The sequence below is a fragment of the Coregonus lavaretus genome, assembly GCF_964263955.1.
Source record: "Coregonus lavaretus genome assembly, contig: HAP1_SCAFFOLD_2075, whole genome shotgun sequence".
In the NCBI taxonomy this organism is placed as follows: Eukaryota; Metazoa; Chordata; class Actinopteri; order Salmoniformes; family Salmonidae; genus Coregonus; species Coregonus lavaretus.
In genome coordinates, this window is record NW_028156734.1 from 22761 (window position 1) to 89733 (window position 66973).

At 44.8% G+C, this 66973-nt stretch overlaps 4 protein-coding genes across 8 annotated transcripts in view; 2 read left to right on the forward strand and 2 right to left on the reverse strand.

Annotated features, from left to right (window-relative positions):
- Positions 1 to 8453, forward strand: part of LOC311126028 (MORN repeat-containing protein 4-like) — a gene marked incomplete at its 5' end in the record, with an annotated part of 15095 nt that extends 6642 nt beyond the window's left edge. The window contains 3 exons of the mRNA XM_084200059.1: positions 183 to 297; positions 3776 to 3885; positions 3963 to 8453. Of these exons, the coding sequence (XP_084056185.1) occupies positions 183 to 297; positions 3776 to 3885; positions 3963 to 4135 (398 nt within the window). The 3' untranslated portion in view covers positions 4136 to 8453. The remainder of the gene's footprint in view (positions 1 to 182; positions 298 to 3775; positions 3886 to 3962) is intronic.
- An 11330-nt stretch (positions 8454 to 19783) lies between these two features.
- Positions 19784 to 30455, reverse strand: LOC311126031 (4-hydroxy-2-oxoglutarate aldolase, mitochondrial-like). 3 transcript variants are annotated; one of them, XR_014612936.1, is made up of 8 exons: positions 29234 to 29945; positions 28396 to 28524; positions 27428 to 27555; positions 23544 to 23678; positions 22692 to 22788; positions 21532 to 21665; positions 20820 to 21021; positions 19784 to 20723 (listed from the first exon to the last, which is right to left on the reverse strand). XR_014612936.1 is itself a non-coding variant. In XM_084200063.1 (7 exons), the coding sequence occupies exons 1-7, from the start codon at positions 29466 to 29468 to the stop codon at positions 20872 to 20874; spliced, it is 1008 nt and encodes a 335-aa protein (XP_084056189.1). In that variant the 5' UTR covers positions 29469 to 30455; the 3' UTR covers positions 19784 to 20871. The 3 variants fall into 3 exon arrangements, 2 of the variants coding, with proteins under 2 accessions (XP_084056189.1, XP_084056188.1); XM_084200063.1 differs by having other exon boundaries at positions 19784 to 21021; positions 29234 to 30455; XM_084200062.1 differs by having other exon boundaries at positions 19784 to 21021; positions 28396 to 28617; positions 29234 to 29952.
- Positions 30456 to 34059: 3604 nt separating this feature from the next.
- LOC311126027 (metal transporter CNNM1-like) lies at positions 34060 to 49554 on the forward strand (the record flags this gene model as incomplete). Its single annotated transcript, XM_084200058.1, has 10 exons — positions 34060 to 35479; positions 40767 to 40910; positions 41658 to 41798; positions 42086 to 42255; positions 43087 to 43177; positions 43437 to 43582; positions 44022 to 44262; positions 44665 to 44769; positions 45260 to 45367; positions 49475 to 49554. The coding sequence occupies 10 exons, from the start codon at positions 34060 to 34062 to the stop codon at positions 49552 to 49554; spliced, it is 2646 nt and encodes an 881-aa protein (XP_084056184.1).
- Positions 49555 to 51940: 2386 nt separating this feature from the next.
- Positions 51941 to 60697, reverse strand: LOC311126029 (aspartate aminotransferase, cytoplasmic-like). Of its 3 annotated transcripts, none has more exons than XR_014612935.1 (9): positions 60473 to 60678; positions 58065 to 58246; positions 56993 to 57116; positions 56584 to 56696; positions 55948 to 56052; positions 55215 to 55365; positions 54177 to 54342; positions 53376 to 53644; positions 51941 to 52981 (listed from the first exon to the last, which is right to left on the reverse strand). XR_014612935.1 is itself a non-coding variant. In XM_084200060.1 (9 exons), the coding sequence occupies exons 1-9, from the start codon at positions 60579 to 60581 to the stop codon at positions 52842 to 52844; spliced, it is 1233 nt and encodes a 410-aa protein (XP_084056186.1). In that variant the 5' UTR covers positions 60582 to 60697; the 3' UTR covers positions 51941 to 52841. The 3 variants fall into 3 exon arrangements, 2 of the variants coding, with proteins under 2 accessions (XP_084056186.1, XP_084056187.1); XM_084200060.1 differs by having other exon boundaries at positions 53376 to 53518; positions 60473 to 60697; XM_084200061.1 differs by lacking the exon at positions 60473 to 60678 and adding an exon at positions 58359 to 58380 and having other exon boundaries at positions 53376 to 53518.
- Positions 60698 to 66973: the final 6276 nt, after the last annotated feature.

Sequence of the window (66973 nt, forward strand, 5' to 3'; positions counted from 1 at the left end):
GCCAGTAACTAACTGGTTTGTCTGTCCCCCAGGTCTGAGACATGGTCTAGGCCAGTAACTAACTGGTTTGTCTGTCCCCCAGGTCTGAGACATGGTCTAGGCCAGTAACTAACTGGTTTGTCTGTCCCCCAGATCTGAGACATGGTCTAGGGCAGTAACTAACTGGTTTGTCTGTCCCCCAGGACTGAGACATGGTCTAGGCCAGCTGACGTTCAGTGATGGGACGTGTTACACTGGTCAGTTCGAGAACGGACTCTTCAACGGCTGTGGGATGCTGGTCTTCCCTGATGGTTCCAGGTAACAATATCTCACCATTCCCATTTCACCTTTGACCCTGCTAATGACATTACAACTGTCTGATGTCTAAAATGACACCCTATTCCCCATTATAGCACACTTCTTTTGACTGATGCCCTGAATCGTAGGGCGAAGGCAAAGTGGTGCACTGTAGAGTCATTAGATATTTCCCCTGATCATTTTCTTAATTTGTGTTACCTCTAACTGGAAAATACTTGAATTCCTTACCACTTGCATGTGATTTTGCAAACAGATGTTCTCTCTTAGTGTTGTCATTTTAGACGCAACAGGCAGCGCTTTTCTCTAGATCCAACTCTACGCCGATGTCACAAAAGTAAATTTGGACGCAATTTCTGTTGCTTGCAACATAATTAGAACAAACCTCCTTAACCTTGAGAGAAAAGCTTGATTGAGACAATTAAGTGTAAATTGCTTTAACAAGGATCACGGCAACGTCACGCACTGCGCAGCTAAAGTTGCACAAATTGACTTTTTGTGCTACATATTGTATTCCGTGTCACAGAGCACGTAGCAGCCCTGGGTTGTGAGAACAGGAGATTGGATCATTCCATCAATGAAGATTCTACCCACCTCAGGTCAAGGTTCTCTGTGACAGCGTTCTGTGTTCTGACAGCATTCTGTTATTGTTAGAGACCTCCTGGTGACATCTCTCAGCTGAATTATACCTATAAAATGACAACATAGCTCACTAAATAGTTATGCACCAGACATACATTTTTGAGAATCCACTCAAAACAAACAAGACAATCAGTGTGCAGAAACAAACTCCTTGACATTGGGGTCGGGTTCATTATGGTACGCCATGAAAAACACTTTTAAACGCTTTGCAAAAGAAAAGTAAAATCAGAATTCAGAATCACCTTTATTCGCAAAGTACATTTACACATACTCAGAATTGTACTTGGTGATATGGTGCTGCTAGTGAAAGACAACATTTAGAGACAATACAGACAATGGAGTTTAAACAAAGTTTACATACATTATATACAACTAGGTAGAGTGAACATAGAGCTATAAGAGGATGAGCAGATATACAAATACACAGTGGGTATACGGTTGATACACAGTGGGTATACGGTTGATACACAGTGGGTATACGGTTGATACACAGTGGGTATACGGTTGATACACAGTGTGTATACGGTTGATACACAGTGGGTATACGGTTGAGACAGAGTAGGTATACGGTTGATACACAGTGGGTATACGGTTGATACACAGTGGGTATACGGTTGATACACAGTGGGTATACGGTTGATACACAGTGGGTATACGGTTGATACACAGTAGGTATACGGTTGATACACAGTAAGTATACGGTTGATACACAGTGGGTATACGGTTGATACACAGTAGGTATACGGTTGATACACAGTGGGTAAACGGTTGATACACAGTGGGTATACGGTTGATACACAGTAGGTATACGGTTGATACACAGTGGGTAAACGGTTGATACACAGTGGGTATACGGTTGATACACAGTGGGTAAACGGTTGATACACAGTGGGTATACGGTTGATACACAGTGGGTATACGGTTGATACACAGTGGGTAAACGGTTGATACACAGTGGGTATACGGTTGATACACAGTGGGTAAACGGTTGATACACAGTGGGTATACGGTTGATACACAGTGGGTATACGGTTGATACACAGTGGGTAAACGGTTGATACACAGTGGGTAAACGGTTGATACACAGTGGGTATACGGTTGATACACAGTGGGTAAACGGTTGATACACAGTGGGTATACGGTTGATACACAGTGGGTATACGGTTGATACACAGTGGGTAAACGGTTGATACACAGTGGGTAAACGGTTGATACACAGTGGGTAAACGGTTGATACACAGTGGGTATACGGTTGATACACAGTAGGTATATGGTTGATACACAGGGGGTATACGGTTGATACACAGTGGGTATACGGTTGATACACAGTAGGTATCCAGTTGATACACAGTGGGTATACGGTTGATACACAGTGGGTATACGGTTGATACACAGTGAATGTACAAATGTATAGTATCAGTATGAATGTCTAAATGCAGATATGAAGAGAGTGCAATGCAGTATAGTGCAGTTATTTAGTGTACAGTTCAGAGATGGCTTGATGTGGTGTGCAGCATAGAGTGCATAGTCCTTTAGTCTCTATGGGCCAGATGGCCGGTTGGTGAGGGCCACAGGCCGGGGGAAGAAACTTTTCATGTGGCAGGAGGTTTTGGTCATGAGTGATCTGAACCGCCTGCCAGATGTGAATTTTTGGAGGAGGGGGTGACCGGGGTGGGAGGGGTAGGCAATCTTTCCTGCACACTCCCTTGCCCTGGAGACGTGCAGGACCTCGATGAAGGGCAGGTGGCAGCCGATGACCCTCTCTGCAGACCGGAAAATGCATTGCAGTTTGCCCTTGCAGTGGGCAGAAGCAGGCCCCAACCGGACGGTGATGGAGGAGGTGAGGATGGGCTCAACGATTGATGCGTAAAACCGGATCAGGATTGACTGGGAGATGTAGTTTTTTCAGCTGCCGCAAGTAGTACATCTGCTGCTGTGTCTTCTTGGTGACCTCTGTGATGTTGTCCTGGGAGATGATGGTCCCCAGGTATCTGAACGATTCAGCCGTGCTAACAGCTGAGCCATCAATCTCAAAGCGGAGAGATGGTGGGCCGTTTTCTAAAGTCAACCACCATTTTCACGGTTTTGTCTGTGTTGAGTTCCAGGTTATTGCGACTGCACCGGGCCACTAGCCGGTCGACCTCTCCAAGGTACATGGACTCATCGCCTTCGGTGATGAGACCGACCAGAGTGGTGTCATCTGCAAGTTTGAGTAGTTTGACAGATGCGTTGTTGGAGGTGCAGTCATTGGTGTAGAGTGAGTAGAGACGAGAGCACGCATCCCTGCGGCGCTCCAGGGCTGAGGGATAAAGAGTCCGAAAGGTGTATTTCCAGCTTCACATGTTGCATCATGTTGGACAGGAAGTCAGTGAACAACTGACAGATGGAGCTGGACACGTTCAACTGGGAGAGTTTGTCTTGTAACAGTTCTGGGATGATGCTATTGAACGCTGAACTAAAGTCCACAAACAATATCATTGCATATGTCTTTGGGTTATCGAGGTGTTTGATGATGTATTGTAGGCCCACGTTGGGTGAGGTAGCCGAGCGGTTAAGAACGCTGGGCCAGTAACCGAAAGGTCTCTGGTTCAAATCTCTGAGCCGACTAGGTGAAAAATCTGTCTATGTGGCCTTGAGCAAGGCACTTGCACCTGTAAGTTGCTCTGGATAAGAGTGTCTGCTAAATGACTAAAATGTAAATGTTGACAGCATTGTCCACAGACCTGAGCCTTTCTTATTGGACAAACCCAGTTAGTTCCTCCCTGTTTCAGTCTGTTTTCTTCCATTTGGTGCCTAATGAACACACCCCACTATTTTTGCATCTGTGTGTCTCTTGCAGGTACGAGGGAGAGTTTATTCAGGGGAAGTTCCAAGGCGCAGGCGTCTTCAGTCGTTTTGACGGGATGAAGTTCCAAGGAGAGTTCAAGAGTGGATGTGTGGAGGGATACGGTAAACAGTAGAAGGTTAGGTTTAGGTTTAAGTTAATGACATAAACCTGAACTTGAACTTAAACTTGACCTCTGCAGGTATGCTGACGTTCGCTGACGGAGGTCCAGAAAGCGGGCGAGGAGGAGGAAGAGGAGGGACGAGCCACGAGGGTCTGTTTGAGAGCGGCCAGCTGGTGGGCAGAGAGGGGTGCCAGGGCACGGTGCAGCGGGCACAGGGGGCAGCTGCCAAGGCACGGGCACTCTCGATGTGACCTGCAGCTAGGGGGCGCTACTCAGGGAGCAACAACAACAATAGGGTAGCATTTCACTATCATACTCATACCCTTCTTTTTCTTCATTCTGCTCTGTTTCTTTACGGTTATACTCCTCCATACACTGAGTGTACAAAACATTAAGAACACCTTTGCCCTCAGAACAGCTTCGATTCGTCGGGGCATGGACTCTACAAGGTGTTGAAAGCGTTCCACAGGGATGCTGGGCTATGTTGACTCCAGTGCATCCCACAGTTGTGTCAAGTTGGCTGGAAGACCTTTGGGTGGTGGACCATTCTGGATACGCACGGGAAACTGTTGAATGTGAAAATCCCAGCAGCGTTGCAGTTCTTGACACACTCAAACCGGTGCGCCTGGCACCTACATCATACCCTGTTCAAAGGCACTTCAATCTTTTGTCTTGCCCATTCACCCTCTGAGTGGCACACATACACAGTCCATGTCTCAATTGTCTCAAGGCTTAAAAATCCTTCTTTAACCTGTCTCCTCCCCTTCATCTACACTGATTGAAGTGGATTTAACAAATTACATAAATAAGGGATTATAGCTTTTCACCTGGATTCACCTGGTCAGTCTATGTCACGGAAAGAGAAGGTGTTCCTAATGATTTGTCCACTGTAGGGCTGTTATGGTCACCATATTACTTCCACACCAGCAGTCACCAGTCATGGCCGCAGTTAAATTCCACGTGACCGTTGAGTCACGGTAACTAGGCTTCTCCAAATGCGCCGATGCCACGGATAGTCATTAGTAGCCTACCAAACTTGCTAACTGCCAGTCGCTAATGGCCGGCCCTCAGCGCTCTATTGTCCCTCTAATCACTCTGACATCAATGCAAATGCATTCAAAAATAAAATCAATCACTTCACGAGAGCCCTGGCATTCAGAGTGTGAGTGGAATAGGATCACCTGTTGTGCAGCGAGATCCAGCTCCTCATAGCTGGTTGATGCATTGAATGAAATAAGTGTTCCTATAAGCCCATGTTGCCTCCTGTAGCTCAGTTGGTAGAGCATGGCGCTTGCAACGCCAGGGTTGTGGGTTCGATTCCCACGGGGGGGCCAGTATGAAAAATGTATGCACTCACTAACTGTAAGTCGCTCTGAATAAGAGCGTCTACTAAATCTCTATAGGCTAGGCTATGCAATTGTGTGAGAAAACAGAGTTTTGATGGTCTCAATTAAAAAGAGGAGGATCCCATCAACTATCTATAGGCTTACTATGTTTATTTCTCAACTTCCCTAATATTAAGCATATTGCTTTGCTTTACAATCGGAGTAGCCTACCTGGCTGGCATGAAAATGAACAGTGTGAAAAGCGTCTTCCATTCGCTGTTCAAGTGTATACGGATGACATGTCTTTTACCCCGCCCCTGTTCCGACAGGTGCATGATAATGGCCCATTCTATACCAAAATTAATTTCACACATATATTATTTAGTATATGTAAAGACACATTTATAATAGTCTGATGGGTGAGAATATTATCCCTTGTGAATGATGCCCAGCGTGTGCAGTCTAAGGTAAGAAACAGCGCGTGCATTCTTTTGGCAACTTTTATTAAATCATAGTCGCATGCATCGTGTGGCCTAGCCCACAGGCCTAGATGTTTTGATAAGGTTTGTATCACAACTAAAGTGGCCAAATAACTTCAAACGTAGCCTACAGGCCCAAGACCCCTGGAACAGGGTTGGAGAGCCCATAGCCTACAGAGCCTAGTGAAACGTGTTCTTATAAGCCCAGTCATTGCGCAGTCGCGTGTGAAAAGAGAGTTTTGACAGGCCACTATTTAAAAGAGGATGCCAGCTTTCTCTTACTGCAAAATGTATTGCTCAATTCTTAAAATTAAGTACATTCATACCCTTTACATTTGGTGTACCCTACCTGGCATATTAAAAACGTAACCGCACGTAACATTCGCTTTTCGAGTGAAGGCTACGGATGATGTGTTTTTTTTTTTGTGGGCCATTCTAAATAAAAAATAATTCCACACATATATTAGTAGGCTATATGTAAAGACCAGATTAAATTGAGAATAGTCTGATGGGTGAGAATATTATCAAGTGCTTGTCAAATTGTGAATGAGAGACTGATGAAGTGTGTGCAGCTTGCGCAAGCAGAGCTCATGCCTTTCATTAGACTTTTTTCAAATCATCATTAGTCGCATCATGCGGCCTTAGAATGTATTAAAAATCTAAACATATAGCCCAACGTTTGTATCACAACTAAAGTTGCATAAATAACTGTAAATTAAGCATATAGGAGGACCTGTTTCTTTGTTAACCGCTCAACACAGAATAGCTGCATGTGCGCACTCCCTCGGAAAACGTTTGGAGAAAATGTCCTATCTATTTTATTCAGCTATGTTCAATTGTATTCTTCATACTATAAAATAATTATAAGCAAATCCAGTCTGCTAAATGAACTAGTGTAGCCCACAGCCATATGGCATAGCCAGATCAGGGCCTAACATAAGGACAACTCAGAGTATGTTATTCTGTTCTTCTGAAAAAAACGACATTTTCTTCATATCATAATGTTTCTTTAGACCTGTCTAAAATAAATAATGGATTTATTGTGACGGTGTAGGCTATATTACATGGATTTATTATACTTTTTTAAAATGTAGATTTTCCAAAAGGTCCGCACCAGTGGCTTGTTGGCTATGCGTGGAAGCCAGAGATGCTAAACATGTTTATGGTAATTAGCAGTCAATTACTGTGACAAAATGTGATGACCGCCAGCCCAGTGTAGCTCAGTGTATATTCCCTTCTTGTGTTTCTCTCTTTTCTTTGTTTATCTTGATCTGTGTGTTTTTCACACCCCTCTTTGTATCCACACCGTTCTCTATCCACGTCTTTCTATTCATCTCTAACTCTATCGTGTGTTTTCCCCTCTGGTTGTGCTTGCTTGGTGCGCTACATGTCAGTAGACTTTACCCTCTACATCACAGTCAACCAACGAGCTACTGAATCTGATCCAGGATCTGCTGAGCCAAAACCCACACCTCCTCCTCCCCATCCCCAACCATTCATTCAACATACGGGTGCTACCTACCGACTGCTAAATATGTTCTCAGATCAGCTCTAACCGACACCAACCGCAACTACTCTGGAGTTGAAACTAGTGTCCAAGCAGGTAGAGACTGTTTTTGGATCTGTCACATTTCCACCACAGGGTTATACACCGGTGCTTGGCCTAAAGACTCAGACTTCACACCGGTGTCCCTCTGGAAAAGCAGCATTAGAGACAAGAGTCTCAAAATTTGAATCCAGAGTCTCAGTATTAGAATCCAGAGTCTCAGTATTAGAATCCAGAGTCTCAGTATTAGAATCCAGAGTCTCAGTATTAGAATCCAGAGTCTCAGTATTAGAATCCAGAGTCTCAGTATTAGAATCCAGAGTCTCAGTAGTTCTCAATAGATGCCTTGGTAATGTTATTATAGCTAGCTAGGGACTGGAGTATTCCCCTGCTAGCTAGGAGGACAGGAGATTTTCCCTGATCATGTGATCTGCCCAGGACAAAACTCCAGGCCTTAATTATTGTTGTCTATGCCCCCAAGTTCTTCCTGGTCCGGTCACATGGTTAGGAAAAGCTCCTGTCCCTGGTTATAGCTCCTGTGTTGTGAGGTTGGGAAGATGGGGTGAGGGGGTAGGAGGGTAGGACTATTGCTGTGTAGGTAGGGGTGATGGTAGGAGGGTAGGACTATTGCTGTGTAGGGAGGGGTGATGGTAGGAGGGTAGGACTATTGCTGTGTAGGTAGGGGTGATGGTAGGAGGGTAGGACTATTGCTGTGTAGGGAGGGGTGATGGTAGGAGGGTAGGACTATTGCTGTGTAGGGAGGGGTGATGGTAGGAGGGTAGGACTATTGCTGTGTAGGGAGGGGTGATGGTAGGAGGGTAGGACTATTGCTGTGTAGGTAGGGGTGATGGTAGGAGGGTAGGACTATTGCTGTGTAGGTAGGGGTGATGGTAGGAGGGTAGGACTATTGCTGTGTAGGTAGGGGTGATGGTAGGATGGTAGGACTATTGCTGTGTAGGTAGGGGTGATGGTAGGAGGGTATTTTCGTTGGATGGTACGGGATGGCTGCCATATTGGGCCAAACGACAAGTGTGTCTGCATTACGATGACACTAGTGCACTATATAGGGAATAGGGTGCCATTTGGGACGCAACCATAGGGATAAAGTCGGACAGTGGCGCACGAGTTTTGATTCGTCAACAAATGTTATCACACAGTAGAAAACCACCATTACAGGAACACACAGATGAACTTACTGTACAGCTGTTCCCTTCCTGTATCTGACAAATATGTAATCTTCAATTTTTTACGATAAATATAATAATAATAATAATAATAATAATAATATAATAAAATATCTGACAAATATGTCACGTTAAATGTTCAATGTCAGTATCTGTTTTCACAGAAAAAAGCAGAAAGAAAGAATGAAACAATGAATGTTTTGAACTAACTAATCTCAAGTTTTGTGAATAGTCGCACTAGTAACTAACACACATTTCACACGTGGTATGATGTAATATTGTGGCTGTTAAGGGAGAGTCTGTGTTTATGTGTAGTGTGTGGGGGGGGGGGGGGGTCATACCCATTGAAACTGAGAGGGCATCTGTGTTCCACCTCAAACTTGCCTATTCGAGTATATATTTACAAGACAGACATTTTTTTTACACCGAATTAATGAAAAATATTTAATAGAAAGAAATGAGGTGCATAACGTCTCTGGATGGCGGTGGTGGGGGTAAGCTTATTTCTGGTGTGGAGGTGTCTGTCTTACACGTCTCATTCATTTTTGTGGCTCTAAAGGGCTTTTCACATTAGTGAGCCGAACAGAGCCGAGCCAAACCAAGCTATACTGAGCTGGCCTTGTTAAGCATCTACCATAGTTGCTGGGACCGAGCTGAAAAGGACAATTGGAAAACAAATTCTACTAACATTTATGAGCCAGTATGGTTTGGGTCGGTATGACAGTTTGAAAAAGGTATTTGTGTGCCCTGTATGAAATCATGGCTTCTCCCTTAGTATCACGCTGTAATTCACTGAAAACCTGTTCCGTCTCGATTTGAAAATATGACACTCCAGAATGACTTATCCTTTCGCTTCTGTGTATTGAATCACCTTCCACCTGTTCTTGTACTGTACCATCCAAATGTATATACTTCACTCGAGGAACACATCCTGTTGATATATAGAATGTCTCATATGGTTTTGATGATGAGACACGTTTTAGCCTTAAAAAGGTTAGATGTGTATGACAGTGTTGCTCAAGCCATTCCCGGGGTTACAGGTTTTTGTTCTAGCCCAACACTAATAAACCTATAGTGCCTTCGGAAAGTATTCAGACCCCTTGACTTTTTCCACATTTTGTTATGTTACAGCCTTATTCTAAAATTGATTAAATTGCTTGTTCCCCTCATCAATCTACACACAATATCCCATAATGACAAAGCAAAAAGAGTTCAGATTTTTTTTGCCAGTGTTTAAAAATAAAAAACGGAAATATCATATTTACATACGTTTTTAGACCCTTTACTCAGTACTTTGTTGAAGCACCTTTGGCATTGATTACAGCCTTGTGTCTTCTTGGGTATGATGCTACAAGCTTGGCACACCTGTATTTGGGGAGCTTCTCCCATTCTTCTCTGCAGATCCTCTCAAGCTCTTTCAGGTTGGATGGGGAGCGTTGCTGCACAGCTATTTTATGGTCTCTCCAGAGATGTTCGATTGGGTTCAAGTCCAGGCTCTAGCTGAAGCCAGCCGCACCAATGTGTCGGAGGAAACACTGTACAACTGGCGACCGTGTCAGCGTGCATGCACTCGGCCCGCCACAGGAGTCGCTAGAGTGCGATGGGACAAGGACATCTCAGCCGGCCAAACCCTCCCCTAACCCAGACGACGCTGGGCCAATTGTGCACCGCCTCATGGGTCTCCCGGACGCGGCCGTTTGCGACACAGCCCGGGATCGAACCGGGATCTGTAGTGACACCTCTAGCACTGCGATGCAGTGCCTTAGACCGCTGCGCCACTTGGGAGGTCCCCCACTCTACTATAAAGGTTTGATTGGTGGAGTGCTGCAGAGATGGATGTCCTTCTGGAAGTTTCTCCGATCTCCACAGAGGAACTCTAGAGCTCTGTCAGAGTGACCATCGGGTTCTTGGTCACCTCCCTGACCAAGGCCCTGTTCCCCCGATTGCTCAGTTTGGCCGGGCGGCCAGCTCTAGGAAGAGCCTTGGTGGTTCCAAACTTCTTCCATTTAAGAATGATGGAGGACACTGTGTTCTTGGGCACCTTCAATGCTGCAGAAATGTTTTGGTACCCTTCCCCAGATCTGTGCCTCGACACAATCCTGTCTCGGAGCTCTATGGACAATTCCTTCGACCTCATGGCTTGGTTTTTGCTCTGACATGCACTGTCAACTGTGGGACCTTATATAGACAGGTGTGTGCGTTTCCAAATCATGTCCAATCAATCAAATTTACCACAGGTGGACTCCAATCAAGTTGTAGAAACATCTCAAGGATGATCAATGGAAACAGGATGCACCTGAGATCAATTTCGAGTCTCATAGCAAAGGGTCTGAATACTTATGTAAATAAGGTATTTCTAAAAAACGGTTTTCGCTTTGTTATTATTGAGTATTGTGCTTAGATTGCAGAGTTTAAAAAAAAAAATCAATTTGAGAATAAGGCTGTAACGTAACAAAATGTGGAAAAAGTCAAGGGGTCTGAATACTTTCCGAAGGCACAGTAATTCTAATCAGGTTTGTTAGCGCCAGCTGCACCACTTGGGTTTTGTTCTGGCCCAGCACCTGATTGTGCTACTGCTGGGGTAGAACAAAAACATGCACCCCCTGAGGGTCCCCTAGGAATGGATTGAGAAATACTGACTGGTGTCTGGAACTGGGGTTGAGCCCTTTACAGGGTCGCAAAATTCCAAAGTTTTCTAGAATTCCTGGATGGAGGATTCCGGATTTCCTGCTTAGTCCCTCACGATTCCAGGACTCTTCCAACCGGGATTTCTGGAAAACCTGGGAATTTTGGGAAAGTTAACGGTATTTTACAACCCTTTACAAACCTATAACCATTCTGAGAACAACCTAATGCCTTTATTACATGACCAGTTAGTTACAGAACAAGCTAATGTCAAGGTGCTTTGTTTGGTATAGATGTATTTTCTTTCATCTGTTTATGATACATTTAAATTGAGGCTACATGACTGTTTACTTTACAATATATCAGGTTTCTGGTTTTATATACTGGAAGTCCTGAGTTGAATGTATGTTTGACTTCTACACGTTATATTGTAGTGATATCTCTAGGAGCTGAAACACAAGATATTCTCCATTGTTTTTACACTGATGTTGTATCTTAAGTGTTATGTTGTGGTGCTGTACTGGACTCTACTGTAATTCACATTTAGCAGAACTATAGAAGTCAGCGCAATGCTTTCATTGCATGGACACTTCCACACACACACACGCACACACACACTTTCAGACACCGTTTATTGTGCCTCGGTATAACAGAAATGCTGTAGACAAATTACTAAACTATCGTCCTCATTAGTACAGAAAGTCTATTGGTCCATCATCCCAGGGCCTGAGAGACTAGTGTCCTGTCCAGGGGGTGTACTTGTACATCAAGCTGCCTCACGGCTCGTGCAAGGCTACTTACCACAGCTACCATGTCTAAGTAATCACACACAGTTAAAAACACACTAATCAAAGGGATAGAACAACTGTGTGCCTGCATTGAACCTATGGAACACTGTGCTTTGAATCCATCCATAGTGACTATTACAGTTTGAGGGTTTTTCGGTTTGGCTTTTTGTTCGTTTTTCTTTTCCCTGCTAATTAAGGAAATAGCCAGTCAACCAGAGGCCTGGGTTCGTGTTCACTTGGCACCAAACGGAAGCAAAGGGGCCCAAACGCAGAGGGACTAACCTGAACTTGTCCAATAAGAAAAGCTTGTTTTTGTTTTCTGTTACAAAGTGTTTTTGCACTGTTGTGCTATCGTGTGCACTAATGAATATGCCCCTGTTGGAGTTCAACAGTACACAGTGGGCACCAGTGTTATAGTGTACAGGGAAATAGTCTATTACAGCTAATCACTAAGGCCTTCTCAGAATAGGTTTCCTGTGCTGTTGTTCTCTGTTTGGGGTCTCGGAGGAGTGTGTGTGTGTGTGTGTGTGTGTTTGTGTGTGAGAGAGATAGGGAGAGAGCGACAGAGAGAAAGAAACAAACAAACAAATTAACAAAGAAAGAGCGAGATAAATGTGTTTTGATGTCAGGGAAACAGAAAAACTGATGTCATCGGAGCCAAATGATCATCGTGTTCTCTATGGGGATTTTAAAAGGCATATTCTACATATATGTATTTGTAGACAAAAGCACTTGGCATTAAAATGAACATTTAAGATCATTAATTAAAGATACAAAAATTAAGAATGTAAAAAGGGCATTTTAGTCTTCGCTAATTACATTTTTGTTTTTATGAAGTAGAACCAATGTAAGGAGGTAAAAAGAGCATTGATTTTAATGAACTGTAGTTGTGTCTGTTTGTGGTGTTCCTCAATAGACTGGGTTAGAAACCTCTGGATAGTCTGTCAGCAAAACACAACAGCCCCCCCCCCCCACACACACACACACACACACACACACACACACATCCCTAAACCAAAAGACTCACACACACACACCCTAAACCAAAAGACACCAAAACACACCCACACACTGTGAGCAGTATTTTGGACTCTGATCCCATATTTCCCAGGAGTAGCTATCTGACAGACAGCCCTACACCCCTCCTCCTCCCCCTGTTCTCTCTCTCTCTCCCCCCTCCTGACAGACAGCCCTACACTCCTCCTCCTCCTGTTCTCTCTCTCTCCCCCCTCCTGACAGACACCCCTACACCCTTCCTCCTCCTCCCCCTGTTCTCTCTCTCTCCCCCCTCCTGACAGACAGCCCTACACCCCTCCTCCTCCTCCCCCTGTTCTCTCTCTCTCCCCCTCCTGACAGACAGCCCTACACCCATCCTCCTCCCCCTGTTCTCTCTCTCTCCCCCCTCCTGACAGACAGCCCTACACCCATCCTCCTCCCCCTGTTCTCTCTCTCTCCCCCCTCCTGACAGACAGCCCTACACCCATCCTCCTCCCCCTGTTCTCTCTCTCTCTCCCCCCTCCTGACAGACAGCCCTACACTCCTCCTCCCCCTGTTCTCTCTCTCTCTCCCCCTTCCTGACAGACAGCCCTACACCCATCCTCCTTCTCCTCCTGTTCTCTCTCTCTCTCCCCCCTCCTGACAGACAGCCCTACACCCATCCTCCTTCTCCTCCTGTTCTCTCTCTCTCTCCCCCCTCCTGACAGACAGCCCTACACCCATCCTCCTCCCCCTGTTCTCTCTCTCTCTCCCCCCTCCTGACAGACAGCCCTACACCCATCCTCCTCCCCCTGTTCTCTCTCTCTCTCCCCCCTCCTGACAGACAGCCCTACACCCATCCTCCTCCCCCTGTTCTCTCTCTCTCTCCCCCCTCCTGACAGACAGCCCTACACCCATCCTCCTCCCCCTGTTCTCTCTCTCTCTCCCCCCTCCTGACAGACAGCCCTACACCCCTCCTCCTCCTGTTCTCTCTCTCTCTCCCTCCTCCTGACAGACAGCCCTACACTCCTCCTCCCCCTGTTCTCTCTCTCCCCCTCCTGTCAACTAAAATAGCTTTAAGGTGTGTTTAGGTTGGACTTTAACCCCCCGCCTGTTCCGTCTCCTTGGCAACCGTTCAGAGTTCCCTTAATTTGTATCATCTGAATCCCAAGTGCTGCCTGCCACCATAATCATACAGCTTGTTGCCATGGCAAAAATATTTAAATATTGATTTCTCCACTCTTTGCCGTTCACTATATAGTCGTCTTTACCTGACAAGTGCAGAAGTGTCAGTTGAAGGAAGAAACACTTGTGTGTGTGTCTGTCTGTGTGTTGTCTTTTGTTCGCTGACTAAAATAAACGAATCCTTCAACACTAGAATGTTATAGGGGGGTTTGGTTTATTTTTTTTCTTCCAATGCTGTGTTTTTCCCCCAGTGGGATATATTTACTCTTTCAGTCTATTTCACACTTGTGTGTTTTTAAAGAAAGCTCTTTGTCTGTTATCTTATCAGCCAAGCTTCACGGCAAGCACGCTCACACACACACACACCCTACACAGCCTCCCAAAAGCTTTGAAGCGTGTTAGTGTGGAACTGCAAAACGCAGACTGATAGGACCTGCTACTGCAGAGGTACACAGAGAAACACTGTTACTGAGCAGAGAATGGTACCAATAAAGTTAACTATACGAATACAAATCAGTCTATGTGTTGCCTGGTTTAATATATAAAAACCACTACTAGAAACACTGCTATGATCAATGTCTTTGGATTCTATAAACACAATACATTTGGGAGTGATCCGCTTTTCCTGTCTCTTTCTGGTGAATCAGGCCCTAAGCATTTCTAACATGGTGTTGGAGGGGAGCGTATGTAGGCTATGGATGCAGTTCCAAGTTCACACATTGCACATTTGACAGGTTCAGGGTGTTTAAATATATCATGTGAACAGAAAGAAGAACAGCCACCTGTTAAGATGCTCCAAGACTTTAATGTAGGTTTTTTCCCCTTGTATCTAAAAGGTCTGAATCTCAAATGGCACCCTAATCCCTATATTTACATTTTAGTGAGTGCATACATTATTTATTTTTTTCCACAACCCACAACCCTGGCATTGCAAACGCCATGTTCTACCAACTGAGCTACATCCCTGCCGGCCATTCCCTCCCCTACCCTGGACAAATTGTGCGCCGCACCATGGGTCTCCCGGTCGCGACAGAGCCTGGATTCGAACCAGGATCTCTAGTGGCACAGCTAGCACTGCGATGCAGTGCCTTAGACCACTGCGCCACTCTGGAGACCATATATAGTGGCTATGAAGAGAATATGCTGCCATTTGGAACGCAGGAAAAATCCCTGATGGAGCTCAACCTACAGACTACTGTATGTACATGTAGACTGTACCATAACAGTAGCCTATGGTAGCATCCCAAATGGCACCCTATTTCCTATATAGTGCACTATTCTGACCAGGGCCCATATGGGAGTAGGGTGTAGGGAATAGGGTGCCATTTGGGACGCATGCTCAAGTTACATTTTAATGACATATGCACAAGGACAGTGAAATGCCTTTCCTGCCCGGCTCTAGCCCCAACAATGCAGTAATCAATAACAATGTAATACTGAGAATAACAAGGTAGAACATGATAAAGTAAGCATACTATATACAGTCAGTTCCAGTAGCATATTTACAATGTGCAGGGATACTGGATCTATAGAGGTAGATATGTACAGGGGTAAGGTGACTAGGCATCAGGATATATGATAAACAGAGTAGCAGCAGCTTGTATGTGAGTGGGTGTGTAGAGTCAGTATAAATGTATGTGCATATTATGTGTGTGTGAGCAAATGAAGAAGTGAGTGTTTGTGTGTGTGTTGGAGTGGCAGTGTGCGTGAGTGTGTAGGGCTCTGTGAGTGTGTAGGGTTCTGTGAGTGTGTAGGGCTCTGTGAGTGTGTAGGGAGTGTGTAGGGCTCTGTGAGTGTGTAGGGCTCTGTGAGTGTGTAGGGCTCTGTGAGTGTGTAGGGAGTGTGTAGGGCTCTGTGAGTGTGTAGGGCTCTGTGAGTGTGTAGGGCTCTGTGAGTGTGTAGGGCTCTGTGAGTATGTAGGGCTCTGTGAGTGTGTAGGGAGTGTGTAGGGCTCTGTGAGTGTGTAGGGCTCTGTGAGTATGTAGGGCTCTGTGAGTATGTAGGGCTATGTGAGTGTGTAGGGCTCTGTGAGTGTGTAGGGCTCTGTGAGTATGTAGGGCTCTGTGAGTGTGTAGGGCTCTGTGAGTGTGTAGGGCTCTGTGAGTGTGTAGGGCTCTGTGAGTGTGTAGGGAGTGTGTAGGGCTCTGTGAGTGTGTAGGGCTATGTGAGTGTGTAGGGCTCTGTGAGTGTGTAGGGCTCTGTGAGTGTGTAGGGCTATGTGAGTGTGTAGGGCTATGTGAGTGTGTAGGGCTATGTGAGTGTGTAGGGCTCTGTGAGTGTGTAGGGCTCTGTGAGTGTGTAGGGCTCTGTGAGTGTGTAGGGCTCTGTGAGTGTGCATAGAGACAGTACAACAATAAAAACTAAAATACAAGGGTCAACTCAGATAGTCTGTGTAGCCATTTTGTTAGCTATACTATGATGTATTCTGTGTCAGAAGTCAAGTGTTCAGCCCTCCTCTCCTCCAGGGTAAAATCCTCCATGTTTCAGCAGACGGCTGATGTTAATGCCACTGTCTATTAGGTTTATTGGTTGTATTTTGATATTCTGACAAGCTAACGTTTACTCCGAGGGCTGACTGTCCACCCCTTCACCACCGAAACACTCTGTTTGGCCTCCAGGAGAGAGAAGGAATGAGAGAGAGAGAGAGAGAGGGAGGGAGGGAGGGAGGGAGGGAGTACCAAGGGATACAAAGAGATGATCAAAATATACAAGGTTGTTCAGAGTTCTGTGTTTGACCCTTATTTTGTAAAACATGTGTCTGTGAGCAAGGAAAAAACCCTTGAGGGGTTTGAGTATATTCATATACAATCTGTATGGATATAATGTACAGGGTCTGGGTGGGCTGAAGCTCCCATAGGGCTCTGGTCTAAAGTAGTGCCCTATATAGAGATTAGGGTGCCATTTGGCCATTTGGGACGCAGCCTGGGAGTGAAGCCAGCTCTGCTCTGCTCTGCTCTGCACCCACTGAGAACTGAACAGTCAGTCAAGCATCTCAAAACAACAGGGAGGAAGACAGGGAGAGAGGGATAGAGGAAGGAGGGAAGGAAGGGGGAGGGAGGGATAGGGGAGGGAGGGAGGGAAGGAAGGAAGGAAGGGGGAGGGATAGGGGAGGGAGGGAAGGAAGGAAGGGGGGAGGGAGGGGAGGAAGGAAGGGGGAGGGATAGGGGAGGGAGGGAGGGAAGGAAGGAAGGGGAGGGATAGGGGAGGGAGGGAGGGAAGGAAGGAAGGGGGAGGGATAGGAGAGGGGGGGAGGGAGGGAAGGAAGGAAGGAAGGAAGGGGGGAGGGATAGGGGAGGGAGGGAAGGAAGGAAGGGGGAGGGATAGGGGAGGGAGGGAGGGAAGGAAGGAAGGGGGAGGGATAGGGGAGGGAGGGAGGGAAGGAAGGAAGGGGGAGGGATAGGAGAGGGAGGGAGGGAAGGAAGGGGGAGGGATAGGGGAGGGAGGGAGGGAAAGAAGGAAGGGGGAGGGAGGGAGGGAAGGAAGTAAGGGGGAGGGATAGGGGAGGGAGGAATATGGGAATCTTTTGAGCATGCTCTTAATCTGGGGTCGGGGGGAAAGGAAGGAGAGAGAGAGAGAGAGAGAGAGAGAGAGAGAGAGAGAGAGAGAGAGAGAATAAGAGGTAAAGGGAGGAAACCAGAGAGCAGGAGGGAGAGCAAGAGAAGGAGAGAGGAGTGGAATGGGAAATGGTTGAAAGGGGAAATAGAGAGATTGAAGGAGAGAGAGAGATGGGGGAGGGAGAGAGAGAGAGAGATGGGGGAGGGAGAGGGAGACATTTCTCCATGTGTCATCATTGCCCCCTGACAAGTGCTGAGCAGTAGGAGGGAGAGGAGGGAGAGGAGGGAGAGAGGGCAGGTGAAGCAGCTTTGCTGACTAGAGGAGTGGATTTCTCCCTCCTTCATCCCCCCATCGACCCCATGCTCGTGTCGGGGGCAGAGAATCACATGCCAAGGCTTTACATCCTCCTTAATGGAGATCAGACGGATGCCCTTGATGCCGAACCATCCCAGCGTCGCCTCTCACACTGGGCCACAGTGCCCTCGAGTGGCCAACAATGGGTAGTGAACGCAACACCATGACCCAGCACTGCTCTCAGGGTGAAGTTTCCCCCTAGGTACAGATCTAAGATCAGCTTCACCTCTCCCCAATCCTAACCTTAACCATTACATGTGGAAAATGTCAAACTGACCCAGGACCAGTGTCTAGGTGCAACTTCACCCTACACTCCATGATTGGATAGGGCGATAGGCAGTCCCCAGACCGTTTTCAACTATCAAGCTGAACTATCAGGATTGATGGTCATGAAGAAAGCTGCGTAGCCCTAGTAACAGTGACATAGAGCCTAGCACATGCAGACTTCACTGCACCTACATCAATGTGACATGAGAACTTAATGACAGAGTCTGCATCTCAAATGGCACCCTGTGCCCTGGTCAAAAGTAGCACACTACAGGGAATAGGGTGACATTTGGGACCCAGACAGGGTGATTTGGAATAACGTCCCAGTCGCCCTCCCTCTGTTTTTTGTTGCTAGGAGACAGGAAGGTCGATCTAGGCTAGTCCAGGACAGTGGTGTTACACCTGGCTCTGTGGAATGTTACCTATAGATCTAGGCTAGTCCAGGACAGTGGTATTACACCTGGCTCTGTGGAATGTTACCTATAGATCTAGGCTAGTCCAGGACAGTGGTATTACACCTGGCTCTGTGGAATGTTACCTATAGATCTAGGCTAGTCCAGGACAGTGGTATTACACCTGGCTCTGTGGAATGTTACCTATAGATCTAGGCTAGTCCAGGACAGTGGTATTACACCTGGCTCTGTGGAATGTTACCTATAGATCTAGGCTAGTCCAGGACAGTGGTATTACACCTGGCTCTGTGGAATGTTACCTATAGATCTAGGCTAGTCCAGGACAGTGGTATTACACCTGGCTCTGTGGAATGTTACCTATAGATCTAGGCTAGTCCATGACAGTGGTGTTACACCTGGCTCTGTGGAATGTTACCTATAGATCTAGGCTAGTCCATGACAGTGGTATTACACCTGGCTCTGTGGAATGTTACCTATAGATCTAGGCTAGTCCAGGACAGTGGTGTTACACCTGGCTCTGTGGAATGTTACCTATAGATCTAGGCTAGTCCAGGACAGTGGTGTTACACCTGGCTCTGTGGAATGTTACCTATAGATCTAGGCTAGTCCAGGACAGTGGTATTACACCTGGCTCTGTGGAATGTTACCTATAGATCTAGGCTAGTCCAGGACAGTGGTATTACACCTGGCTCTGTGGAATGTTACCTATAGATCTAGGCTAGTCCAGGACAGTGGTATTACACCTGGCTCTGTGGAATGTTACCTATAGATCTAGGCTAGTCCAGGACAGTGGTATTACACCTGGCTCTGTGGAATGTTACCTATAGATCTAGGCTAGTCCAGGACAGTGGTATTACACCTGGCTCTGTGGAATGTTACCTATAGATCTAGGCTAGTCCAGGACAGTGGTATTACACCTGGCTCTGTGGAATGTTACCTATAGATCTAGGCTAGTCCAGGACAGTGGTATTACACCTGGCTCTGTGGAATGTTACCTATAGATCTAGGCTAGTCCAGGACAGTGGTATTACACCTGGCTCTGTGGAATGTTACCTATAGATCTAGGCTAGTCCAGGACAGTGGTATTACACCTGGCTCTGTGGAATGTTACCTATAGATCTAGGCTAGTCCAGGACAGTGGTATTACACCTGGCTCTGTGGAATGTTACCTATAGATCTAGGTTAGTCCCGGACAGTGGTATTACACCTGGCTCTGTGGAATGTTACCTATAGATCTAGGCTAGTCCAGGACAGTGGTATTACACCTGGCTCTGTGGAATGTTACCTATAGATCTAGGCTAGTCCAGGACAGTGGTATTACACCTGGCTCTGTGGAATGTTACCTATAGATCTAGGCTAGTCCAGGACAGTGGTATTACACCTGGCTCTGTGGAATGTTACCTATAGATCTAGGCTAGTCCAGGACAGTGGTATTACACCTGGCTCTGTGGAATGTTACCTATAGATCTAGGCTAGTCCAGGACAGTGGTATTACACCTGGCTCTGTGGAATGTTACCTATAGATCTAGGCTAGTCCAGGACAGTGGTATTACACCTGGCTCTGTGGAATGTTACCTATAGATCTAGGCTAGTCCAGGACAGTGGTATTACACCTGGCTCTGTGGAATGTTACCTATAGATCTAGGCTAGTCCAGGACAGTGGTATTACACCTGGCTCTGTGGAATGTTACCTATAGATCTAGGCTAGTCCAGGACAGTGGTATTACACCTGGCTCTGTGGAATGTTACCTATAGATCTAGGCTAGTCCATGACAGTGGTATTACACCTGGCTCTGTGGAATGTTACCTATAGATCTAGGCTAGTCCAGGACAGTGGTATTACACCTGGCTCTGTGGAATGTTACCTATAGATCTAGGCTAGTCCATGACAGTGGTATTACACCTGGCTCTGTGGAATGTTACCTATAGATCTAGGCTAGTCCAGGACAGTGGTATTACACCTGGCTCTGTGGAATGTTACCTATAGATCTAGGCTAGTCCAGGACAGTGGTATAACACCTGGCTCTGTGGAATGTTACCTATAGAATGGAACGGCCTCATCTTGTTTAAACAGAAATAGCAGGACAGAGGTAAGTGACTGTTGCTGGGCAGGTTATCTTTCTCTTTATTTCTCCGTCTCTATCTGTAAGAAACAGATTGAAACACGTCCTTAGAGTAGAGAAACAAAAACAATCTTATTCTTCACATTCTTTTTTTATTTCCCGCTGCCAACTTCTACCTGGAGCAGGCCCAGTCCCTTGTCTTCTACTCAGTTCTGCCCCGTGTCCCCTTCAGAGCCAGCCATTGGTGGAGAAGTCCAGTCTAAGCTGCTGTGATTCGGCCTCTGAGAGCGGTTGAAGAGGAGAGCGACAGGCGCCGCCGTGGTAACCAAACCACTCCATCGCCTGCTTGAGGGCGGGAACGCCAAACTTTCTGGTCACCTAGCAACAACAGAGAGAAGAGGGGATGTTATGCCAAGAACTTAACCCTGTTCCTATGTCACATTTACTGTTCGTAGGGCAGTGTAGCTTTCTGTTCAGACACTACCGGACCTGTCAAGTTCACTATTGTAGGGTAATGTCGCTTGACTCACAGCTCTGTGACAACATTATGCAGGGTTATTTAGGGCTATGTAGGTTCACTCAAAGCTGTGCTGGTCTCTATGTCACACCTATGTAGGGGTATGTAGGGTTATGTCACTGATATGTAGGGTTATGTCACTTTTATGTAGGATTATGTAGCGCTATGCAGCTTGATTTACGGCAGTGTTTGGCTCTGTCACTGTTACATAGAGCTATGTAGGGTTATGAAGCTTCACTCACAGTAGTGTTGAGCTCTATGTCTTTGCCTTCTCTATGTCACTCTTATGCTACTTAGGGCTATGTAGTGGTCATGAAGTCACTATGCCAACTCTTATGTAGGGTTACATGGGGTTATGTAGCTTGACTTACAGCAGTGTTGGGCTCTATGAGGCGCTGCTGCAGAGCTCTGGCTTCTTCCCAACGTCCCGACACACACAGCTGCTCCAGCTCACACACCTCACGACCCAGCACGTTGGCCAGCGCACACACACCGCCCACACAACCTGCAACACACACACACACACACACACACACACAGTATTCGCTGGGTCCTTTTAAAGGGACTACTTGACAGTATTATTGATCTGAAACATAGCTTTAACACTCACACGTGACATGCTCCTTCATATTCCTACAATGTGTGTGTGTGTGGTGTGTGTGACTGACAGCCCATATGATTTCCTCAAATATGCATTTTGATTGACAGCCATAAGGCACGCCCCCTCCCTCAGGGAGATGGAGCTCTGGAGCTCAACATCGCAGGCACACACAAGCACACACATGCACAGACACGCACCAGATAACACATGCATGCACAAAACGTACACACACACACACACAGTACAGACACACCCACCAGATCCCAGTCACATTATATTAGTCATCCTGTACTTGAACTCCTCCTCTCTGCAGATCATCTATATTACTGCTGCAGCTGCAGCACACACACCATCAGACTATTATGATCATATTTCACCTATGTACATGTGAGACGAGTCCTGTCAGAGCAGAGAGAGAGAGAAAGAGAGAGAGAAAGAGAGAGAAGAGAGAGAGAGAGAACGAGAGAGAGAAAAAATAGAGAGAAGAGAGAGAGAGAGAGAGAGAGAGAGAGAGAGAGAGAGAGAGAGAGAGAGAGAGAGAGAAAAATGAGCGAAAGAGATAGAGAAGAGAGAGGGAAGAGAGAGAGAAGAGAGAGGGAGAGAGCTCTGTAGGACAGAGACAGTATAATCTGACAGAGAGAACGACTCATTAGTCTGAGCTTCATACTCTATATATCTCTATCCCCTAAGGTTTTCACATATTCATACAATACAAAGTTGGTTGGTACTAGCTAGCATAGGAGAGAAGTGATGTTTTTGTACCCTACACCCTGTGATATACAGCTAAGTGATTACCAGAGAGGGAATTGAGATGGTCAATGTCAGTTGTAAATTCTAGGTTCTGGGTTCTAAGTTTGTAATTCTACATTCTATGTTATAGGTTCCAGATGCTAATCTATAGGGTCTGTGTGCTAGGTTCTAAGTTCTTACCCACGGAATACGCCGCCATAAGGAACCCAGCGGAACCCGCCAGAACCTGGAAATCCTGCGGCTTCGTTTTGTGAACGATCAGAGCGATCCTTGTGATCTGAGGAACGACAGGAGAAAATCACAAACAGAGAAGTAAAAGGAGAGAAACAAAGTGGCATGCGTCCCTTTGGGTTCTGGTCTAAAGTAGTGCACTATATAGGGAATAGGGTGGCATTTGGGATGCAGCCAGCGTGTTCTCCCCATCACTCCTTCCTGCTGTCAGGATGAGGACTGTTGTCAGGAGGAGCTGTCACAGCCAGCAGGACCAAACAACTCATCACTAACTAACTACTGAAAAATAGACTGAGAGAGAGAGAGAGAGAGAGAGAGAGAGAGAGAGAGAGAGAGAGAGAGAGAGAGAGAGAGAGAGAGAGAGAGAGAGAGAGAGAGAGAGAGAGAGAGAGAGAGAGAGAGAGAGACAGAGAGAGACAGAGAGAGACAGAGAGAGAAAGAGAGGTGGAACAAGAGTTTTGACAGGTGAGAAGAAGAGATACTCCAGAAGAGGAGATGAAGGGAGTTTCCTGCAACATTCATCCCTCTCTATTTAGTCCTCTTTTTGATTCTCTTGTCAGTCAAGACATGAACAACCGTTTCCAAATCAACTTGAAATGCTGCAATGTTCAAAGGATACAAGAAACACACACAGCGGGAAAACCCACAGGGAAAACCTGGAAACTTACATTTTTAGCAACCATCAGTCAGTCAGTCAAGTCACTTGCAACTTGAAACAAGACAGCACGGTCAGTAATCGATCCATCATTCAATCAAATAAATAGATAACGTGTGTGTGTGTGTAAGTGTGTGAGGACTCACGTCTCCTCCGCTGTCCTTGAGCCCCAATATGTTAGGGTGTTGGGCCAGTCTCACCACAGCATCAACAGGAAGGTCCAGACCTGTGTTAGCCGGGACACTGTATAGAACTACTGGTACTGGACTACTGTCTGCCACCTGCAGGGGGAGACAGAGAGACAACACCGGGACCACACCCACCCCCGGGTCCAGGCCATAGAATTAGAATAATTATGTTTCTATTGCATTCTATTTCTATGGTCCAGACAGGGTTCAGAACAGAACAGAATAGAACTATGACATATGGTATATATTATGACATATGGTATATACTATGACATATGGTATATATTATGACATATGGTATATATTATGACATATGGTATATACTATGACATATGGTATATACTATGACATATGGTATATATTATGACATATGGTATATACTATGACATATTGTATATAATATGACATATGGTATATATTATGACATATGGTATATATTATGACATATGGTATATACTATGACATATGGTATATATTATGACATATGGTATATATTATGACATATGGTATATATTATGACATATGGTACATATTATGACATATGGTATATATTATGACATATGGTACATATTATGACATATGGTACATATTATGACATATGGTATATATTATGACATATGGTATATAATATGACATATACTATGACATATGGTATATAATATGACATATGGTATATATTATGACATATGGTATATATTATGACATATGGTATATATTATGACATATGGTATATACTATGACATATGGTATATATTATGACATATGGTATATATTATGACATATGGTATATATTATGACATATGGTATATACTATGACATATGGTATATATTATGACATACAGTGGGGGAAAAAAGTATTTAGTCAGCCACCAATTGTGCAAGTTCTCCCACTTAAAAAGATGAGAGAGGCCTGTAATTTTCATCATAGGTACACGTCAACTATGACAGAAAAATTGAGGAAAAAAATCAAGAAAATCACATTGTAGGATTTTTAATGAATTTATTTGCAAATTATGGTGGAAAATAAGTATTTGGTCACCTACAAACAAGCAAGATTTCTGGCTCTCACAGACCTGTAACTTCTTCTTTAAGAGGCTCCTCTGTCCTCCACTCGTTACCTGTATTAATGGCACCTGTTTGAACTTGTTATCAGTATAAAAAGACACCTGTCCACAACCTCAAACAGTCACACTCCAAACTCCACTATGGCCAAGACCAAAGAGCTGTCAAAGGACACCAGAAACAAAATTGTAGACCTGCACCAGGCTGGGAAGACTGAATCTGCAATATGTAAGCAGCTTGGTTTGAAGAAATCAACCGTGGGAGCAATTATTAGGAAATGGAAGACATACAAGACCACTGATAATCTCCCTCGATCTGGGGCTCCACGCAAGATCTCACCCCGTGGGGTCAAAATGATCACAAGAACGGTGAGCAAAAATCCCAGAACCACACGGGGGGACCTAGTGAATGACCTGCAGAGAGCTGGGACCAAAGTAACAAAGCCTACCATCAGTAACACACTACGCCGCCAGGGACTCAAATCCTGCAGTGCCAGACGTGTCCCCCTGCTTAAGCCAGTACATGTCCAGGCCCGTCTGAAGTTTGCTAGAGTGCATTTGGATGATCCAGAAGAGGATTGGGAGAATGTCATATGGTCAGATGAAACCAAAATAGAACTTTTTGGTAAAAACTCAACTCGTCGTGTTTGGAGGACAAAGAATGCTGAGTTGCATCCAAAGAACACCATACCTACTGTGAAGCATGGGGGTGGAAACATCATGCTTTGGGGCTGTTTTTCTGCAAAGGGACCAGGACGACTGATCCGTGTAAAGGAAAGAATGAATGGGGCCATGTATCGTGAGATTTTGAGTGAAAACCTCCTTCCATCAGCAAGGGCATTGAAGATGAAACGTGGCTGGGTCTTTCAGCATGACAATGATCCCAAACACACCGCCCGGGCAACGAAGGAGTGGCTTCGTAAGAAGCATTTTAAGGTCCTGGAGTGGCCTAGCCAGTCTCCAGATCTCAACCCCATAGAAAATCTTTGGAGGGAGTTGAAAGTCTGTGTTGCCCAGTGTCACGGTTTCGGCCGAAGCTGCTCCTCCTCCTGGTTCGGGCAGGCTTCGGCGGTCGTCGTCCCCGGAGTACTAGCTGCCACCGATCTATGTTTCATGTTCGTTTGGTTTTGTCTTGATGTTGTACACCTGTGTCTTGTTAGTCCTCGTTAGTGTCCTATTTAGTTCTCGTTGTGTGTGTTTGTCTTTGTGTGTGATTGCTCTTCTGTTTCGTGTTGGAGCTACGTACTTCCCTCCAGTGTTTTGGAGAGGTTTTTCGCACATGTTAGTGCTCCGTTTGATTGACGCCTGTGTGCGCCGTTATTTCGCCTTCGGGCTTATTGTGCTTATTTTCTACGTGAATATTGCACTAAAGTCTTTTGGACTGAGCTTCTGCGTCCTGCGCTTGATTCATGCACCACACCCACCTTCAGCACCCCTTGACACCCAGCAACAGCCCCAAAACATCACTGCTCTAGAGGAGATCTGCATGGAGGAATGGGCCAAAATACCAGCAACAGTGTGTGAAAACCTTGTGAAGACTTACAGAAAACGTTTGACCTGTGTCATTGCCAACAAAGGGTATATAACAAAGTATTGAGAAACTTTTGTTATTGACCAAATACTTATTTTCCACCATAATTTGCAAATAAATTCATTAAAAATCCTACAATGTGATTTTCTGGATTTCTTTTTCTCATTTTGTCTGTCATAGTTGACGTGTACCTATGATGAAAATTACAGGCCTCTCTCATCTTTTTAAGTGGGAGAACTTGCACAATTGGTGGCTGACTAAATACTTTTTTTCCCCACTGTATGGTATATATTATGACATATGGTATATCTTATGACATATGGTATATACTATGACATATGGTATATATATTTTTTACATTTTAGTCATTTAGCAGACGCTCTTATCCAGAGCGACTTACAGTTAGGGAGTGCATATATTTTCATACTGGCCCCCCGTGGGAAACGAACCCACAACCCTGGCGTTGCAAGCGCCATGCTCTACCAACTGAGCTACAGGGGACGATATACCACTATGACATATGGTATATAATATGACATATGGTATATACTATGATATATGGTATATATTATGACATATGGTATATACTATGACATATGGTATATATTATGACATATGGTATATATTATGACATATGGTATATAATATGACATATGGTATATATTATGACATATGGTATATACTATGACATATGGTATATAATATGACATATGGTATATATTATGACATATGGTATATAATATGACATATGGTATATATTATGACATATGGTATATATTATGACATATGGTATATATTATGACATATGGTATATATTATGACATATGCAAATGGTTTATATTATATATTATTATATTAACTAATCATGTCGAGTACCAGGAGGCAGACACCCAAACCAGACTGTTCTGTGATTCTGGTCAATCAATCATGAAATCTGTCAATGTTAAAATAATAATAATAAATTGTTGTAATAAAACAATCATTTAGTGTAATAATGATAAAGTCTCTGTAAAGCCTCTCTAGGTCAGTGATTGTCATAGAGAGGATAGCTGTTCTGTGTGAAGACAAGAAGAAGAAGAAGTAGAAGAAGTAGTAGAAGAAGAAGTACTAGAAGAAGGAGTAGAAGAAGAAGAAGTAGTAGTAGAAGATGTAGTAGAAGAAGTAGAAGAAGTAGCAGAAGTAGTAGAAGAAGAAGGAGTAGAAGAAGAAGAAGAAGTAGTAGTAGAAGATGTAGTAGAAGATGAACTGACCTGTGTGAAGTGGTGAACCAGTGCTCTGCTGTCCATCTTGCCCTTGTAGAAGCATGGCGTTACCACGAGAACCAGGTCTGCCCCTGCCCCCGACATCCTCTCTGTCATCACTACTGTAGCTTTGGTAGCTGAGGGGGGAGAGATGGGGAGAGGGGAGAGAGGGAGGGAGAGATAGGATCAGAAGGAGTGAGGGACAGAAGGAGAAAGAGAGAGGTGGGAGAGAAAGGAAGGGAGAGATGGATTTATTTAAATCCATGTTTACAACACTATTCAATTCAATTCAAAGGGCTTTACTGGCATGGGAAACATATTTACCAAAGGAAATGAAATAGATAATAAACAAGGGAAACATTACGCTCACAAAAGTTTAAAAAGAATATAGACATATTATTGGCTATGTACAGTGTTGTAACATCTCTAGGTAGGCTAAGTGCACCATGTTAATGTAATGTTGTAACCTATCAAATATAGGAAAGTAGCCACCCTTATTCAGTAGTTAACACTGGGGCATTACAGGGGCATGATGTGGTAGGAATTACTATACAGCCCAATAAAAGATTGTGTTATTGAGTCCTCTGTAGCTCAGCTGGTAGAGCACGGCGCTTGTAACGCCAAGGTAGTGGGTTCGATCCCCGGGACCACCCATACACAAAAAAAAAATGTATGCACGCATGACTGTAAGTCGCTTTGGATAAAAGTGTCTGCTAAATGGCATATTATTATTATTTATTAGACAACCATTATCAGCCAATAAAACCGCATGATATTAAAACTCTATAGCTGGGCTGAGATGTAAAGTGTCTCCTGAAATAGTAAAAATTACAGTATTCACACTTGGCACATTAACAGATTTTTGCTGTAAAATACGGTAGCCATTTTTCTAATGGTTTCTATATGTGGTCATCGGTCAGTTACATTAATGAGAGTAAAATGGTCTCTGTCACACTGATACACACACAGGGCCTTACATTCACATCCGGACCCTGCCATGACCAGTTTGTCTGTGGGCAGGGCCAGTCTGACCCTCCTCACCACCTCTACCCGCTCCTTATCCGTCAGGTAGGGGTACTCTCCATTAGAGCCTTGCACCACCAGACCTGGAACACAGAACAACATCTTCATCATCATCATCATCATCATCATCACTGTCAGGTACGGGTACTCTCCATTAAAGCCTTGCACCACCAGACCTGGAACACAGAACAACATCTTCATCATCATCACTGTCAGGTACGGGTACTCTCCATTAAAGCCCTGCACCACCAGACCTGGAACACAGAACATCATCTTCATCATCATCATTATGTTTGCACCAATCAAGTCGGGAAACAACAGCACCTCGCCCTGAAACGTCAGTATCCAGGAAAACGCGACAGATGACCGTGGGAATCCGCCAGAGGTCGCCAAACACCGTCCACTGGGGACTTTATCAATCTACTGTACCTTGCCTGCAAACGTGCACCGCTGCGCTTGAGACAGACCTTGCCCCTGGGCCTGGCCCCAAACCAAATGAACTGGCTGACAAGTCTATATGACAAACACGAGGCCACCGACACTACCTCCTCAACACAATATATAGGTTTAACTGTCACAATTAGGCTACTGTTAGGACACTTTCATTGGCAATTGCAAGATCTTTAGGCTACATGGTCTAATATGCATACAAAATAATTACATGTATGATCTTCTGATCATGTTGTCTTAATTTGCATAATTCATTTCCATTTGCAAAGAAGACAGTCCAAAAACTTGAACCAGGATCAACCAGTCTGTCATTGCAGAAAATACTTTGTCAATTGTCATTACCTTTGAAAGGAATCTTTGCATACTTCTGCAAGTTTTCATCCAGTTTCTGATAGTCCACGTCCTCTTTCTGAGTGAACGGCGTTGCTATGGGCGGGTAGATCCCCCCGATGTCCACTTTCTGTCCGGCCGCCGCGCTTTGTGTTCTGCTCTGGTTCTTAGTTGGCTTCCACAGCAGAGCGGCACCACGTCTACACACTGCTGAACCTACAGTTCGGAGAGTTCTGACACCGAACATTGTGTCAAATTGAACGGCTGTATTTTGGCTGCAGACGCGGGTGGCTTGACAAAGTACGGTGGTCAAATGGTAGGTTAGCCGACACCAACAGATGTTGCACAGACTTTGCCAGCCCAGTTAATATGCAACGACGCTCTCTAAATATTGACTAAAAGTTAAGGGGGTTTGACATTTTCCCAAATTTGGAACTCAGGTGGCCTTCCTCAGCGAGTCTAATAATACACTACGTTACCCATGTTTACGCTGTGCGCAACAGGTCGAGTTGTGCGCTCTCAATAATATAGGCCTAAACTCTCCAAAGTTGCCTATCTCTATACACTTTCAGTTCAATATCACTATTCGTACATTCTCATTTGCACATTGAATTAAGACATACCGGTGCATAAAATATTTGCATTTCAGTTGTGTAGGACAGGCTACGTTCAAACTGGTTAGGCTGCAGCGCAGGCTTGGTTCCGTTTCGGCAGAGAGGAAGAAAGAGGCCAAACTCGGCGGAAAATCGGTCTCCCTCCAGCAGGTGGCGTTCTTTCGCCCACCAAGCAAGGAGTTTTTGTATGGAGGTTAAAGAGTGTCGAATTTGGTCAACAAAAAAATAATGGCTTATTTGCTACGTGAGGTTTATTTGATTGAATAGCCATTTTGGAATGCTTAGGTTATTAGAGTGTACTGATATAAGTAGGACACGTGACATCCCCGCAACTTAGAGAAAAAACACTTTATATCGGAGTTGTCTCGAGATGGCTATGCATGTTCATGTTATAAGGCTAGTATCATAGCATCTCTCCATTGAATACAGGCTGTTGACGTCAACAACCCTCATCGAATATTCAAAATAGTATTAAAATAATGACATGTATCCATCCACTAATCTAAAGAAAGGCGGGAGCTAGACAGACCGCTGTGCCGCTTTGTGGACAACGACTCCCATTGCTAGTGCAGCGAGACAAGTATTTTGTCAGTATATCCATAATATTCCGTTTTGGTGAAGATCCGCCCACGTCATGTAGGGACCATCAATAAAGAGCAAGACAGTCATAAGATATAGTTAATATTTTTGATGTTTAGAAAAACAAACCTCATAAAGTAGGCTACTTACCGGTATTCAAAATATGACTGATCATTTTTTTGTTAAATGACCAAATCTCGCATAGCCTATCCATATGCAAATCATAATATGTTTCTTTGGAACATGCGTGATTTCATTTATGATGATGAAAATGGATCATGAATCTATAGAATATCTGATATGACTGCAGCTATGACCAGGGCTTCAATCAGTTATAGGTAAAGATGTATACATTATCATTAATTATTATTAGAACATACAGTACCAGTCAAAAGTTTTAGAACACCTACTATTATAGGGTTTAAGACATCAAAACTATGAAATAACACATATGGAATCATGTAGTAACCCAAAAAGTGTTAAACAAATCAAAATATATTTTATATTTGAGATTCTTCAAAGTAGCCACCCTTTGCCTTGATGACAGCTTTGCACAATCTTGGCATTCTCTCAACCAGCTTCATGAGGTAGTCACCTGGAATGCATTTCAATTAACAGGTGTGCCTTGTTAAAAGTTAATTTGGGGAATTTCTTTCCTTCTTATTGCATTTGAACCAATCTGTTGTGTTGTGACAAGGTAACATTTACATTTACGTCATTTAGCAGACGCTCTTATCCAGAGCGACTTACAGTTAGTGGGTGCATACATTATTTTTATTTTTTAATACTAGCCCCCCGTGGGAATCGAACCCACAACCCTGGCGTTGCAAACGCCATGCTCTACCAACTGAGCTACATCCCTGCCGGCCATTCCCTCCCCTACCCTGGACGAATTGTGCGCCGCCCCATGGGTCTCCCGGTCGCGGCCGGCTACGACAGAGCCTGGATTCGAACCAGGATCTCTAGTGGCACAGCTAGCACTGTGATGCAGTGCCTTAGACCACTGTGCCACTCGGGAGATGGTGGTATACAGAAGATAGCCCTATTTGGTAAAAGACCAAGCCTATATTATGGCAAGAACAGATCAAATAAGCAAAGAGAAATGACAGTCCATCATTACTTTAAAGACATGAAGGTCAGTCAATCTGGAAAATGTCAAGAACTTTGAAAGTTTCTTCAAGTGCAGTCGCAAAAACCATCAAGCGCTATGATGAAACTGGCTCTCATGAGGACCGTCACAGGAATGGAAGACCCAGAGTTACCTCTGCTGCAGAGGATAAATTCATTAGAGTTAACTGCACCTCAGATTGCAGCCCAAATAAATGCTTCACAGAGTTCAAGTAACAGACACATCTCAACATCAACTGTTCAGAGGAGACTGCGTGAATCAGGCCTTCATGATCGAATTGCTGCAAAGGAACCACTACTAAAGGACACCAATAAGAAGAAGAGACTTGCTTGGGCCAAGAAACACAAGCAATGGACATTAGACCGGTGGAAATTTGTCCTTTGGTCTGGAGTCCAAATTTGAGATTTGTGGTTCCAACCGCCGTGTCTTTGTGAGACGCGGTGTGGGTGAACGGATGATCTCCGCATGTGTATTTCCCACCATAAAGCATGGAGGAGGAGGTGTTATGGTGTGGGGGTGCTTTGCTGGTGACACTGTCTGTGATTTATTTAGAATTCAAGGCACACTTAACCAGCATGGCTACCACAGCATTCTGCAGTGATACGCCATCCCATCTGGTTTGCGCTTAGTGGGACTATCATTTGTTTTTCAATAGGACAATGACCCAACACACCTCCAGGCTGTGTAAGGGCTATTTGACCAAGAAGGAGAGTGATGGAGTGCTGCATCAGATGACCTGGCCTCCACAATCACCCGACCTCAATCCAATTGAGATGGTTTGGGGTGAGTTGGACCGCAGAGTGAAGGAAAAGCAGCCAACAAGTGCTCAGCATATTTGGGAACTCCTTCAAAACTGTTGGAAAAGCATTCCTCCTGAAGCTGGTTGAGAGAATGCCAAGAGTATGTTAAGCTATCATAAAGGCAAAGGGTGGCTACTTTGAAGAATCTCAAATATAAAATATATTTTGATTTGTTTAACACTGTTTTGCTTACTACATGATTCCATATGTGTTATTTCATAGTTTTGATGTCTTCACTATTATTCTACAATGTAGAAAATTGTACAAAATAAAGAAAACCTTTGAATGAGTAGGTGTGTCCAAACTTTTGACTGGTACTGTGTATTATCATATATTGTACAATACTGCCGTCTTCTGGAGAATATTGCCGATATATTACAATCATGATATTATGTCTATACACAACAAACTCACAAGTGCTCCAGGTTGAAATCCCAATAGTCCTAATTCACAAAATGATATTGCTTTACATCAGATTACTTTGCATAATGTAGTTTTATTTTTTAAATTTTTTTATTAAGACACTTCAAATATTATCCTCAAACTAAACTAGGCACTGGTGCTAGTTATGCTCTTAGGGGAAAAAATGGTTATTTTGGGTTCTATATAGAACTTTTAGGGGTTCCATACATGAAGCAAGCGATATAACCCTTTTTGGTTCTATATAGAACCTTTGTGTCGTGTGGAGGCATAATCACCATTCCCAGCATGGTCTGTGTGTCTGACAGACAGGTGAAAGAAAGAGTCCCGGCCTTGGCACAGATCAGGGAGAGCTGTGCCTCGGCCAGCTCTACACAACAATATACTGCTCCTCAGCTTTCTGTTCATGTATGAGAGAGAGAGCGAGAGAGAGAGAGAGAGAGAAAGAGAGAGAGAGAGAGAGAGAGAGAGAGGGGGGGAGGGAGAGAGATAGGTCGGAGAAAGAGAGAATTGGGAGAGAAACAGGCAGTGTGCGAGAAAGAGATGCAGAGTGGGAGAGCGAGAGAGAGAGAGAAGGGGGAGGGGGAGAGAGATAGTAGTTTCATAAAAGCCACATCCGATCCACGACATTCTTTTAGCAGTTATTTTTGTTTCCATTTCGTCTGCCCGCAATGTGTTGTTATGGGAATATAACAGAGAGACAGACAGACATACGTTTACGTAACTATAAACCCACTGAACCAAAACATAGACATCTTTCAAGGAATGTTTTTAGTAGTTGCGGGGCAGGCAATAGCATAGGCTGCTATTTGTCCACGCGCAAAAACAGATTCAGATTGGATAAGGAATCGGATAATTAAGTCTTATTACATTTCCCACATTCCCTACTCGACAATTACGGGGGCTGGGAAGCAATCTGGAATGGAAACTTCCTGTGTTCTATTTTGGTGTGTCTCAGTACGTGTGCCTTTTGGCATTCGTAGTCTGCATCTTCTTGCAAAATTGCATTACGTCACTGCACGGTGAATTCTCTCTCCCAACAATAAAATGACTTGACTACAGGCAGCCAGCCAGTCAGCCACCGGTCCCGTTAGCTACATGGTATAGGGACCTACATGGTATAGTAGAGTAGAGAAGCATCCTCAGCATCAACAAGAACACCGGGAAGTGCAGCTGCTGTAACGGCACTGGTCCCCCACCCACCACAGGCAGATGGAGCGTGAGGCTGAGCCCGCCACCGCCACGTGACTCGGTCGCTTCGCATTCGTAGTGTGACCGAGCATCTCACTCTGCATCATGGCTGCGGAAGATGCAGCTGCCCGGTCCCGAACCGCCCCTCTCTTCTCCCCAGCCCGGCTGCTGCTCCTCTCTCTCCTCTCCCTCTGCCTAATCCCCTCCCCGTCCCTCGCCCTGCTCGGCTTCCGTCCGGAGGAGACCGGGGGAGAGCTGTCCGTGGATGACGGGGTGCTGAAAGCCACCGAGGGAACCCGCTTCATGCTGCGGGTCTACTACGCCTCATCCCCGCAGAGGCTCAACCGGACCGCCGGGGCCAGAGCCAACGCAGCTCCCTGGATAGCCTTCATCGAGGAGCCGAGGCCGGGGAGAGAGGGGCAGGTCCACCCGAAGCGGAATATGTGCATGGATAAAAACGCCAGGAGCTCGGATATCGAGATCTTGGGCTCTTTCAAGTCCGCTTCGAGTCAGAACTCCGTGTTGGTGGAAGTATTGGCTAAGGACCTGCGCAGGGGAGAGAAGATTAAGTACTATTCGATGTGCGCCTTCGACGGGTCCAAATGGGAACACTACCGGACCCGGGATTTCTGGGTCGCAGTGGTGGAGCGCGGGGCCGAACCGGACCTCTGGCTTCAGGTGTTAGTATCGGTTCTGTTGCTCGCCCTCTCGGCGCTCTTCAGCGGGCTGAACCTCAGTCTGCTCGCGTTGGACCCGGTGGAGCTCCAGGTTCTGCAGAACAGCGGCACAGACAAGGAGCAGAAATACGCGCGGAAAATCGAGTCAGTGCGGCGGCACGGTAACTATGTCCTGTGCACTTTGTTGCTGGGCAACGCGCTGATCAACGCGGCGCTCGCGGTGTGGATGTGTCAGATCCTGGGGATGACCTGGCTGTCGACCGTTATCTGCGCGTTTGGGATCTTTTTCATTGGGGAGATCCTGCCGCACTCTGTTGCGTCGCGGCACGGCCTGGCCATCGCGTCCAAAACCATCTGGGTAACCCGTCTTCTTATGGTTCTCTCCTTCCCCGTCTCCTACCCCATCAGTAAACTCCTAGACTTCATCCTCCACCAGGAGATCAGTAACTTTTATACGCGGGAAAAACTCCTCGAGATGCTGCGCGTGACCGACCCGTACCACGACCTGGTCAAAGAGGAGCTCAACATCATACAGGGCGCGCTCGAGCTCCGGACCAAGACCGTAGAAGATGTTCTGACTCCGCTAACCGACTGCTTCATGCTCACCTCGGAAGCGGTGCTGGACTTCAACACCATGTCGGAGATTATGCAGAGTGGCTATACGCGCATCCCGGTGTTCGAAAACGTGCGGTCGAACATTGTGGATATTCTGTTCGTGAAGGACTTGGCGTTCGTTGACCCGGATGACTGTACCCATCTGAAGACCATAACACAGTTCTATAAACACCCCATGCACTGTGTGTTCAACGATACCAAACTGGATGCCATGCTGGAGGAGTTCAAGAAGGGTAAGGAGGGGGAATGTGAAAAAAGTAAGATCACACAAGAAACTCTAGAAAAGTTAGTATGATTGTGTGTGTGTATGTGTGTGTGTGTGTGTGTGTGTGTGTGTGTGTCCCCTCTCTTTCTCTCTCTCCCTATTGCCCTCTCTCACTCCCCCCCCCCTCTCCCATCTTGGCCAAGTCACTGGTTCAAGCTCCTATTGTTCATCTAATTTCCATAAACTACAACAGTTTACATGTAGGGCCTACCAGTGGCAATGTAATCATATAAAGTAACTTCACTGAGATTCTCTCTCTGGAAACAACCGTTGTCTGCTTATAAGAGGTGCTGTGCTGTAGTGTGACTAACAGGGATATCCCATCCTAGTGATAGCCTACTACAAAGGGAATAGGGTGTCATTTGGAACACAAACTAGGATATAGCCTACAGCAAGGTCATCTGGTCCTAGATCTGAGCCTATGCCCTACGGGTAATTTCGCCCTCTCGGCGCTCTTCAGCGGGCTGAACCTCAGTCTGCTCGCGTTGGACCCCGTGGAGCTCCAGGTGATATGGGCACAGGATGAGTCCCCTGTAGCTCAGTTGGTAGATCATGGTGCTTGCAACGCCAGGGTTGTGGGTTCGATTCCCACGGGGGACCAGTATGAAAAAAAATGTATGCACTCACTAACTGTAAGTCGCTCTGGATAAGAGCGTCTGCTAAATGACAAAAATGTAAATGGGCAGGTAAGGTGGGTGTTTCTCCTGTTGACCAATAGCAGGTAGCCATGTTGTCTGTTTTTGGGGGAAGAAGGCAGTGTTAGCATTTCTCATGTTGTTGCATGCAGAGGCTGTGCTAGAGAATTACATGAAGGACACCTTCAATAGATGTATGTGTTTACACTGTCTCCACCCGTATTCATAAAGCATCTCAGAGAAGTAGTGCTGATCTTGGATTAGTTTAGCCTTTTAGATCACATAATGAATTAGATTATATGGACAAGAGGGACCTGATCCTAGATCAGCACTCAGTACAATCCACACAGACTAATAGATAAACAAAACAGTGTGTGTGTGTGTGTGTGTGTGTGCGTGCGTGCGTGTGTGTGTAAGAGCGAGAGATTTGAATTAAATTGAGAGTGCTAGCGTGATAGAGAGATAGAGGGATGAGAATGTCATGGTGACACAGAGACAGACAGAGAGAGAGAGACAAAAAAAGGCTGTTACCTTTAGAATGTCCTTTCCTGTCATGACACCCCCTCCCCCCTCTCTCTCTCTCTCTCTCTCTCTCTCTCTCTCTCTCTCTCTCTCTCTCTCTCTCTCTCTCTCTCTCTCTCTCTCTCTCTCTCTCTCTTCTCTCTCTCTCTCTCTCTCTCTCTCTCTCTCTCTCCACCCCTCCATTGCTCCACCCCCCAGAGAGAAGACATTAAATATTCAGAGAACACTTTCTCTCCCCCTCTCTCTCTCTCTCTCTCTCTCTCTCTCTCTCTCTCTCTCTCTCTCTCTCTCTCTTCTCTCTCTCTCTCTCTCTCTCCTCTTCTGTCCTCTGTGGTGCTGCACTCAACACAGCCACAGTGTTTATGAGAGAGAGGACTGTGTGTGTTTTCCGAATATGAGAAAGAGAGCGAGAGAGAGAGAGAGCGAGAGAGAGAGAAAGAGAGAGAGAGAGAGAGCGAGAGAGAGAGCATGACTGTGTGTGGCGATGCTGCAACCCCATTTAGTCAAACCAAAGCATAAATAATCAAAGCACTAGTACAACAGACCCCTCCCTCCCTCCCTACCACAGTGACTGTAGCCTTTATGAGCAAGTGCACAAGACTGTATTACAACACTGAGCTAAAGCCTAGGCACTAGGTGTGGGAGCTTAGTCTTCAGGTTTGAAAAAAGTGCACCCTATTCCATATATACACTGAGTGTACAAAACATTAAGAACAGCTTCCTAATATTGAGTTGCATCTTGGGACACAGGCCTAGTATCCCTGAACTCAGCTCCCTAAAAGCCTCTGAGAGATGAAATGGTGGTCAGCATTCTATCAGATTTATGGGTTAAGGAAGACATGTGTTCACAAAGGAGTTTGTGTGTGTGTGTGTGTGTGTGTGTGTCTGTGTGTTTGTGTGTTTGTGTGTGTGTGTGTGTGTTAGGGCTGGTCGATATGGACAAAATATTGTTGACGGTATAATGGTATTCTATGGTATTTAATGTTTTTGAATAACAGTTCTAAATATGCTTTATGATTAGTGACAACACATACATTATAAGTCATTTCAATGTCTTTATCCATTTATACTGTTCAATCCAACTCCAAACAAAAGTCGATCTATTTTTATTATCATTTCCACACTGTGCCACGCAGCATGATATGGGCGACACATATAGCCTAGTTAATTGGTGAACTGTTGGAATCATGGAAATATAATGATTATTCTAATTCTATAGTTGGAATATAGTGGGCAGAACCTTGAATACATTGTTGTTTGACATGACAAGGAATGAAAAAAACCAGGGAGGAATTATTGACAGGGTAGGAACCAAAGTGTTGGTCAGTGTTTCCAGGTGACCCTAACTAGATGTTACATGACATGTTTTCTTACTTCATGTAGCTTTCTAACATATTCATGCTTTGCCTATTCCTCTCTGATAAGATACCGTTGCACAAACATGCTAATCTAGGCCTACACCAGCACTGGTACCAGGCAGTATAAGCTAGCTCGCTACATTTGCTCTGACTCTTAGTGCATTTAGCAAGCTAAGCTAGCTAGCCAGCTAACTAGCGATTAGCATCACCACATTGTTGCATCCATCTGACCATGCAGAGTGAAAGGCAAGGAAGTGCTCGTGACGCCGTGGTTGAGCAACTGCTCTCTCCTTGAGTGACAGGCGGCACGACTTGGTGTGTTTAGCGGCGTGCAGCAGCAGGAGAGGGAGAGAGACGACTCAAGTAGCAAACGGAGTGAACTACAAAAACGGACATTATACGTGCCGGAGTTGCGTATCACATTTAACAAACCAAACATTGAAATAGCGTTATGTGTGTAACTGTAAGAGCTGTTAATGTGCTGCTAGGTCTGACCCATATAGAGAAACATGGATCTGACAGAAACTCTCTCTCCCTCTCACCCCCTGTTTCCCCACCCCCAGTCAGACTGAGACACAGTCAGAGTGAGACACAGTCAGAGTGAGAGACAGTCAGAGTGAGACACAGTCAGAGTGAGAGACAGTCAGAGTGAGACACAGTCAGAGTGAGAGAGTCAGAGTGAGACACAGTCAGAGTGAGAGACAGTCAGAGTGAGAGACAGTTAGAGTGAGACACAGTCAGAGTGAGAGAGTCAGAGTGAGACACAGTCAGAGTGAGAGACAGTCAGAGTGAGAGACAGTCAGAGTGAGAGACAGTAAGAGTGAGACACAGTCAGAGTGAGACAAGTGAGACACAGTCAGAGTGAGAGACAGTCAGAGTGAGAGACAGTTAGAGTGAGAGACAGTTAGAGTGAGACACAGTCAGAGTGAGACACAGTCAAAGTGAGACACAGTAAGAGTGAGACACAGTCAGAGTGAGACACAGTCAGAGTGAGACACAGTCAGAGTGAGAGACAGTCAGAGTGAGAGACAGTTAGAGTGAGACACAGTCAGAGTGAGACACAGTCAGAGTGAGAGACAGTTAGAGTGAGACAGTCAGAGTGAGACACAGTTAGAGTGAGAGACAGTTAGAGTGAGACACAGTCAGAGTGAGACACAGTCAGAGTGAGAGACAGTTAGAGTGAGACACAGTCAGAGTGAGACACAGTCAGAGTGAGATATTTTGTGGGTGCTGTTGGGGGGGTAAGGGGGGGGCTGCTATAAGGTCTGTACATGTGTGGGAGGTGGAAAACTGCAGCTGTGAGAGAGAGAGAGGGAGAGAGAGAGAGAGAGAGAGAGAGAGAGAGGGAGGGAGAGAGAGAGAGAGAGAGAGAGGGGGGGAGAGAGAGAGAGAGAGAGGGAGGGAGAGAGAGAGAGAGAGAGAGAGAGAGGGGGGTAGCTGCAGCTGTGTGCAAGGAAGTGTGTAAGTGTTGACTGTGTTACATAATGGCTGATGATGTAATCTTCAGCTGCTGGTGTCTGCAGTGCAGTCTCTCTCTCTCTCTCTTTTGCTCTCGCTCTTCCTTCCCCCCCCCCCCACCATCTCTCCAGGGGGGAGCCCTGAGCAGTCTCTGTACAACCCAATCACCCTTCATGCCCCCCCCCCCATTCTCCTCTTCCCCCTTACCCTCCTGTCCCCTACGCACTCATTCACAACAAACACAATGAACCAACCTCCCATTCCTTCCATTGCTTCCATCTAAATCACGATCTCACAGAAACTTTAACATCAACAAACAGTAGCAAAAATAGACATATCTAACTAACAAATCAACTAGACTGCTTATCTTAAACGATTCCCATTTAGCTCCAGTAATACCCCACGTTTACCATGGAGATTACCACCCTGTGGCTGCATCCCAAATGGCACCCAATTTCTATGTAGTGCACTACTTTTGACCAATTATTGTTTCTCTCTCTCTTTCTCTGTGGGCCCTGGTGCACTAAATATGGAATAGGGTGCCACTTGGGACTCAGATGTACATCATCCCCCTGCTGGGAAGATGAACATCCCTGGGGTATATTCCCTAGAAACCAAACGGAAGCAAACTGAACAAAACAGGGAGGGATCTTTTTTTCCGTTTCGAAATGTTGTGCACTAATGAATACACCCCTGATGTGTTTCTACTAGAACACTTCCTGATTCTATCCCTGTGGCCTCATGGGTGATGTAGTCTGTGTGTTTGTTTTTACAGTGTCTCTACTGTAAATTATGCTATCCTGCTCATTTGACATTCTAGTCATTTAGCAGACGCTCTTATCCAGAGCGACTTACAATTATTTAGTTCATCTTAAGATAGCAAGGTGTGACAACAACACACCACAGTCGTATCTAGTACATTTTCCCTCAACAAAGTATTTATCAGCAAAGCCAGCGCTAGTAGAAAAAGATAAGTGCCTTTCTTTGTTAGTTTTTATCTCCTCAGGAACAACATGTCAAGGGAGATCTGTTGACTGCATTCATTGCTTTTCCTCTCTTGCTTCTCCTATTCCCCTTACCTCAGACCCCTTCACATAGTAAGATCCCTTTACACAGCCAAAATAAATACATGTAAATACATACATTTGTTTTTGGTATACTAAAAAATGACATTGTTTTATGTAGGAGTTTCACCTCTCTCATAGTCTACCCCCTCCATGTTTGTTAGGTAAGTCCCACAGGTTAGGATTATATTATGATGTCATATCCTGTCTCTCTCCAGGAAAGTCCCACCTGGCCATCGTCCAGCGGGTCAACAACGAGGGTGAGGGTGATCCCTTCTATGAGGTCATGGGCATCGTGACCCTGGAGGATGTTATAGAGGAGATCATCAAGTCAGAGATACTGGACGAGACTGACCTCTACAGTACGTACATACTCGCAAGAACTGACGCACATGCAAGAACATACACACATACACACATACACTGATAACCTCTCTAAGTGTCACCTCTACAGCTGATAACCTCTCTAAGTGTCTCCTCTACATCTGATAAACTCTCTGTGTTGTGTCTCCCTCTACAGCTGATAACCTCTCTAAGTGTTGTGTCTCCCTCTACAGCTGATAACCTCTCTAAGTGTTGTGTCTCCCTCTACAGCTGATAACCTCTCTAAGTGTCTCCTCTACATCTGATAACCTCTCTAAGTGTCTCCTCTACAGCTGATAACCTCTCTGTGTTGTGTCTCCCTCTACAGCTGATAACCTCTCTAAGTGTTGTGTCTCCTCTACAGCTGATAACCTCTCTGTGTTGTGTCTCCCTCTACAGCTGATAACCTCTCTGTGTTGTGTCTCCCTCTACAGCTGATAACCTCTCTGTGTTGTGTCTCCCTCTACAGCTGATAACCTCTCTGTGTTGTGTCTCCTCTACAGCTGATAACCTCTCTGTGTTGTGTCTCCCTCTACAGCTGATAACCTCTCTGTGTTGTGTCTCCTCTACAGCTGATAACCTCTCTGTGTTGTGTCTCCCTCTACAGCTGATAACCTCTCTGTGTTGTGTCTCCCTCTACAGCTGATAACCTCTCTGTGTTGTGTCTCCCTCTACAGCTGATAACCTCTCTGTGTTGTGTCTCCCTCTACAGCTGATAACCTCTAAGTGTTGTGTCTCCTCTACAGCTGATAACCGTTCTAAGCGTCGTGTTTCTCACCATGAGAGGAAGCAGCAGGACTTCTCCATCTTTAAGCTGTCGGAGAACGAGATGAAGGTGAAGATTTCTCCTCAGCTCCTCCTCGCCACGCACCGCTTCCTGTCCACAGGTAGGCCCACTGTGATGTCACTTCCTGTCCACTGTGAGGTCACTTCCTGGGTGTTAAAGAAGGAAGGAACCATAGAATTACATATATACAATCTCTGTGGAAGTAAGTTCTTCTCAATTTGAGGCCTGGTCACAAACCAACCCATGGAATAGTAAAGAATATTGACTAGTTACTGTAAATTACTTTGCCACTGCCTCTCTCATTTCTTCCTATCTATCCCTCTTTCATCTCTCCCCTTTTACTACCCTCTCCTCCCACCTCTTCTCTCCTTCCCCTCTCTCCCGTAGAGGTGGAGCCCTTCAAGCCAGCCCACCTATCAGAGAAGATCTTACTGCGTCTCATTAAACACCCCAGTGTGGTCCAGGAGCTAAGCTACGATGACAAGAACAAACTGGCCCCACAGCACTTCCTGTTTCAGAGAAACAAACCTGTTGACTACTTCATCCTGTTACTACAGGTATAAACGGCCGCAATAATTGTCCCTTAGTGATAAATCAAATTAATTTCATGTATTTTATTGGTAGGATAGTAGAGAACAGATAGGACAGTGAGGAGATAAGTGTGTCAAAGTAGGAAAGGATTTGATCTCACGCAGAGGGAGAGTACACTGAGTGGACAGAACTTTAGGAACACTTTCCTAATATTGAGTTGCACCCCTTTTTGCCCTCAGAACAGCCTCAATTTGTTGAGGCATGTACTACAAGGTGTCGAAAGCATTCCACAGGGATGCTGGCCCATGTTGACTCCAACGCTTCCCACAGTTGTGTCAAGTTGGCTGGATGTCCTTTGGGTGGTGGATAATTGTTGATACACGCGGGAACCTGTTGAGCGTGAAAAACCCAGCAGAGTTGCAGTTCTTGACACACTCAAACCGGTGCGCCTGGCACCTATTGGCACCTACTACCCGTTCAAAGGCACTTACATCTTTTGTCCCGCCCATTCACCCTCTGAATGGCACACATACACAATCCATGTCTCAATTGTCTCAAGGCTTAAAAATCCTTCTTTAATTAACCTGTCTCCGCCCCTTCATCTACACTGATTGAAGTGGATTTAACAAGTGACATCAATAAGGGATCATAGCTTTCACCTGGATTCACCTGGTCAGTCTATGTCATGGAAAGAGCAGGTGTTCATAATGTTTTGTACCCTCAGTGTATATCATGTGCTGCAGGTGCAGGTGCTAACCGCTACACCAACCCGGGTTTTATATATAGCTTAGAATATATAGAATATAGCTTAGACACAAATCAAGGAACTTGACCATTTCTCTCTCCTGTGTGTCCAGGGTCGTGTGGAGGTGGAGTTTGGTAAAGAGGCTCTGAGGTTTGAGAATGGAGCGTTCGCCTACTATGGTGTGCCTGCCATCATGCCCACAGGTAACTGGCTCATCACACACACACACACACACACACACACACATGAATGCATGCACGCACACATGCACACAAACCTGCACATATAGAGAAACACCCTGTGCACAGTGCACACACAAAGAAAGCAAAACATTGAATGACAAACATAAAATAATACACTTAATTCAAAATACATTATCTGGACTGTCCCATTGCATAGACCAGAGAGTGGTAGAAAACTATCTCATCCCTGTCTGACCCATTACCATCCTGTATGATTCAGTCCACAGATCCCCCTCCCGTAGCAGTGGTCTGGACCGGTCTGACTCTATGCTGTATGGGGGCAGTCTGGGCCAACTCAACGGAGGGGGGAGCGTCTACCTGCCTGACTACTCTGTTAGACAGCTCACACACCTGCAGGTCATTAAGGTAGGCTTACCTAGACTACAGTACAGCCCCGCCCACCTCAAGTTATCTGGATACACCTGCTCCAACACCATTTGTCATTTATTTGAGTTCACTTGCAGCTGTGTCTTGATGGTGTTGATAACTAAATAGTTTATTCAATGCATCATTCATTCATTTGTCATTTTAGACATTTGTCATTTCCTGAAAGTATAAAGAATCTAAATCCCATCTGACTGAGTGAATGTTTTAGTAGTGTGTAATAGGGTCCCAAATAGCACCCTATTCTCTATACAGTATATAGCCCTATGGTCCTTGGTCAAAAGTAATACACTTTATAGGAAAAAGGGTGTAATTTGTGATGTAACCCAGTAGCTTAGTCAGAGCTGTGGTACAGTACAGCCTCTAACTTCCACCTATGACAGCTATGACCTTTCTTTGACCTTTGACCTTTAACCCTCAGATCACCCGTAGCCACTACCAGAACGCCCTGACGGCCACCCGGATGGACAGCTCCCCCCAGACGCCCGACACAGACGCCCGGCTCACAGACGGGAACACCCCCGACCCCCCTGTCCCGGAGCAGAGCGGAGACCTCCTCCTTCCCCCCAGAGAGACCCGGCCCAGCTCGGCCAGAACCAGGGGACAGCAGTCCTCCGTCCCACACAGCACCTCTCTGCTCAACGAGAAGAACCGCATCGTCCGTAAGTCAACCATACTGGTAGGAGGGAGGGAGGGAGGGAGGGAGAAGAGGGGGGAGAGAGAAGAGGGGGAGAGAGAAGAGGGGGGAGGGGGGAGAGAGAAGAGGAGGGAGGGGGGAGAGAGAGGAGGGGGGAGAGAGAGAGAGAGAGAGGAGTGGGAGAAAGAAGAGGGGGGAGAGAGAGGAGGGAGAGAGAGAGAGAGAGAGAGAGAGAGAGAGAGGAGGGGGAGAAAGAAGAGGGGGGAGAGAGAGGAGGGAGAGAGACAGAGAGAGAGAGAGAGGAAGGGGGAGAAAGAAGAGGGGAGAGAGAGGAGAGAGTACATCAGTTGGAGGATATAGGAACCACAGTTATTGTTTTATTTTCTCTGCGTGACAGAGTGTGTACTGTGTGTGTCTCCCCCTACAGGCAGTAAGTCAGACGGTCAGAAGAGCCCCAGTGACTCAGTGTTCCTCAGGATGGATGAGATCCCTTACATCAGAGAGGACCGCTCAGAGAGGGACGGCACCAACGGTGAGAACACGTCACTGTTTGGTGTCAGGGCATATAGGGAGGGATGAAGGAGTGGGATGGAAGAATGGAGAATAAGGAGGATGTTGGTGATGAGGGAAGACATTTAACAGTGGTCTAAGGCACTGCATCGCAGTGCTGGCTGTGCCACTAGAGATCCTGGTTCGAATCCAGGCTCTGTCGTAGCCGGCCGTGACCGGGAGACCCATGGGGCGGCGCACAATTAGCCCAGCGTCGTCCAGGGTAGGGGAGGGAATGGCCGGCATGGATGTAGCTCAGTTGGTAGAGCATGGCGTTTGCAACGCCAGGGTTGTGGGTTCGATTCCCACGGGGGGCCAGTATGTATAACTGTAAGTCGCTCTGGATAAGAGTGTCTGCTAAATGACTAAAAATGTAAAATGTAAAAACACAGAAACAACATCTACACAGTGTATTATGAAGATTGAAAATGTCACATTTAATCTCTCTCTCTCTCTTTCTCTCTCTCTCTCAGACACAGCCTCTGTTGCTATAGAAACGGACGCCCCCTCCTCTTTCATCAGTACTCTGTCTCTAAGTGGATCAGAGGACACACTGGGCAAGAAACTACTGCTCAAACTCAGTGAGTCACACACACAACATATACACCTACACATACACAAGCACGCATATACACACACACACCTTTACTCTCTTGCATTCTAACACACCTGTGTGCCCAATGGACAGTCCAAATGCCCACACACACATACAACCATTTAAAAAACATATCCCAACCAAGCCACTGTGACTGCACTAACCTAACAACCCCACGACCTGTGAGTCCCCTCCACCGGTCACTTTGTAATGTTAGGGTACATCCCAAATGGCACCTTATTCCCATGAGCCCTGGTCAAAAGTAGTACACTAAATAGGGAGTAGGGTGCCATTTGGGATGTATCCTTAGTAACAGTCTAAATCCTGAGCCTTTCTCTTTCCCTGCACCTCTGCTCCATGAACAGCTGTGTCCTAGCAACCAGTCATTCACTGGCCCCTGCCTCCTTTCTCTGGAGGCCCCCCAACGGACCCCCTGGCCCCTCACAGTGTGTGTGCACCACTCTGGCCTCCACAAAATCCCTCTCAACATCTCTCTCTCTCTCTCTCTCTCTCCCCCTCTCTCTCTCTCTCTCTCTCCCTCTCCCTCTCCCTCTCCCTCTCTCTCTCTCTCTCTCTCTCTCTAACACTCACATGGGAGAGCCAACTAGTGTGTTTCTCTCCCGACTGGCCCACTGCTGAATGAGCTATGGAGAATGAATGTTAATGAGCCTCCCAAGTGGCATTCCATTCCCAAAGCCCTATGGGTCCTGGTCAAAAGTAGTGCACTTAATAGGGAACATGGTGCCAGTTGGGATGCAGACTGAGTGTTTCTCTGCTCAGTATTGCAGAGCTACTTTAACTAAATGGCTGCCCAACACACTACACTACACTACACACACACACACACACACACACACACACACCACGTGGTCCCTCTCTGAGCCAAAGAGCAGCAGAATGGTCTCTCTCATTTCAGTAAAAGGCTGAAACGGGGCCAAAATCACACCACATTAAGCAATACAAGCCTGGTCAGAAGTAGTGAACTACAGTGCATTCGGAAAGTATTCAGGCTTTTTCCACATTTTGTTACGTTACAGCCTTATTCTAAAATTGATTAAATAAATAGAAATCCACAGCAATCTACACACAATACCCCATAATGACAAAGCAAAAATAGGTTTTTAGAAATGTTTGCAGATTTATTGAAAATAGAAACAAATACCTTATTTGCTATGAGACTCGAAATTGAGCTCAGGTGCATCCTGTTTCCATTGATCATCCTTGAGATGTTTCTACAACTTCATTGGAGTCCACCTGTGGTAAATTCAATTGATTGGGCGTGATATGGAAAGGCACACACCTGTCTATATAAGGTCCCACAGTTGACAGTGCATGTTAGAGCAAAACCCAAGCCATGAGGTCGAAGGAATTGTCCGTAGAGCTCCGAGACAGGATTGTGTCAAGGCACAGATCTGGGGAAGGGTACCAAAACATTTCTGAAGCATTGAAGGTCCCCATGGACACAGTTGCCTCTATCATTCTTAAATAGAAGAAGTTTGGAACCACCAAGACTCTTCCTAGACCTACCGCCCTTGGGAGAAGGACCTTGGTCAGGGAGGTGACCAAGAACCCGATGGTCACTCTGACAGAGCTCTAGAGTTCCTCTGTGGTGAAGGACAACCATCTCTGCAGCACTCCACCAATCAATATAGTGGCCAGACGGAAGCCACTCTTCAGGAAAAGGCACATGACAGCCCGCTTGGAGTTTGCCTAAAGGCACGTAAAGACCCTCAGACCATGAGAAACAAGATTCTCTGGTCTGATGAAACCAAGATTGAACTCTTTGGCCTGAATGCCAAGTGTCACGTCTGGTGGAAACCTGGTACCATCCCTGCGGTGAAGCATGGTGGTGGCAGCATCATACTGTGTTTTTCAGCGGCATGGACTGGGAGACTAGTCAGGATCGAGGGAAAGATGAACGGAGCAAAGTACAGAAAAATCCTTGATGAAAACCTGCTCCAGAGCGCTCAGGACCTCAGACTGGAGCGACGGTTCACCTTTCAACAGGACAATGACCCTAAGCACACAGCCTAGACAACACAGGAGTGGCTTCGGGACAAGTCTCTGAATGTCCTTGAGTGGCCCAGCCAGAACCCGGACATGAACCTGATCGAACATCTCTGGAGAGACCTGAAAATAGCTGTGCAGCAACGCTCCCCATCCAACCTGACAGAGCTTGAGAGCATCTGCAGAGAAGAATGGGAGAAACTCCCCAAATACAGGAGTGCAAACCTTGTAGCGTTACACCCAAGAAGACTCGAGGCTGTAATCGCTGCCAAAGGTGCTTCAACAAAGTACTGAGTAAAGGATCTGAATACTTATGTAAATGTGATATTCCAGTTGTTTATTTTTTTATAAATTAGCAAACATTTCTAAAAATCTGTTTTTGCTTTGTCATTATGGGGTATTGATGAGGGGAAAAAAACAAGTTAATCAATTTTAGAATAAGGCTGTAAGGTAACAAAATGTGGTAAAAGTCAAGGGGTCTGAATACTTTCTGAAGTGTTTTTTTTTCTTCAATTAAATGTTTATATGTTTCAATTAAATGAATATACACTACCAGTCAAAACGTTTGACACACCTACTCATTCAAGGGTTTTTCTTTATTTTTACAATTTCTGTTAAACAAATCAAAATGTATTTGAGATTCTTCAAATAGCCATCCGTTGCCTTGATGACAGCTTTGCACACTTGGCATTCTCTCAACCAGCTTCATGAGGTAGTCACCTGGAATGCATTTCAATTAACAGGTGTGCCTTCTTAAAAGTTAATTTGTGGAATTTCTTTCTTTCTTAATGCGTTTGAGCCAATCAGTTGTGTTGTGACAAGGTAGGGGGGGTATACAGAAGATAGTGCTATTTGGTAAAAGACCAAGTCCATATTATGGCAAGAACAGCTCAAATAAACAAAGAGAAATGACAGTCCATCATTACTTTAAGACATGAAGGTCAGTCAATACGGAACATTTCAAGAATTTTGAAAGTTTCTTCAAGTGCAGTCACAAAAACCATCAAGCGCTATGATGAAACTGGCTCTCATGAGGACCACCACAGGAATGGAAGACCCAGAGTTACCTCTGCTGATAAGTTCATTAGAGTTATCAGCCTCAGAAATTGCAGCCAAAATAAATGCTTCACAGAATTCAAGTCATAGACACATCTCAACATCAACTGTTCAGGAGGGACTGTGTGAATCAGGCCTTCATGGTCGATTTGCTGGAAAGAAACCACTACTAAAGGCCACCAATAAGAAGAAGAGACCTGCTTTTGCCAAGAATCACGAGCAATGGACATTAGACCGGTGGAAATTTGTCCTTTGATCTGGAGTTCAAATCTGAGATTTGTGGTTCCAACCGCACTGTCTTTGTGAGACGCGGTGTGGGTGAACGGATGATCTCCGCATGTGTATTTCCCACCGTAAAGCATGGAGGAGGAGGTGTTACGGTGTGGGGGTGCTTTGCTGGTGACACTGTCTGTGATTTATTTAGAATTCAAGGCACACTTAACCAGCATGGCTACCACAGCATTCTGCAGCGATACGCCATCCCATCTGGTTTGGGTTTAGTGGGACTATCATTTATTTTTCAACAGGACAATGACCCAACACACCTCCAGGCTGTGTAAGGGCTATTTGACCAAGAAGGAGAGTGATGGAGTGCTGCATCAGCTGACCTGGCCTCCACAATCCCCCGACCTCTACCAAATTGAGATGGTTTGGGATGAGTCAGACTGCAGAGTTAAGGAAAAGCAGCCAACAAGTGCTCAGCATATGTGGGAACTCCTTCAAGACTGTTGGAAAAGCATTCCATGTGAAGCTGGTTGAGAGAATGCCAAGAGTGTGCAACGCTGTCATAAAGGCAAAGGATGGCTATTTAAAGAATCTCAAATATAAAATATATTTTGATTTGTTTAACACTTTTTTGGTTACTACATGATTCTATATGTGTTATTTCATAGTTTTGATGTCTTCACTATTATTCTACAATGTAGAAAATAGTAAAAATAAAGAAAAACCCTTGAATGAGTAGGTGTGTCCAAGCTTTTGACTGGTACTGTATATTTTTTCAGTTAAATGTATATTTATTTCTCCTCAGGTCACAAGAAGAGGAAAAAGTCTCGGGAAGGAGACAAGACACCTGAGGATCCATCAGAGCAGCCGCTATTCAAGGCCTAGCAGTGTGTGTGTGTTGTGAATATGGACTAACTGCAGGCCCTCACTCAATCATGAACAGTCTATTTCCTTCCTCTCTTTGATCGTTTAAAAGACGTTTCTGCAACGTTTGTCAGACGTTCCAGTCACTAGTTGACCACTCTCAGATGTCCCAACCAACAAAGACATTCTAAAGGGAAACAGAAGGATATATAATGACACATAGAAGGATATATAATGACACATCCTCTCCCTAACAACCCCACAGTCTCTGATCTCAGACAGCACCAAATGGGAACAACTAACTCAACCAGTGGGACAGAATCTACCATATCATCATGAACCTGTTTTCTTTATTATTTTTTGTTATGTTTAATGTCTAAGTGGCTAATGGATTTGAAGACGAAGAATGTCAGGAGAAGAGAGGAGGTTTTTGGTTTAAGCCACTGTCAACTTTTAATTCACCCCCTCCTTAGAAAATATTTGAATTGGCCCTGTTGGAGCTGTGACCTAAGGAAACCAAAGACTATTTAGATATCATCCCGAAGTACACAGAATAATATTCACCATTATAAAGATCCCATCTATTCCTTCTATAGGCATTTTGATGGATGCTGTATCACTTCTGTTATTTGATAGTGAATGTTTCTGACTATTCTCTTCTATTCCCCTCCTATCTACTGTCTAAGGGGTGAGTCCTAACTTTCACTTGAGTGGATATCAATGGGAGACTAAGTGAAAATTCAATTTAGGATTCACTCCAAAGTTCACGTTTCAGCATGGACTCATACTATAGTGGTCTAAGGGGTTAAAAAAAGGACTTGAGATGGTTTGGGGTTTGACTGCCTTACTAAGAGAACATTTCCAATCTGCATGTTTTAGGTACTGCTGAGCACGATGTAGATTTCTACTTTTTCAGCCGAACTGTTATCACAACTTCCTCAAATGGTGAGAATGGTAACTGACCAGTCACAAGAACGGACCAGTCTCTTCCAAATTATGTATATGAGCAATACTGAAACACTGTTACACAGTTGTGAACGGGACATATCCGAAAGACGGTACTAATGTAGGATATGCCATTATGAAGCACATCTGTTGTAGAGAATACATTTCTTATTTGATCTGACAAGCTGTACCATAAGACCCATGTTTCTCTCTCTCTGGATTAAGACCACAGGGTGTGTCTCTGCTCTGACTGGTTTTGTGCCACTGCACCACAGTGGGGGGAGAAAGATGGGGGGAGGGGGGAGGAGGGCTAAGGGGAGAGGGATAGAGAGAGGATGGAGTAGAGGAGAGGATGGTGGGCTGGGAGAAAAGAGAAACGTGAGAGATGGAGAGAAAGGGGGAGTGATGCTCTGTGGCTCCTGTCATTGGTCAGTGAGGAGGAGAGGATAAGAGCATCCCTCTGTGGAAAACAGAAAAAGTGCTGACTCACTATGCTGCATGGGAGTAGAGGCGACAGCCAATCAGAACCCTCATCCTCCTCTCAGACACAATGGCCCTGTTTTTAACTGGAGTAGGATGAGACTGATTTAAGGTCAGTTTTCTTGTTTTGGTTAGGGTTAGGATTTGGGGAGGGGAGGGGAAGCTGATCCTACATCTGTGCTTGTCGGCAACGTCTATATGGAGATATTTTAACACAATGCATTTTTAAAGTGCTTTTTGTCCAAAAAAAAGCCTATGTTATTCTTCAGAGAACACAATCAATTCTAGCCTTTTAGATCAATTTAAATGTATAAATTGGACAGATAATCTGCATACTTACTGATCTTGTTTTTCACCCCAATGGTTAAGGTTAGGAGAGGGGACGCTGATCCTAGATCTGTGCTTATGTCATAAATTGAAATTGATAAATTGGACAGATCGTCAGAAGGAGAACACTGGTGTACGGGGAGAGAGTGGCACCTATACAGAAAGTAATACAGAGATATCTTTTTATAGAAGAGAAATGCATATATGAGAGATGTATTGTAGATATTAGAGTTTATAATGACTTTATGGGTACAGTATGTTCTAATGACTACTCTCTGGGCATTTTAACAGGGGAAAACCCCTCAGATTTTTGCATTAAAAAATGAACAGAAATTTAAAAAAATCACAAGTTTCAGCTGTGTGACTTTTTAATGTTCAGACTTTGATATGAAATGTTATTGTTTATTCCAGTTGCTGACAGTTATTACCCAAGGCCCAGAGTTTTGTCTTGTCTGGTAAAACTCTGGGTCATAGTTATTACAGGATGTCAATAATAATAATAATATGCCATTTAGCAGACGCTTTTATCCAAAGCGACTTACAGCCATGGCAATCAAATGGCGTGTGGCTGTTTATAGGAAGACCAACCGTATGGGTACAGTGAACAAAACAATGGGTCAAAATAGCACAACACAAACACATAACCATTAAGGGCTGAGATGTACAATAATTTATTATGAATATACTTGTCACACCAAGTATATGCCTAACACGGAACCTGAGCCACAGACATTTTCAAGTGGTTCAACTATTACCACAGTAGTTGTATGTGCTTTTCCTATAGGACATATCTGCATATAGCTGCTCAATGTTTATAAACAGGGCATATCACCCAATTAGAGGACATTTCCTGTTAACCTTTGACCTATAGGCATATGCATGAACTTTAAATTACCTTTCAAGCCTGTCACATGACGTCACAGAGCATTTGATCTTATCCACAATTTCACACATTCTAGAATGTTGCGATTGTTCTTTGGAACCAGTTCTACATAAAACACCTTCAGAAGCATTGTCGTATGTCGATGTATGTAGAACACAGGATGACACAAATCATTTTACATTTTAGTCATTTAGCAGATGCTCTTATCCAGAGCGACTTTCACTCAACTTCTGGCATTGCTTCACTTTCAAGTGCTCTGAAACATTTTTAAAACCAAAGTGCACACAAAGTCATCTTTTACACATTTTCAAAACCGGAAAACCGGAAATGGCACAATAAAATAAATAAAAAGGCAACATAACGGTCGTCAGGATAGTGAAATACTTCAACTAGAGGTCTGCCTTCATTTTGTTTAAAAGATGGCTCAGTAATCTGAGGAAGAGAGAAGGTGGACACACCAGTTATACCGTTGATCATATACCATTGATTGTTGTTAACATGTGTCATGTCATCACTCTTCTACATTTTACAACCAATAGATGGCTAGAGCACTGCTTATAGAGAAAGGATGTGTGTCACAGACGGGGTGCTTGACGAGAACACGCGTGACAGTTGACAGTACTTCCTGTTGTGAACAGGAAGCAGGAAGTAACTGCACGTGGAGGGCGGGGCCTTACTGGACCTTGGATACTGTCTCATGGATGGACTCTGCGACATAGTCGATGTTCTTGGAGGTGAGGCCACACATGTTGATACGACCGCTGGCCATCAGGTACACGTGCTTCTCCTTTATCATGTACTCCACCTGCTTAGCTGTAGGTAGGGAGGGAGGGAGGGAGGGAGAGAGAGAGAGAGAATATGTTATTAAAATGACAGTCAACTGTTGATCATGTAATCTATCTGCTTACCTGTAGAGAGGGAGGGAAAAATATGTAAGTTGTAGAATTGTATCCGTGTGTGAGATTCTGTGTGTGCATGTTACCATAACTTATCGGAAAACTTCCATTAAACGCAGTCTCTTATAATGCCCGGGCATCGGTTCATATTTTAGCAAAAAGGCCCCCGGTCAAAAAAAGTATAATTACACGTGCACAGATTTTTCCGGTCTGCTCCGGTGTGCCTGCGTACATGTCTGTGTGTATGGTAAACACTTACGGTCTGCTCCGGTGTGCCTGCGTAGATGTCTGTGTGTCTGGTAAACACTTACGGTTGAGTCCGGTGAAGCTGAACATGCCGATCTGCTGTGTGATGTGGTCCCAGGTGCCAGGCGTCCCCAGAGCAATGAGCTTAGCCTTCAACTGGTCTCTCATCAACAATACACGGTCAGCCATGGTCTTTACATTACCCTTCCTACAGGAAGGAAGGATGGGGGGAGAGCGAGAGAAAACATTTGAGAGAAAGAAAGGGAGAGTTAGTTTAGCCTTCAGCTGGTCTCATCAAGAGGCCGTGACAGCCATGGTCTTCACGTTATCCTTCCTACAGAAGAAAGAAAGGAGAGAGAGGGGAGAGAAGAGAGGAGAGAGAGGAGGGAAGAGAGAGGAGAGGAGAGGAGAGGAGAGGAGAGGAGAGGAGAGGAGAGGAGAGGAGAGGAGAGGAGAGGAGAGGAGAGGAGAGGAGAGGAGAGGAGAGGAGAGGAGAGGAGAGGAGAGGAGAGGAGAGGAGAGAGTTAGTTAGTTTAGCCTTCAGCTGGTCTCATCAACAGGACATTACCCTTCGTACAGCCCACAGGGAGAGGGACAGCTTCAACACTGTATATCAATGATTGGAATGGGAACGTCAGTCTTAAAAAATCTGCCACCAACAGAACGTGGCTTACAACAATCCCCAATAAGTAAGCACCGTTTTTAATGTACAACAATGGAGCAGTTTTCAAAACTTGGAGCGTACCATTCAGTGAATTCCTCAGGGTTAACTTAGAAGGGATTCTAAATAGGAGTGTTGTTGGACTTTACCATTCTGTGAAGAGAACTGGGTTGTTGAGTATAAAGGGTTATATTTTTGACAGTACCATTCTATGAATAGATCGGGGTTGTTGAGTGTGATGGCTACGATGCGCGCCCCCTGGGAGGGAGGGTTGGACCAGGTGGTCCTGACGATCTTCTCCATCTGAGACAGAACACGGGTCAGGTTGTCTTTATCCTGGGCAACTACTGTCAGGTTACCAACACGCTCATCTGGAGGAGGAAGGAACAAAATGGAGGATTGGCGTCACAGAGAGTGTGTTTGAGTGGGTGCGAGTTTATGAGACAGAGTAAAAATGTAAGCAAAAACTCTGAAATGTGGCCATTGGACCACAGCAGTGAACTGTAAAAATACTTTAAAGTGCTACTTAAGTCGTTTTTGGGGGCATCTGTACTTTACTATTTATATTTTTGACAACTTTTACTTTTACTTCACTACATTCCTAAAGAAAATCATGTACTTTTTACTCCATACATTTTCCCTGACACTCAAAAGTACTCGTTACATTTTGAGTGCTTAGCAGGACAGGAAAATGGTCTAATTCACGCACTTATCAAGAGAACATCCCTGGTCATCCCTACTGCCTTTGATCTGGCGGACTCACTAAACACAAATGCTTTGTTTGTAAATTATGTCTGAGTGTGCCCCTGGCTATCTGTAAATTTTAAAAACAAGAAAATTGTGCCGTCTTGTTTGCTTAATATAAGAAATTTGAAATTATTTCATTTGATACTTAAGTACATTTTAGCAATTACATTTACTTTTGATACTTAAGTATATTTAAAACTCAATACTTTTAGACTTTTACTCAAGTAGTAATTTATTGGGTGACTTTCACTTGAGTCATTTCTTATTAAGGTATCTTTACTTTTACTTAAGTAGGACAATTGGGTACTTTTCCCTCCACTGATGTGCTACATGTTGGTGTCCATGTCTATATATAATATATGCCATTTAACAGACGCTTTTATCCATTTTAACACACTACCCTGGCGTTACAAGCACCATGCTCTACCAACTGAGCTACAGAGGACAATGATATACGCGTGTGTGTGTGTGTCTATATGTATGCATATATACTCACTGTAGAGGCCAAAGTTCTTGGAGAAGGACTGGGCACAGAGCAGCTCAAATCCTTCAGAGACAAAGTAGCGGATGGCCCAGGCATCTTTATCCAGACTGCCTGATGCAAAGCCCTGGTAGGCTGAGTCAAAGAACACAAACAGCTTCCTCCTCTGGAGGGAGAAGGGAGGGGAGGGGGGGAGGGAGAAGGGGGGGGGCAGAGAGAGGAGGGGGGGCAGAGAGAGGGGGGGGGGGGGACAAAGGGAGGAGGGGAGGGGGGGACAAAGAGAGGAGGGGGGAGGGAGAAGGGGGGGCAGAGAGAGGAGGGGGGAGGGAGAAGGGACGGGGCGACAGAGAGAGTAGGGGGAGGGAGAAGGGAGGGGGGGACAGAGAGAGGAGGGGGGTCAAAGGGAGGAGGGGGGGGAGAGGAGGGGGAGGGAGAGTAGGGGAGGGAGAAGGGAGGGCGGGACAGAGAGAGGAGGGGGGAGGGAGAAGGGAGGGGTGGGACAGAGAGAGAAGGGAGGGGGCAGAGGGAGAATTGAATTGAAAGGGAAGAAAGGAAAAACAAAGTTATCCCTAAATATAAATGAGCCAGACTGTAGCAAAACGTTTTGCAACAGAAACAGTTTACTCCAAACGGAAAACGTTTTGCAATGAAAACTAGAGTTTCTATTGAACACATTCAGGTAGGTCGCTACCCGGTTGGTTCCGTTTGGTTCCTAGTGAATACATCCCTGCCGTCTCCCCTGTCTCACCTTCATGACCTCAGCGATAGTCTTCCATTCGTCAGGTGTTGGGTCGGTCCCTGTGGGGTTGTGTGCACAGGCATGGAGCACAAAGATAGAGTGTTCTGGAGCGTTCTGAAAAAATAACACACACCCACATCACTTATCAAGAACAGAATTAGGGATGTGCATTTGAAAGAATGTCTGTGTTCAAGTACTCTCATGAAAACTATTTTGAGTAGTGAAATGTTAGGGGTGAAACGGGGCTGAAGGCAAAAAGGTTTGCAGTATGTTATCTGTTGTTCAGATTACTGGTTGTTCTGATATACAACTGAAAACAAAACTGAACATATGTTCACTGTACTTGACATTCTCCCAACAATATGCACATCTTAGAGTCAGACATTTTGTCAGTGCTTAGAAATAAAACCTGCTAAATAGTTTGCATTGGTACATTGAGTACTTCTATTCGATTATTAGTAAAGAAATACAAACCTTGAATCGCGCCCATCTCTAAACAAAACACTAATGCAAGACGTGACGATCATTCACAGCTTGTTGTAGCCTAAATCATGCATGATGTCGCTCTAACTCAAGTCCCTCGCTCTCCCTCCTTCACTACCCATCACTCCCTCCCCTCCATCCATCCATCCATCCTTCTCTCACCTCCAGGTCGTCCATTATACCAGTCACATCCAGGCCTTTCTTTGCTCCGTCCCAGTAGTGGTAGGGGCGGATATCTTTAAACCCAGCATCAGAAAACACTGCATTGTGGTTCTCTATAGGAGAGAGAAGAAGAAGAAGAAGAAGAAGGTATTTGTTCAGTACGTTGTGCTCTTAGTGGGATCATGACTCAATAGAATTAGAATTGATAGAAGTAGATTATGAGTGTGCTCTGTATGTCTGCTACTGTGTAGACTGTTGGTATCTAAACAGTTCTGATGTGATGTGTTTGTTTGTATTGATTCTATGGAACCCAAGACTCCCTGGAAAACAGTGGTAAGTGTTACCGAGTGGATTATCCTGGCTAAATAAATGAAATGTAAATTAGTTGGTTGTAGCTCCGCCCACTAACCCCAGGTTGGCGCGGAGACGTAGACGGGCGTGGCCGTGTTGTTGGTGCCGTTGTACCAGCGCCTCAGAAACTCTGCCCCGATCCTCAACGCACCGGTACCGCCCAACGCCTGGACCGCTCCCACCTAGAAAGAGAGAGAGAATGTCAACATCTTGGCAGGGCAAGGCAGAAGAGTGTGTGTGTGTGTGTGTGTGTGTGTCCCAGTCCTACTACTCATCCCCCAGAATGTGCGTGTGGCTCAATTCAGAATTTTGGAATTGACTCCAACCCCACAGGACGTAGAATTTGAGTTACAGGAAGTAGAATTTAATTCAGTGCAATTCAAAGAAATTCGACTGAGTCATGGAACATGAGTTATATTGAATCTGACAGGTCACACTTCCAGATATCAAAGAATATATCACTTTTCTCTGGAAACCATGTTCATATACTCTTTTAACCTTAGTGCTTACAATTGCCAATTGTATTTCCACCAACCATTTCATTTGTTTGGCTTCTTTTTGAAGGCCTCAGGGTCAACTTGAGGGTTGAACTAATGCTGGGAAATGTTGTATTTCCTCCATATTTAACAAAAGTGATTAATAAAATATAACAATCTAGAACCCTCCCTCCCTCCCTCCCTCCTACCCACCCTCCCACCCACCTACCCACCCTCCCTCCCTCCCTCCTACCCACCCACCCTCCCTACTACCCACCCTCCCTCCCTCCCTCCTACCCACCCTCCCACCCACCCTCCCTCCCTCCCTCCTACCCACCCTCCTACCCACCCTCCCACCTACCCACCCTCCCTCCCTCCCTCCTACCCACCCTCCCACCCACCCTCCCTCCCTCCCTCCCTCCTACCCACCCTCCTACCCACCCTCCCACCTACCCACCCTCCCTCCCTCCCTCCTACCCACCCTCCCTACTACCCACCCTCCCTCCCTACCCTCCTACCCACCCTCCCTCCCTCCCTCCTACCCACCCTCCCTCCCTCCCTCCTACCCACCCTCCTACCCACCCTCCCTCCTACCCACCCTCCCTCCCTCCCTCCTACCCACCCTCCCACCTACCCACCCTCCCTCCTACCTACCCTCCCGTCCTTGATGGCGGGGCTGTCATCTCCCAGGGCCACCTTGGAGGCAGCAGAGCGGAGCTCAGGGAGACCCAGGATGGGAAGATACTCGTGGTTCAGACTGTTGTCCTCCACTATCATCTTCTCTACCTTCTTCACTACGGGCAGGACCCATGGTAGACAGTCATCTGTACGGTAGGCTGAGGAGAGAGGGGGAGAGAAGACATTATATACTGTATCTAACTGTCTATCTAGGCAGGACCCATGGTAGACAGTCATCTGGCTGAGGAGAGAGAGAGTTTATATACATACTGTACATGTCTGTCTGTCAGCCTGCCTGTCTCACTGTCTGTTTGACTGCATGCCTGCCTGTGTCTGCATGCCTGTCTGGGCAGGACCAATAGCAGGCACCAGGCAGTCATTTCCTGTAGGCTTGGGAGACACAAACAAGTATTACAGTGTCCAATAGCCTAGTTATAATAAGCCTACTTAATATGTTGATAGTTGACACCAAAACAACCTTTCATAATGACCACTACCAGGCTGCCACACAGCCATAGTGCAGCAGTATGTTTACTTCATGCAGTGTGTAGAAGACTGTATTTCATGTTAATGCTATCACACCCAGCTCTGCTGGAGGTCACCCTGGCCTGAAGACTAAGTGTGTGTGTTTGTGTGTTGGTTTGTGTGTGTGGGCACACGGCTGTGGGTGTGACTTCTGAGGAGCTTAATTTCCCTCTCTAAGGAAAGCCTTCCAATTTCTGTCCTTTTCCAGTCCAGGCTAGTCCGCTCTACCATTGAGCATCAAATTACAGCCGTTCATATTCAGTTACCAAAGTTCACAACAAATAGCTAGCCTAGCTGGCCTAGCCTACACCAGGCCCTGGTCTAATCTAAGGGAAACTACGGACATGTGGGCTAGCTCGTTAGAAGCTACATTTCTTTGTTGTTTTTTCCTTCCTACAGTTCCTTAATATACCAAATATTGATTTACCAAGGTCACACTTGAACAAGCCAAGTCCAAACTTTTTTTTTTTTTTTTTTTAAAGTTCCTCAACACACCTTGTTTCTACTAGCATCAGTCCCTCACTGCCAACAACAACCAGTGGATATTTTCCCAGGAGTCCTGTGTTGTGTTATGAGGCCCTTGGCTCTAGGTGTTGTTGCTACTACCGAGGGAGTACAGCTACGACCGGAAGTGACTTTTCATAGCAGGTTAGGGGAGCATTTTAGCTAACCCTAACCCTTTTCCTAACCTTAACCAAAATAAAATAACCTGTGGGCCAATATCAGCCCAAGGGTTATTTTATTTGGCCCCTTAAGTTTTCTGAGCAAGGGGAGGGGGACTGTAAAAACACCAGTAAATCAGCTCCAAGTGATTTTGATTTTGGAAATCTGTTCCAAAGTATTCCCATGCACAATAGTGAGATATGTGATCATATGCAAATATAATGTGATTATGTTTTAGTCAAATATTATATATGTTTGGCCTTCTTGTGGTCAATTTGCAGTCTACAAATTACGTTTCCCTGACCATCGGCTCAAGAAAAAATAATCAGCCCGTTGTAGAATCTAAAAGTTGATGATCCCTGCTGTACTCTGTCTAGTCAGAACCATTGTTCACCTGTCTGTGTCTGTCTTTGTGAATTTAACAGAGGCTGGTTTGGGGAACAGGTTGAAACTGTGAGTGAGAAGATATAATCCCGTATTCTCTACAGGCTTGGCATTGGAAGACTCATGAATGAAATGGAAGGGATGACAATATAACCTAGTAGTGAAGGCAGAGTGATCTATTCCAAACCCAACACCTGCATAACTATCTGTACTGCATCCAGCAATCATTTTATTTCTATCAGCTACAGAGAACACTGGTCATAGAGATCCAATTCCTAATTCTATGGCAATGGTATTCAGACCTCATCTACAATGTTTTGGAATGACCACAGACCTTTTGGAAGGTGTGTCACCCCACGTCAAGCTCGAACTAAAGTCAACAGTCAAAACGCTTCTATTGCTGCCTGCCTGACATGTTCTGTATGGACACCACGGGTTTTTCGTAGAATCAATCATGAGATCACATTGCTTTCCAGTGTCCACCAAATGTCAAACTCCAGAATGAGCAGCGTTTTATAAATGCTTTTATGCTGCAAAGCATAACATGTAAATCATGATAGATACTAGCTAGCTGCCCCTGTATTAGCAGAAAAATATGGCTGATATGAGGCAGTCTAGTTGCACTTGCTGTCAAACTTCGACTCCTCTGTTAGCCTGCATGCTAACGACGAAGGTCAAAGCCATTTTAGTTGGCAAGCATTCTAATATCATGCTACTCAAACTAGTGCCAGTGGTCAAACCAGTTTACCCGTCTGTGTTGCAAATGCTAAACGTAAGTTAACATAGCTTGTTGAAGCTTCTCTCTCTCTTACCTCCGACTCCCAAATTCACCTTCTGCGCGTGAGTGTCCTCTCTGAAATCGGCAGTCAGTTTAAAAACGGCCACCGGAGGGGCTTGAGGTACTTCGGCGAATATAGACATGATTTTAAAGGATCCCGGTACAGAGCAGGAGAAGAGGAGCGAGTCGTTCTTCGGTACCTCACCGGTTAGATGCAGTGGAGAGACAGGCGAGTTTCACCTTCAACGCACTACAAGACATCGCTGTTAAGCAGGAAAGAATAACTAAGTACTTCCTGGTCACGGAATTTTGGAATCCTTCAGAATAAAAGTCCCATCCTGTATATGTTGTAAATTAATTATTACTGCGAAAATGATGGAAAATGTGCACAATTATCGATATATTTTATACTAGTTATCATACAAAGAATCATTTAAAGTATTTATATAAGATATGTAATTTACTTCATTTTCTTTTTTGAAGCCTAAATGGTCAACAATTGTTTTTGTATGTGTACTCCTATTATGTATTGCACTGTACAAAGTATCTGTAAAAGGGTGGTCCATTTTACTCAGACTTTTAGTTTCCAAATCTACAGAGTTTAGACACAGAGGAGCGTCCTGCTCCTTATAGAGTGGCCCATCAACTTAAATCCAATCGTTTTTTCATTCTTGACATACATATTGGGGGGGGGCCATTATTAACAAGTGTTATCGGTTAGGAGTTTAGTACTTAGAGTTGGGAAAATATACCACTTACATCTGAAAAATGGGTCAAATTGAATGAAAAACAACTGTAATAAAAACATTTCACTTTTAACAACTACTTTAAAACTAGAAGTGCTCCTGAGTAGAATTTACCCTTTTACTGCAACACAGTGTACTGATACTTTTATATGGTGCAATATGTATGTCCAATATGAAAAAATAAAACACGATTGCATTTAAGTTGATGGGCCACTCTATAAGGGCCGCCAAATAGGCAGCGATGCTCGTCTGGGCGTAAACTGTGGATTTGGAAACTAGCGGTGCTCCTGAGTAGAATGGACCCCCCTTTTACTACAACACAGTGTACAGGAAATTGTGTTCTACGGTGCAGTTTGTCCAATGCGAAAAACGCACTGTACGTCGTGCAACACGAATGTGCTAATTAACAATGAGATTTTAAAGTGTTTTCTGAAGTTGATTATTATAATAATAATAATAATAATAATAATAATAATATTGTTGTTTCTATTATTATTAATAGTAGCATTATAAATAATGTTTTGTTATTTGTATTACTGTTGTTACCATGATAACTATCTAGTAATAATTACTTCAAAATTCTAAGTCTGCTAATATTTCCTCATAAAATGTTACGAATTTCGACCATTTGTATTATTTTTCACGATCTTCATTTTGGGACATTTATTTTGAAGGAAAATAGCCGAGGTCACGGCCTTATTCTTGCTGGTGGAACGGAGGTGTACAAGGCTAACTGAACCAATGTCTGGAACGGGCGTCAACCCAATGACCAATGAGATAGCATGGAATACTGACCGGGGCTGCGAGACAGCAAATGAGAGCCAAGCATCAGAAAGGTCAAGGGCTAGTGCAGCGGTATGGCTGTGCACATGGAAATTATTAGGTTGTTTGAACATGTGATATCAAAGCAACTGGATATCATTTTACACCCTTTCTGTTGATATTTATTTTAGCAACTGTACTTATCAAACCTATTTTATCTGACATTCTAGGAAAATATCATAATTATGGATTCAGTCCCGATAGCAAATTAGCCACTGTCTGCAAGTGACTATAAAGGAGATTATGAATAGATTAATAAAGACTCAATTACATCAAAATAACTAGCATGATGAGTAAAAATAGTTCAGAATGTTTGATTGAATTCTAGGTCAATATTTTACTGGCATTACGATCCATTAAAAGTATGTAATTCCTCTTTGTGCCACAAGATGTCAGCCTTAGCTAGCAATGGAAGACGTGCTGTCAGATTTACTTTTCTCAACCCTCTCTTTGTAGAGAGAGAGGATTGCCATCAATAAATATGCAGCTCCAAAGGAAATTGGTGACCAAGTATATTAACTGTTTACTTTGCAAGCTCACCAGCAATGGGGCATAAAGCAACAATTACTAGCATATGCCTACTGGTCTTTTGGTATGTACAATTTGCTTGAAATTGATCATTTAATTATGAAGCTTGCATTTGGAATTTGTTGTTTAAATTCATTATTACATAATCAAAATGTGTTGTAGACAAAATAATGAAACGGTCTGTCTGGTAGCCTCAATAAATAGACAAAGATTTGTAGTTGAACAAGTCATTGCATATATATATATTTTTTTTTTACTTGACTTGAGAATTGACTTGAAAAAACTGGACTCGACTTGACTTGCTCTTAGAACGCATGACTTGGCCTTGACTCGAGACTCGGCGCGTTCTACTTGTGACTCGACTTGAGACTCGGACCTTGTGACTTGAGACTTGCTTGTGACTCGAATAATATTGACTTGGTCCCACCTCTGTGTCTACCTTGTGAGACACCTCTGTAGCGGTGCATCCAGTCTGACGCCAACAGGCTCTTGAACATCTTCTATTCCCAAGCAACACGACTGATAAATAGCTAACAAAATGGCCACACGGACTATCTGAGTTTACCTTGTATCTTTATTCACCTTCTATTTCAATCGTTGCACTGTCTCTATGCACACTCACAAGGTCCAACACACACACATACACACACACACACACACACACACACACACACACACACACACACACACACACACACACACACACACACAGACACACACACACACACACACACACACACACACAGACACACACACACACACACACACACACACACTGTTACTCCAACACACACAGAAACACTCACTTCTTCATTTGCTCACTCACACATAATATGCACATACATTTATACTGACTCTACACACCCACTCACATACAAGCTGCTGCTACTCTGTTTATCTTATATCCTGTTGCCTAGTCCTCTTACCCCTATACATACATTGCATTTGGAATATATTCAGACCCCTTGACTTTTTTCATGTTTTGTTACGTTACAGCCTTATTCTGAAATTGATTAAATTGTTTCCCCCCCCTCATCAATCTACATTCAATACCCCATCATCACAAAGCAAAAACAGGTTTTTAGATATTTCTTTAAACAAAAAATTAAAAAAAATAAACGAAAGTATTCAGACCCTTTACTCAGTACTTTGTTGACGCACCTTTGGCAGCGATTACAGCCTCGAGTCTTCTTCTGTATGATGCTACAAGCTTGGCACACCTGTTTTGGGGAGTTTCTCCCATTCTTCTCTGCAGATCCCCTCAAGCTCTATGAGGTTGGATGGGGAGCGTCGCTGCACAGCTATTTTCAGGTCTCTCCAGAGATGTTAGATCAGGTTCAAGTCCGGGCTCTGGCTGGGCCACTCAAGGAGATTCAGAGACTTGTCCCAAAGCCACTTCTGAGTTGTCTTGGCTGTGTGCTTAGGGTCGTTGTCCTGTTGGAAGGTGAACCTTCGCCCCAGTCTGAGCGCTCTGGAGCAGGTTTTCATCAAGGATCTCTCTGTACTTTGCTCTGTTCATCTTTCCCTCGATCCTGACTAGTCTCCCAGTCCCTGCCGCTGAAAAATATCCCCACAGCATGATGCTGCCACCAATATGCTTCCACGTAGGGATGGTGCCAGGTTTCCTCCAGATGTGAAGCTTGGCATTCAGGCCAAAGAGTTCAATCTTGGTTTCATCAGACCAGAGAATCTTGTTTCTCATGGTCTGAAAGTCTTTAGGTGCCTTTTGGCAAACTCCAAGCGGGCTGTCATGTGCCTTTTACTGAGGAGTGGCTTCCGTCTGGCCACTCTACCATAAAGGCCTGATTGGTAGAGTGCTGCAAAGCTGGTTGTCCTTCTGGAAGGTTCTCCCATCTCCACAGAGGACCTCTGGAGCTCTGTCAGAGTGACCATTGGGTTCTTGGTCACCTCCCTGACCAAGGCCCTTCTCCCCCGATTTCTCCGTTTGGCTGGGCGGCCAGCTCTAGGAAGAGTCTTGGTGGTTACAAACTTCTTCAATTTAAGAATGATGGAGGCCACTGTGTTCTTGGGGACCTTCAATGCTTCAGAAATGTTTTGGTACCCTTCCCCAGATAATTGCCTTGACACAATCCTGTCTCGGAGCTCTACGGTCAATTCCTCATACCTCATGGCTTGGTTTTTGCTCTGACCTTATATAGACAGGTGAGTGCCTTTCCAAATAATGTCCAATCAATTGAATTTACCACAGGTGGACTCCAATCCAGTTGTAGAAACATCTCAAGGATGATCCATGGAAACAGGAAGCACCTGAGCTCAATTTTGAGTCTTATAGCAAAGGGTCTGAATACTTATGTAAATAAGGTATTTCTGTTTTTTTTTATTTTTATAAAATTGCAAAAAGTTCTAAAAAACGGTGTTTGCTTTGTCATTATGGGGTATTGTGTGTAGATTGATGAGGGGGAAAAATAATTTAATCCATTTTAGAATAAGGCTGTAACGTAACAAAATGTGGAAAAAGTGAAGGGGTCTGAATACTTTCAGAATTCATTGTATCTACCTCCATCTCTCCAGTATCCCTGTCCCCTTACCCTTATACATATCTACCTCCATCACTCCAGGATCCCTGTCCCCTTACCCCTATACATATCTACCTCCATCACTCCAGTATCCCTGCACATTGTAAATATGGTATTGGATCTGACTTTTTAAAATATTTCCTGTATATACTGTAGTATGCTTACTTACTTACTTTATTGTGTATTTCATATTTATATTCTTATTTCTCATGTGTTTTTTTCTAGTATTACATTGTTATTGATTATTGCATTGTTGGATTTTGAGTTTGCAAGAAAGGCATCTCACTGTACTTGTGCATGTGACATTAAAACTGGAAACTTGTGTCGTGGAAATTCTTTCACAAGGACACTCAAAGTCAATCTTAAATTAATCATTGTTTATTGTCAGCACGCTGGAGACGTTCCAACCAACTCAATGCACCATATGTGCACATGTCAACCAGAAGCTCTGTCTTACATATGGCTATACACAGACAAGTTATATTTGCATGATTTAGCATAATTCATTCATCATTAGTGTTTTGTTTCATTCATGTGACCGACCAATACTGGTTCATAACATGTGAGAGACCAATACCTCTAAGCTGAGACCTTGGAACTGAGATATCTTCCATTTTCAAAACAAAGGTCTGGGCGTACTGCCAAATTGCAGCTACTGATAATGAGGATTCCTTCAGTCAGTCACTTGCATGAACACAGAACTTGGTTTATAGAAAAGCACAAACATAGAAATGTATAGAATAGAAAAGCAACAACATAAACATTTCCATCACACTTGTTTCCCTCTCTTGGTGGTCTTCATGTCCACATGCAGGTGTGCTGCATCTCTTCCTTTCCCCCTTCACTCTTCCTTTCCCTCTCTTTCTCCCCCTCTCTCTCCTATTTTCTTTACTCTCTCTGTGAAGTGTTTCACTTCTGTGTAGCTCCACTTGTCGGCCCCTGAAGAAAAGACAAGCATGTTTTTGTATCAGTGGAGTGACTTCTTTACCACACACTTACCTCTTCACTCACACACACACACGTACACACATATACGCACACGTACACGCACACACACACACACACACACACACTTATCTCTTCACACTCATCTCCAACTTCCTCTCACACTCTGTCATTCGTCTGATATGGGGCCTCTCTCTGTCCTTTTCTCTTTCTCTCTCTCCCTTTTTCACTCCCTGTAGAAAGCTACCACTGAACTATCAACAGTGTTGTATTTCAAAGGGCAAAAAGCTAATGCCGAGAGGGGACGAAGGTGATTGAGTCAATTTGTCAAACTGATGGATGTCTTGTGTGTGTGTCTTCTCGCTGTGTCTCTAGGACAGATGTCTCACAAGCATTTCTGTGATTTCTGTGAGCGCAAATGACACTCCTGTTAAAAACGAAACAGTGTTATATATATGTTATTAAAGTTCTACTTGCCATGTTGCATTGGTGATTGCAATGCACATCCAGTATATAATAAAGATCACTAAAGAAAGTTTGAAAAATGACAGTTATTTGAGGCATTTGACACAGTAACGGTTCATGTTTAATGGAGGAAAAGAACTCACTCCCCAACATAGGTTGCGTCCCAAACGGCACCCTATATTCCCTATGGGCCCTGGTCCAAAGTAGTGCACTATATAGGGAATAGGGTGCTATTGTGGATGACCACAGTTTCTGGGCATGCTATTTGTTCTCGATCAGCACCCCCATACCAGGAGAACCTCCCTGGCTAGAGGGGAGATGGGGGAGGAGAGGGGAGGGAAAGAGGGAGAGGTTGCAGACAGGGGGCATTGCACCTACATGGTTACCCCATCATCACACACACCTCACCACCCAACCGGGTCTCCCTTCTACTGTACATGTTTTCATTCCTGACTCACTGGGAGGAATAGAGGGCAAGACAGGGTGTGTGTA

Bases quoted from the DNA above. Each gene is read 5' to 3' on its own strand.
- LOC311126031 (XM_084200062.1), bottom strand. From the start codon at position 29,468: ATGTTCGGTGTCAGAACTCTCCGAACTGTAGGTTCAGCAGTGTGTAGA. The intron at 27,556-28,395 runs GTAAGGCCCTGT...CTCCCCCCTCAG, and splicing joins GGCAGGGTCCGGATGTGAAT to CTACCAAAGCTACAGTAGTG. The intron at 22,789-23,543 runs GTGAGTCCTCAC...GTCGTTCCTCAG, and splicing joins TCAAGGACAGCGGAGGAGAC to ATCACAAGGATCGCTCTGAT.
- LOC311126029 (XM_084200060.1), bottom strand. From the start codon at position 60,581: ATGTCTATATTCGCCGAAGTACCTCAAGCCCCTCCGGTGGCCGTTTTT. The intron at 57,117-58,064 runs GTAGGTAGGAGG...CTCTCTTTCTAG, and splicing joins CCGCCATCAAGGACGGGAGG to GTGGGAGCGGTCCAGGCGTT. The intron at 56,697-56,992 runs GTTAGTGGGCGG...TCTCTCCTATAG, and splicing joins CGTCTCCGCGCCAACCTGGG to AGAACCACAATGCAGTGTTT.